Source organism: Gossypium raimondii, chromosome 2 (assembly GCF_025698545.1).
Source record: "Gossypium raimondii isolate GPD5lz chromosome 2, ASM2569854v1, whole genome shotgun sequence".
Classification (NCBI taxonomy): domain Eukaryota; kingdom Viridiplantae; phylum Streptophyta; class Magnoliopsida; order Malvales; family Malvaceae; genus Gossypium; species Gossypium raimondii.
This window is the reverse complement of record NC_068566.1, coordinates 34,406,576-34,466,383: the sequence shown is the minus strand read 5'-3', so window position 1 is coordinate 34,466,383 and position 59,808 is coordinate 34,406,576. Positions and strand designations below refer to the sequence as shown.

The 59,808-nt window shown below is 32.1% G+C and overlaps 1 protein-coding gene across 1 annotated transcript; it reads right to left on the bottom strand.

The window, feature by feature from the left end:
- Positions 1–25,095: 25,095 nt before the first annotated feature.
- On the bottom strand, positions 25,096–30,651 carry LOC105788490 (protein ENHANCER OF LHP1 1). The gene is made up of 12 exons (XM_012615408.2): positions 30,259–30,651; positions 28,892–29,997; positions 28,457–28,633; positions 28,180–28,293; positions 27,532–27,636; positions 27,072–27,206; positions 26,930–26,985; positions 26,724–26,826; positions 26,534–26,650; positions 26,224–26,350; positions 26,000–26,130; positions 25,096–25,908 (listed from the first exon to the last, which is right to left on the bottom strand). The coding sequence occupies exons 1-12, from the start codon at positions 30,530–30,532 to the stop codon at positions 25,417–25,419; spliced, it is 2,937 nt and encodes a 978-aa protein (XP_012470862.1). The 5' UTR covers positions 30,533–30,651; the 3' UTR covers positions 25,096–25,416.
- Positions 30,652–59,808: the final 29,157 nt, after the last annotated feature.

Sequence of the window (59,808 nt, the reverse complement as noted above, 5' to 3'; positions counted from 1 at the left end):
TCGACCACCGCCACGTGCGCCACAATCACTCACCATTTGCCCCTTGCCCTATTTTTTATTTTATTTTATTTTATTTTATTATTTTAATTTTATTTATTTATTTTATTCCTATGCTTAATTTTTATTTTATTCTTTTTAATAATTTTATTATTAATTTGCCTGTTTAGTTTTTTTTTTGGCTTAGTTTTATTGTTTCTATTGTTATTATTAATTTTCGTATTCCTTTTATTATTATTTTAGTTGTGTCTTTTTATCATTTATTATTCTTATTATTATTATTCTTGGTTGTTTTATTTTTCTTAGCTTTATTATTATTATCTTATTATTATTTTTACTATTATTTTTATGATTATTTCATTATTTGTCTTTTAGTTTCTCATTTAGTTTATTTTATTTATTATTCTTTCATTATTGTTTTATTATTTCTAGTTGGAATCATTGTAGCTTAAGTTCATAGTTTTTGCATGATGAGGTATTAGTACTTATTGTTTTAGGAGTAAATTTTCTATTTAGGAAGATTGAATTTTGATAAGAGGATTGCTAGTCTCGTATTTTAATTGCACATTGATTTGTCGGCGCATCTGTTTGTTTAATGGTGCTATTTATGTTTTTTTTTCTCATATTGGATTATTCTATATTTCAGGTGCACCGTGAAGAACACACACAGCAAATCTAAGGTCACTGTCCCCACTTTGTGAAAGCGGAAGACTCCTGGCACAACCTCTTCATCGGGCGCTTCCGCCGAGGCACGACATCCATGCCTCTGGTTCTCACAAGGTCCTCAAGAGGACCTATATCAGCATCTTTGACAGAGACTAGTCAGATTAGGCCATTGCATTGATTGGGCCGCATTAGAGCAGGTCCAATTAGCTGATATAGTTTCTGCCCTCATTGCTATAGCCCCTTGGGACCGGTTTTTCTTTATCATTGAGCCCACATACTTGGAGCTTACTCTGGAGTTCTGTTCGACATTCCTATTACAACAAATGATGTTGACATAAGTTGAGTCGACACTATTACCTTTAGACTCGGTGGCACGACGCGTTATATGAGCATCCTAGAGTTCGGAGCTGCATTGGGACTATACATTGAGGAGTTCATGGGTGCCGAGCGGTTTCTCTGATTATACTGGCACATCCACTACTCGTCATCTCTTTGCTGGGTAGACCTCATGGTGAGTACGATGCCTTATGACCTGATTCGTTCGAAGACGACTTCTCTTCCTCCAGCCTTACGCCACATTCATGCTATCTTGGCTCGCACATTTACTAGTAGGAGAGAGAGCATCGGGTTCGTCGATACAACCGACACATATTATTTGTGGAGCATGGCCATGGGGCGTACCTTTGATCTTGCTTATTTCATCGCCCTAGTTGTCCGCCATCAGACAGAGTGCAGTAGGAAGGGTCCTATCTGCTTAGGCCCTTATGTGACTCGACTCGCACGTCACTACGGTCTCCTCGACACCCTGAAGCAGTCCTCCTCCCTTACACTAGTTGGGCAGATGTCCTTGCAGGGATTATCCAATATGAGCCACATGAGGATGTTCGAGCGACTTCGTGGAGTGGATCATCCTCAATACCGATTATCTCATTCTAACCCTCATGATGAGCATATAGACTTCACTGATGATAACCCTTCCACCACGAGGATCCACCTCATTCTCCATCTCAGCGTCACCGTCCTACTACATCTGCTACCACATTAGCGGACATCTCTGAGTAGTTCACTTGCTTCGAGCAGCACTGCTTTTAGCGGTTCAACAATATTGATGCGACCTTGTAGCAGATCTATCAACACCTCCACATTTCCTCTTTAGCGCCGACGACTCACGATACGGATGCCTCTAACGATGAGGATCATTGATTTTATTTGTTTTCTTTTTAGTTTTAGTTTTAGCTTTAGTTTTATGTTTATGTTTATGTTTATGTTTATGTTTAGTTGTTTAGTTTTTATTTTCTTAGGCTTATTTCATTTATTATCTTTTAAACTATATTTTTGTTTTGATGGTTGTTTCTAATTAAGTTGTAACCTTTTAATCTTATTCACTATTTGTGTTTATTATCTTATTAGTTTGCTCGGAATCATGCACTACATTTATATTTGCCTACAATTCCATCTTTCAACGTTCTGGCAATTTCATCCAATATTCAGGGCAGTTTCAGTTTTCTCCCTCTCTTATGATATTCTGCTTTTATTGTGCTTATATCTATTTGTACATTGAGGAAAATGAACATCTTAAATGTGGGGAGATTATTCATGTAATTATTAGAAAATCCCTGAATTATGTCTTGTATTTAAGTAATTTTCTCATACTTCCATTAGAATGAATTTTTTTTTCGATTTGGGATTTTTGTTGATGTGTTTAGATTAATTTGTAGAAATTTTTGCATTGGTTGATTTAAACTTTAATACATGAGAGAATCAATCATGATAAGTTATTTTTAGAATTAAAAATTTTAGGTTGTTTCCTTGAATTGATGTATTATCTTCAAGTTTGAAATTTGCAAAGTTTGACATCAAAACCATAATTTTTTGTGAGATTTTGAGCCTTTAGAGCATACATTTTTCATGCTCATTCTCTTATTGGTTATGAGTGTGTCGACTTGATTTGTTATTCTAGAACTTGCTTCGATTATGCATATCGAGACCACACATTTGATTTGATAAACTGAGATGATAAAAGCACTTAGGTTTTAACCCACTTATCCCATAAAAAGCCTACCCTTTGTAAATAACCCTTATTGAACCCCGTTGAGCCTAACATACCGTTTCTTGATTAAACCATTAATTTTAACCCATGACTCAGTTTTTTTTGTTGTGTTTTTTTCCTTTTTTTAAGTCCCTTTTTGTCGATATTTGATTTGGTTAGTTACCTAGCTATGTGTTTCTGTTTGATTTGCTGAATTATTTCTTATTGTTCTTGAAAAAAATAAAAAATAATATATTGATTATTAATTAGTTATTTGTTGATTGAGATTGAACAATTAAATTCATATTTTGAGAAGAAGCTCATTTTTGTTCTTGAATAGTTCTTGATTGATGCGCTTGTTTTTAATTCATCAATTTTTTTATTTTTTCTAGTTTGGTAATTTATCAACTTGATCTCGATTATAAACAACTTTTTTAGCCTTTTTCTCCACACCCTTAACCTAAGCCCTATTACAACCTCTAAAAAAACATTTTGATTGGTGTGTCATATCATTTTATAGTGGTGGAGATTTGATTTTCAAGCAAGCTTATGGTAATGATATTTCTTGTCTGACTGTTGAGTGCTTATTCTTGAACCTTAAACACTTTAAGTGATTTGAGTGAATCTTTAGTGAGGATGTCAATTCTTGTCAATTTTGAATTAAAGGTAACTACTTAGATAATGGGAGATACTTATGTTTTCGTGCTTTAAAAATTTTCAACTTGGATTGTTTGAATATTTAGTGCTCTTTTAGTTGACTTGCCAATGCATGATTATTTGCAAATTATTTCAAAACATTATAGATGAGAATTACAAGTTGAGAAAGATTAATTTTAATGTGAGTTGAGAATTTTGCTTGAGGATAAGAAAACGCTTAAGTGTGGGAGTATTTGATAAATGATAAAACTAACATATTTTAATCCCATTCTTAATGCTTTTTTATTATTATTTATGCAAATTGGTGAATTTGATGCTCCTAATCCTTTGAATCAAATTAGTGAATTTAGGAGCAGAAAGAGCAAAAAACGAGTGACAATCAAAGGAAAAGAGCAAATTTCAAGAGCCACACGGGCTAGGCACACACCTCTGTGAGCCACACAGGCTGGGCACACGCCCATGTGCCAGCCCTTATTGATTTCGCACCTTGCTTCCCAAACACGAGGAAAAACACAATTTTTAGGCTTTCGAAGCATTCTAAAGTCTATAAATACAAAATAGAAGAAGAGATATAAGAGCCATCAAAGAAGATCGAAGAAAACACTCAAGGAACACCATTAGAGCCACTTCCGAAGCAGATTTCCATCAAGATCGAAGACCTCCTTTTAATTTCTTCTGAAGTTTTTATGAGTTTCTTTGTTTCTTGTGGTTTTTCTGACTTTGAGATGTTTTTATTCATAATTATGAACTAATTCCCTAGATACCTAGGAATGATGAAACCCATGACGAATTCTATTATTTAATTTATGTTTTACATGATAAATACTTGATTCTTGTTCTCAATTATGTGTTTTTATTTCTTGTTTTAATATTTCTAGGATATTAATTCATGTTTAATGTACTTAATTTAGTGGAGCAAAAATCCCTGTTTAAGAGTAGATCTAGCATAATTGAGTGGAGTTGCATGCAATCTTAGAAATAAGATGACATATATCTATTGGATTAGAGTCAAAATCTAATAGGAGAACCCATAGATCGAGTTAATGTGACAATAGGGGTTTTAATGAGGAAGAGATTTCAATTAATCAACCTTGAGTCAGTTGCTTCTACTCTCGAAAGAGATTTTAACATAATTTAGGGATTTCTACGGATCAGGACATCAAGTGAATAAATCGTTTAAATCAGATTATTAATAATAGGAGTCTATGTGGATTCTTTCCTGATTCGTTATTTGTTGCGTTCTTAGTTAAATTAGTTTAGTAATTTTAGATTAAAACTCATCACTCCAAATTGTCGGCTAAATAAAAAATGGTAATTACTAATAATTTTAGTTCTCGTGGATACGATATCTCTACTCATCGAACATACTATTGTTCGATAGGTGCCCTTGCCTTTGTCGTAAATTTTAGTTAGTACGAAAAACACACGTCAGTTACTAGTCTTGTACTTTTCCAACATTCTCCAATTGGAACATTCTAAGTCTATCCTTTTTGAATTTTGAAATTTTAGTCTTAACACAAATGACAGTTTAATTTATTAACTAGATTTTTAGTGAGTAATATGTAGAAATAGCAAGCTGATTACAAATATAATAATATGTTCGGCGCATCAAATTTTAGAAGTAACAAAAATTTATTGAATTTAACAGCTATCATTTGGTAAGGATTGAAATTTTTAAATTTTTAGAGACTAAAAATTACCAAATTAAAATACATGGACTAAATCAATAACTTTCATAAAGTACAAGGACTAATAGCATAATTTAACCTTTCATTTTGTCACATTTTGATCCCTAGACTACAACTTCGTTAAAAACATGTGTCATCTTGGATGAATCAAATTGTGACACGTGGTAAAATTTTTCATTGATTTTTTCTTCATTAATATGTGAAAAGTGGTGATGAAATTAGTAACAAAATAAGTAATTTTAAAATTCAAAATCGTTACCACTTTCCTTAACTACTTGCAAGTATATGAGATCACTGGAAAATAAAAATTACAATGAAATAATTACGTTGAAGGAAGTATTTCAAGAAATGAACCCATAGAGAGATTAGAAATCTAATCGAATAAATAACTATCACAACTTAAGAATTAAATAAACTAAGATTAACCAAATTAAAGAAAAAGAATTTTCACCAAATTAATCTAATTTAAATTAGTAATTTAACTAAAACAATCAAAGCAAAGCAAAGGTAACTGTTAAAGAAACTTCATAGAGATGTAGTAGTGAAGAAATCTTCAGTTAATGCAACTTAATAATCTATTTCAGTTATCAATGGATCTAGGGTTCATAACTAAGATGGTCATCATTGTGCAAGTATTTTGAGTTGGTGTATAGCTTACAAACATCTAGAGAATTCCTAAGTTGGTGTATAGCTTAAAGGGACTAACTAATTTGTTTGACGTCACTATCATCGATCCCCCACTACATAAGTTATTGTATTTCTTATTAAGTAGCCTCACAGATAATAGTGAGTTGGGCAACTATTCAATTAGATTGTTAAGGTTAAGCCAATATCTCCTTACACTCTCCCCCTGTTTATTTTTTTAACCTATCTGTCACATAGGTTAATTATGAAAAATGAATTGAATAATTAATCTAGTCACAATATAAAACCTTATTTAACCTATTTCAAATATTAATCTAATAACTTACAATTTCTTCACCTCTTAGAGCAATTAGTTGATAGTGAAATTCAAATTAACGCCAAACAGAACATAATCAACACAAAAGGAAAAAATAAAGGAAAAAATTAAATTTATTTGATTGAAGCGAGAGTCTCTTCAATAATCTGATCCAAGAGTTAATTGAATTCACAAGCAAATCTTCAACACAATCACTCTAAAAAACAAAAGAACTAAAAGGCTAAATAGCCAAAAAAACTATAAAATAAAGTAAAACTAGAAAAACCTAAAAACCCTTAAATTTCACCTATTTATGTTTTTACATGAATTTTCCACGATTACAACTCGTACTTGGTCACGAAGATAAAAAAATTTGAAAAGGGGAAAAGTCTGCCTCCACACCGATAGTGACAACAACTATGTTTAATAAGTATGAAAGAGGACCCATTGAAGATATCATAGGCTATAAAAAGTAGTATAAGAGCTTTACAATACATATGCCATAAAAGACATGATATCTCATTTAGTGTTAATAAGGTTGCTAATGCAAGCACCTTTGAACACACATTAGAAAGCAATCAAAAGGATTCTAAAGAATTTAAAGGGAACTGTTGATGATTGACTTGTGTTCATGCCAACACAATCATTAACTTTGATGGCTTTCTTTAATGTTGACTAGGGGATTAATCTAGACAACCATAGGTCGATGTCAAACTAATATGTTTATTTTGGTAGCAAACTTGTGTAATGGAGTTCTAAGAAGAAAAAAAAAAGATAGCTAGGTCTATTGCAAAGGCTAAGTATATGAGCGTAACGAACACTACATTTGAAGTAATATGATTGGTTGTCATGCTTAAGGAAATTGGCATTTAGTTAAGAGAAATTCTTAAAGTCTGGTGTGGCTCTAGTATCCTATTGTAGTCCCAAGTTATGGATCTAGTCAGTGGACGATTTGTAAGAAAAACATTTGACTCAATATGGCTTTTCCTTTAACACCCCAAAAATTTTGATAAGACACATGACACTATTCCTAAATTGGATATAGTGAAACTGCGAGGAAATTTGAAAAATAAGTCATATAAATAATTCTTATCAAAGCAAAGTTGATGTTGGAAATGAGAATCAATGAAAAGAATTTTAGAAGCAAAAATGTGGCAAAACGGACTCAATTAAAAATTTCAAAAAGCTTGAGGACTAAATTGAAATTTTGACCAAAATGAGAAAAAGTGAGTTAGTATTGATTAATTGGCTTAATAAAAAGTTGGAAACTGTAATGGTGTGATGAAAATCACTTTTGAGACCAAATTGGGAAGATTGAAAATACAGACTCTAAATAATAAATATTTCATTTAGTTGAGAAGAGAATAAAAGTTTAATTTCCACCATACAAGATGTATTATTAAGCATTAAATGTGAATTATGATAATTGGTATATGACTATCCGTTATGAAGATTTGAGCAAAAAGGGTAAAATAGGATACAATGATAATTTTGTCAATTAAGAGGACATTTTGGTCAATCCTCAAGAAGTAGATATTATAAATATTATTTTGATAAGATATTTGGAATTTGGAATTAATTGGACAATTTATTGAGAATTATGTACTGAGATGAGTTGTGGACCACACATTTAAAACAAAGTGTTACTTTGACTTAGCATAGTATTTTTTTAATCGGTTAAAAGGGAAAAGGATGAGAAAACCCATCCGACTAGCTTGTTACAATTGGCAACTCTCTCTCCATGGAAGCTTTCTTCCATTCTCCATTTTCTTACTATTTTCTCTAAATATCTTCAAAAGTCTCAACACCCATTTTGAGTTTTTGCTAAAACCTACAAGAAAACTCCTTAATAAGCTTGAATCCACCATCAAATGCATCATCTTTAGCAAGGGTTTTGATGGTTCTTGAGAAAGAAAAATTGAAGGTAGAGAGAAAGTTTCATAAAGGTTAATAATGGTGTTCTCCACCTTTCTTAACTTTATATTTGTCATGAATTGTTATGAGAAGGCATCGAGAGCTTAGATACTAATTTTTAATTACGTCTTTGTGTGTGGAAAATGAGAAAATGATGGATATTGATATTTCAAGCTAGGATAAAGATGGAATCATGTCTTTGGAAGCTTAGTTTTGAGTAAATTTTCATCCAAAAGGTAATTACCCTTGGATATTCTTACTTTCCTATACTAACCAATTTAGGAAAAGGATAAGATTGTGCAATGAATATGAAATTGATTTAGTAATGAATGTGTGTAAATTTCATGGCTTGAAAGACTGAAAATGAGTGATTTGTGTTATTATTGTTTAGTGAAATTTAGCTACATGTGTCGTACTAATGAATAATGTGCTATGAACTTTGGTTGCCATGAATTGAATGATAAATATGACTTGGTAATTGTGAATTATTTGAAAATTGTTGACAATAAGGAAAAACATGTACAATTTCACCTAAACCAATTAAATGTTTAATAAGTTGTCATAACTAATTTTTTTTCATTAAATAGCTTTGGTATGTGACAATGTTTGTATTGCTTATAAATGGAAATTTGGTTTCATGTGAGGCCATAAAGATTAATCTCAGAATTTGCCATGAAAATGTTGGTAAAATAAAGAAATGTTTATGAATTATTCTTTTGAAACATAATGAGAACCATGAATGTGCATTTAAGACCTAAGATGATATTCATGGAATATGTATATGTGCAAGGCACTTAGTGTTCCATTATATGGGTTTAGCTTGTCTAAACAATCTTTGAAAATCTTATAATATTTCTACCTACTTGATAAAAAATGTTAATGGTCTTAACTGTAATTGTAACGACCTAATTTTCATCGATGTAAAACAAGTCAATTTCTAGATTGAATTTGTTAAGCTGATTCATCCGAAAAGTTAAACCGAGAAAATTAATAAGTCGAATAGGACAATTAGAAATGGAATTAATTAGTAATTATATCGAATAAGTTGATAAGTATATAGTACATGAACCAAATTGCAGGGGAGTAAAATGAAAGAAAGTGATTAAAGATTCAAGAAGCCCTTAATGTGTGAATTTACTAGGAACCTAAGTGTTAATAAACCATAGTAAGTTAATGGATAGTGGATTAATGTGATCATATCCATCAATTTTCGTTAATAACATCAAGCGTAAATAATAGCCATTAGATTAGTGTAATTATTATTTATATACTTGAGTTAATATCCATTACATGTTATAGTGAGAGAGTGAAGAATTAAAAAAAGAATCCATTCTTGTTTTCTTCTCTAATTGAAACCAAGAAGAGAGCAATGTTTGTTTGTGTTCTTCATAATCAGCCACAGATTAGGAGGTAACAAAACTTATTGTTGAATGATGTTTATAGAGTTCCAATGTATTAAGCTTGGTCCAACCAAACCATTAGTTGAATTTTTAGATTATTGGAGTTTGATGAAGTTACCATTAATGAAAACTTAGGTAAATTGAGTTGGAAATCATGAAGATTGTTTATTAAAGTTGGATTATATGTCTTACATGTTGGAATTAAAGCGGGTAAAGTTGTGATTAAGTTAAAATTTAGTGATTGTAAAGGAAGCCATGATTATGTTATTAGGGACCAAATTGCAAATAATAAAATTTGTTATATATTGATAGTTTGAGGTCCCTAGAGAATAAATACGAAGTCGAATTTTGATTCAATTGAGTAAATAACGAGATGCAAGCATTTTAGATATAAAGGTTAAAGATGGACTTATTTGTAAAGCATACAATTATTTTTGGTTTTGGTTATGTTTTAATTAGTTGTGAAATTAACACTTTTTCGTAAATGAATATTGAATGTAGCTGAGATGAGGTCAGAACGTTGAGGGGAAAAGAGAAATCCGGGTGTTAGATAGTTAATTTGGTTTGTGCTAACTTAATGTATATATATTTACATATGTATATTCAATTCATGTTTTTAATTAATATTAAGTTCTTGGGTTTAATATAAAATATAAATATCAAGTGTGTTTCTACTCATATTGTGATTTTATGTCAATTGTTAGTATAAATGCTAAGAGATAATCTCAAGCACAGTTTATGACAAGGTAAGTAATTATGCCCGATACCTTGTTGGAATCAAAATTGATTGTTAAGTTGTTTCGCTTGACTATAAAGAATGATACATGTTAATATGTTAATATAGCAAATAATGAAAAGAAATATACATATTATACATAAATAGTACATGTACATGTGAATGGAATTAATATGAAGTTTGATCTGAATTATAGAATAATAGTGATAGTTTTGAAATCGATATAAGTTGTAATGTTATCATCACGGTATTGAGATGAATGGATTCTATGCCATGAAATAGTTATGATGTTATATCGGTAGAAGTTGAGATGATGCGATGTATAAAATTAGCATATTCCATGATAAAATTATAATAATTTTATGATAAGCTTAATGATTTTGATAGTAAATTCATGGAATGATACATATATTGGTGAATGCACTTATGACATATAGTAAGAATGAAACTATAATTATGTTTTGGAATTAGATTTTATATGGATGATAAACAATAATGAGGATCACCCTATTAAACGATGCTAGACATAGTCAGGGTATACTTGACATGCCATAGGATTTGTATATGTTGTCGGTGGGAGCATTTTGGCACCATAATGTAATTCATTCTAGCACTTTGGTACGAATTCATTCTGGCACTATGGTGTGATTCATTCTGTGGAGTGTTTGGAGGAACAGTGCGTTTATGCCTGATCAACACTTCAGTGCTTATTGAGGAGTGTTAGGGGATTAATCCGCATACTTGTACTTATACCTGCATCTAGTTAATAGAAGATAAAAATAATAGACATAGTCCTCTCTGTCAAATAGAGATCTTTTGCAGATAATCACGTGGAATCATAAGAAAACTGGAATAGCGAAATTTCAGCATATGGAGTCACACAGGATATCTAAAAAAATTACAACCCATATAGAATGATATAAGATTCCAATGATATCCCAGAAAATGTCCAGAAAAAACGATGTTATTCTTAAATACTGAAATAAACAGTAACAAAAGCAATATAATCTTCCATATATTCAATAGAACGATAACCAATAGAAACAGAATATTGATCTCATACAGATTTTACCGCCGACTTTCGTATCCATACAATGAAACAAATTACCAGTGAAAGAGATAACAATGTCGAACATAACCCAAACAGATGAACCATGCTTTCATCTATTAGTACATTTAGTTAGCGTTCTCACACGATAAGAATTTTGTTTCTGAATTTAAACAGTCACATATACTTATGAAGATAAATGTACACATAGAATACCCAGAAAGAATCATAGTAACTGCCCAACTATCAACATTATCCTATCACTAACAATTCAATCATTAATCCACTGTCTAATTCTGTCATCAGAAATTTTTCACATTATCCTATCACTAACAGAAATCGATTAGGAAAACTTCCAATTAATACTTTCTTTAGATAACATACCTGAATACGTCATTTAGTCAGAATTAACTTCTTATTTACCAATGAATCTGCATAATCTGAATAGTCTTTAGAACTATCCAATATCTCTTTTAGTATTGTCTTTATTTGTTGATTCATTCTCTTTTCTGACCATATTACTAATCTTTCAAACACGAACTTCTATAACTCCACACTTGTGAGCTTATTCAATCCAAATATTACAGATTTCATTATAAGCTTTCACTGATAAGGGGGTGAGGATAGTAAAGCCTCAAATTTAATTTACGCATACATGCACATAACATATATTATCACAAATAGCCAATTCATTTTTAAAATTCACATTCTCAAAACATTTAATACACTTTTGCTTTTAATCACTTTTATTCTTAACACATTGTTCGTATGTCAACTCAAATCACTAATTCACAACCAGAGCATTTCAGATAACAATCATAACTCAAATACCATATCTCATATGCTCATATAATTACAACATTTATCAATAACAATTTTTCATACAATTTGATCCTTACCTTTATGAGTCTCAACTCATCACCAACACATTTCCACTCAAATATTTGAGTATTTACTTCTGTACTATCAGAGTTAGCTCAGTTGGAAAACTTATCTATCTCATCAAAACAAATTTTCATCAGAGTTGGAAGATATCACACTATCACATATTAAATATGGCATGTATAGCTAGACTCACATACGCTATGGTAGTCCTAGAACCGACTAAACCATAGCTCTGATACCAAATAAAATGTAACACCCCTAACCCGTATACGTCACCGAATTAGGGTTACGAGGCATTACCGAACAAGACACAATTTAGCACAGTCATTTATCACCTTTCATACACCAAAGAATAACGATACATTTACAACATTATCAAACTTGAATATCCTCAATTCACTTATTTTAAATTCAAATATATAAATGATAATTACAATTCAAATTAATCATACCTTACTAAGCATGTATCACAAATAAACACATTTCAAAGTTCAAACTAATTCAATTTAAACATACATCAAAGCTCAATCGAACATATTTTATAATTAACAAATTCGAACCGGACTTGTATACATCGAGTCATATTAAATTATCTAATACTTTCAATATTCAATTTCCCTAAATCCATCATATTAATGACATTTTCATAATTAAATCATATTCAAGCATATATCTTTACTTTTCATATACGAAAAATATGTCCGTACATAATTTCACTATCTAAATATCAAACATTGCATTTCATAACTTCGTGTATGTACATAATGAAATCAATATGTATACAACTTAATGTCCACATATACAACATTAGTAACATTATATTATGGACGTACATACCTTTAATGTCATTATATTATACACATATGACCATTTCAATGAAATCGTTCAATCATAAACTATACAGGCTCAATACAAATCAACTTATCCTTTAATCGACTAATCCAATAAATTTATAAAAGCTAAATTCAAACTTGTATTACTCACTTAACTATCATTACCCAAATTTGTATGTATCTTATTCATAAATTTTAAGTCTACTTTAAAATCATTTATATATATATCATTTAAAATACCAAAACATGCATATTTATCTATTACAAGTTTAGCATATGAATACACCATTTTAGCCATATCCAAAAATCCATACAATTCATATAATTTTACAAATATAAAATCGAATATTAAGTCCACTTGCATAAGCAAATCGTACCTTTATTAAATACTCCACATTCCTAATTTATTTCATAACAAATTGGCATCCATAAATAACCTCATAAATTGTACAAGATTTAGCCATTAAATCATAAGTCAAAATATGCCATTTCCTAATCAAACCATATCGATTCAAATAATAAAACCATACATATCAATTCACATTTTCCAAATCTATATCCATACACCAATTTATAGCATAAAACACACTTCCAAAACAGGTCTAGATCAAGACCAAATATACACATATTCTTCCATACCTTATAACCGTACATACATATGCACATTACTAGTTTCTTTTAAATCAATTTATTAATGCAAATATACTCTTACAAACCAAATTTAACTGTCATTTCATCTATGATTTACTTAGCATTTCACCTATATGCCATAACCGAGTTCACTTAATTACTAAATTGCGTAACGATACCTTAACAAAGCATATCAAACTAGATTCACATATATTTACTTATAAATAAACCATAGCCAAAACACCAAGACCAAAACCAAACATATCACACATATCATATATATATATATATATATATATAACACATAACCAAGATTAATTAAGCTTGAATATCATTTACCTCATTACCGAAGCACATGACTAAAACACCATAACATATATATACCAAACTCACTTCACTTATATGCTTTAACTAAGCTCACCTATGCTGAATTTTTTACCACCTTCTTAACAAAACATATCAAACATTATTCACATAATAAATATGCCATAGCCGAAATACCAAAATCAACATATCTATCACTTGATCAAAAGCATAAAAACCATGCTTAACAAAATAAATAAGCCATTTTCGCATGGCTCATATTTACAACCCAAAAATCAAACATATTAACTAGACTATACATGCCATAAGTTTAAATTCAAACTTAGTAAAATACCGAAAATAGTCGATAGTGTGATAGACTTCTCTGACGATCCCCGTGCTCTTAACCAACTTCAAAATCTATAAAATTGAAAGCAATTACACACAGTAAGCTATTGAAGCTTAGTAAGTCATAAGCAAATAAACATTTAATCATTTACGTAAATTAAGCTAGAAAATTAGTAATAAACCATTATAATTTCACATATAATTCAATTTATCAACTTATATATCAAAACTTATATAATCTGTAATAACTTCCTTTTTTACCGAATAATCAATTGAACATTAATATAACCAATCATCATTTTCCTCAATGCACATATGCATCAAAGGTCGAATACATATATATTCAAATATACAATCACATAATTCATATTTCACATAACTTCATATCATCAATTCAAGTATACAACTTACCTTATTTTCAAATAGGTAATCAACTATCACATACCTGGTCACTTAGCCTGATTTATACATTCGTACACAACTTATCTTTGTCTGTTGAACCATTCGGAATTAAAAAGGATACTCAGATAGTCGGAAGAGTCGTACAATGCCAACGTCCCAGACGTGGTCTTACATGTAATCACATATCGATGCCACTGTCCCAGACATGGTCTTACACAAATCAAATACGATGCCAATGTCCCAGACATGGTCTTACACGTAAACACAAGTCGATGCCAACGTCCCAGACGTGGTCTTACACGAAAACACATATCGAAATCCTATGTCATGACATATGTATCCTAACTATTCCTAAGGCTCATACGGGGTTTTCAGACGTCGTAACTCAGTCGAAACGAATTCATAAACATAGCTGCCAAGCTTGTACACATTCGACTAATACATATATTTATTCACATATTCACTTCAGCACATATAATTCACATTTCATTAAAATTAACAACGTTTATTTGCTTATAAACTTACCTCGGATATCGACGGACGAAATAGACGATTATTCGATTATTTTTGTTTTTCCCCGATCCAAATCCATTTTCTTTCGTTCATGATCTAAACATACTCAAACTAAACTTATTTAAACATAATTCAATTCAATTTAATCCAAAAACACATAAATGAGAAATTTATAATTTTTCCCTGACACTTTACACTTTTTACAATTTAGTCCCTATTGCATAAAACACAAAATACACAAAATTTCATAATATCCATGCTTTGCCGAATACCAATCTAGCTCATCTAATTCCATACATTTCATTTATTTCACATTTTAGTCCTTCAAAAATTTATTTTCACAATTTAGTCCAATTTACTCAAATTCATCAAAAATCCAAAGACAAAACATGATAATTTAACACATATATTTAATATTTCATCATCAAACAACAAAAATCTCAAACATTCATCAATGGAACATTTCAAAATCACCATCAGTTCACAAAATTAAGGCATGGGTTTTGAAGAACACGAAGCAACGATCTCAAAAACATAAAAATTATCAAAAACTAAAGTAAAACATACCTTGAATCAAGCTAGATAATGCCGAAACCTAAAGAAAACATGGATGGCTTCTTTCTTTTCTCCATTCGACCAACAAAGATGAAAATAGCCATCTTTTATGTTTTATTTTATTATAACTTAATTTATTAACTAAGTTACAAAATTAACTTTTAGTAATAAATATTTATAACATATAATATAAGGCTAATTTTGACCATTGCCACCCACTAACATTAAAATGGCCTAATTTCCACATAAAACCTCCATTTTATAAAGACAACAACAATTAAGCACTTTCATATTTAACCCTCAAATTTTTACTTTACGCGATTAAGCCATTTTCTCAAATTAAGCACACAAACAATAAAATTATTTCACGAAACTTTCACACATATAATTTCACACATATTTAACACAGAAAATAATATTGAAATATTTTTCAGATTCATATTTTTGGTCCTGAAACTACTGTTTCGATTAGGGTCAAAATCAGGCTGTTACATGTACCCTTTTGTATGTATGCATTTAGTTAATGACATGCATCTAGGTTGAGTATTGTGACTGGATGTGAATTTGGTATGTTTTGGCTAGTAAGTGCCTAAAATATTTCAAGAGTTGAATTTTAATGCTTGAGTAGTGAATGATTTTGCATGATTTTAATGGTTAAATCTTGTATTTAGTTATGTGTGGTTGAGGTTTATTGGTTGATAGGTTCTTAGAATGTTTTCTAAAGTTTTTTTATGATGTGGTTGATGTTAGATTGCATTAAAATTCTCATTTTAGGCATTTCTACATTAGTGTCTCGAGACATTAAGAACATGTCTCGGGACCTCAATATCAAAATGGCCCATCTAGTACATTTCATTGGTTTAGGTCTCAAGACTTATCAAGCAAGTCTCGAGACATCCAAACATCGAAGCTAGTGACCTAAAATAAGGGAGCCGTGTCTTGAGACTTGTCTCTAAACACTAGAGCCTAAGTCTCGAGACACTTCAACATTGAATAAAAAATTAAAATTTCCATGTCTTGAGACATGACCCTCATGTTTCAAGACATAGATGAGTTTGGATTCGCGTCCTAACTCTAAATTTGACCCCTTATACCTTTGTAATCATTTAAATAAGAATGAAATCCATCTACTGCGTATGTTTGAAATGTATAATTCAAATAAGAATGCATTATGTTATGTTATTAGTTAATTGTTCCGATCAATGAGTTGTGATTGTCTAAGTTGCTTCGGCAATGTAATGTGACGTCTCGCATTCAAACTTGATGACCGGCTCAGGTGTGGGATGTCTTAGTAATAAGTTACTTCTAAACTTAATATTCCCTAGTAAACTTATTGTAATATTTGAGATACGATTGACAAGCTTGATACGCCGTAAACTAACTAAAAATTTAACTAATGCAAGTGCACCTATCAATTAATAGTATAACTACGATGAGCACAGATATTATTCCTACGAAGACTAAAAGTACTAGTAATTATCATCTTTCTATTATTTAACTAATAAATTCAAGTACTTGATTAAAAACTAAAATTAACTAATTTAATTAACTAATAAACACGGCAAAGAATAAATCAAGAAATAAATGATTAACAACCAAGAAGCAAAACAATACCCAGGAAAGAATTCACCTGGATTTCATCTGTCATTATCAATCTAAATCACGTAATTTCTTTACTTAGTATCTTGATCTATAGAAATCCCTAAATTATGCTAATATCGCTTTCGAGAGTAAGACCAACTGAATCTTGGTTAATTAATTGAAATTTATTTCTAATTAAAATCCTTATTATCGCATTAAATCGATCTATGGATTCCCCTATTAGATTTGGCTTTAATTTGGTAGATTCATGTCGCCCTATGTCCAGGATTGCATGCAACTCCACTCAATTACATAAGATCTACTCTTAAACAGGGTCTATTCCTCATTTATTTAAGCACATTAAACATGGATCAATAATCTAGAAATATTAAACCAAGAATTAAGCACACATAATTGAGAACAACATCTGAGAATTTATTGCATAAAGTAAAAATCAAATGGTAGAATCCATCATAGGGTTCATTTCCCCTAAGTACTTAGAAAATTAGTTCATGCTTGTAAATAAAAACATCCAAGACACAATATAACAGAAAAAATAAAGAAACTCACAATAATCTCTTTAAGAATCAAATAGGAATCTTTAATCTTGATGAGAATCTATTTCAGAATCAGTTTCAATGGTGTTTTACGAGTTGTTTTCTTAAATACTCTATGACGACTCTCTCCTATCTTCTTATTTTTATCATATATGCGTCTTAAAATGCCCGAAAAACCTAAAAAACGTATTTTTTCGATGTTCAGAGTGTAAATTCCCGCAACCAACATGGCCTACCACATGGCCGTGTGGTAGTCTGTGTGGGTCACGCAATCGTGTGGAATGGGTCAGCTTGTGTAGCTCTTGTAACATGCTCTAATTTTTTTTTTATTTTTGCTCGTTTTTCGCTCTTTTTGCCCCCAAGTGCTCTATTAAGCATAAAAATATGAATTTAAAAGAGTTGGAGCATAAAGTTCACCATTAACGTTGAATAATCACCCAAAATTGCATTAAGAATGAGATTAAAACATGTTACTTTTGGCATTTATCAATGCCAATAGGGATTAGATATGGAGTTCTGTTATGGCAGGATTTTAGTTCCATCTGGAGTTTTATTGCCTTTGGACTTTGCACCTTTTATGTGCACTCTCTGTTGCCTTCGAGCTTAGCACTTTGGTGATCTTTGGTGTGTTTTGGAGGCTTAGCACTTTGGTGCTCTCTAGTGTGTTTAGGGGGATGTGTTATGGAGGAGCCCCATGTATTAAAAGTCTCTTTTCTAGAGTTTACTAAAAGCAAAAAAAAAATTTAAAATCTTAATGATAAGATTCTAATACATGCACGAATGGCATAAAATTTCTTAAATTCCATTCACCAAAGCTATCAACTTTCAAGTTTGGAAAATCAGTTGACTTGCGATGACTTTTTGGATGACATCTAGGAATTTTTGGGTTGAGATGTCTTCATAGCGTTCGAAGATCTATCTTTTATCTTCAAACACACTTTGAATCACTCGATTTTGATTTCGGGTGTAACACCCCGAATTTTGGGCCTAGAATAAATAGGTTTTGAACAAAGGAACAGTTAGGAGACTACACATAAATATTTAGTTGTGCAAGGAAGTGACACAAATACTTTTCTGCTTCAGTGGTTAATTGATTTGGGTGTGTTTGGGAGTGTTTGAGAAGCCTGGGTTCAAGTCTTGGCTTTTGCAGAATTTTTAGTTTTGCTTTTAAATTAATCTGGACACTAGCATATAGGCCTTATAAATAATAGTGCTTGTTTTATGACACAAAAAGAGCTTGTGGTCTAGTGGCAAGGTAGTGTGTTGTGTAACTATGAGATCTGAGGTTCAAGTCTTGGGTTGTGCAATGGAGTATTTATTTTGTTGCTTGAGTTGTATAGGTAGTGGAGTTAGACTGAAACACAGCTAAGGGGAGTTTGAATGGGGTTGTTGGGGGAGTTGAGGAGAAATCGGTGGAGTAATTCAATGAGGGATAAGGGGAAGAGATATTAGGAGAAAATCAAGGGAAGTGAGGGTTGAGGAGATGTGTGTCGAAAGTGGACTTTGATACTCAGGAAATTCGACCAGAGGGGTATACTGCTCATTTTGGTATACTTTTCATTTCGATTTGTGTAAATATTTTCCCCCTTTTTGCTTTTGGTGCCGAATTTTTGCTAAGATTTCGTGTACCTCTTGGGTTTTCTTTTGTTGCTCTTTCCTTTTATTTTTTTTTTGTTTTGGCCGAATAGCTTTTTGGTTCCCTCCTCTACCGAATTCTCTTCTCTCTTCGCTCTTCTCTTTGTTGCTTCTTTTCTCTCCTCTACTTTTCCAAACCTAGACTGAATAGTGTTGAAGTAGTTTCGTGTGCATCTTTCGTCTGAATTGCTCTTCTTCCTTTACCCCTTTTGATCGACTGTTTGTCGAATATTGCCCTTCTCTCCCTTTTCATCTCTTCAATTTTATTTTGTACTTGAAAACTATTCTCTGACGATTTGAATTCCTCGAGGAGCGAAGGAGTATCAAGTAATATTAAAGTTGTCAAAACCTTTCTCCCATAACTCGATCAAAGGTAAATATGTGGTCTAGCATTCTAAAGTGTAGGCTGAGTTTTTTCTGTGGATTCGTAAGATATCATGTGTGGTTTTAAACCACATGAGTATACAATCCTGTTTAATGAATCCGTTGTAATGCAAATATCCGTCAAAGAAATTGTAGTTAACCTTCGTCAGTGGTATAAGTGGGCTAAGCCACATTTGACAATCGAGGCAAGTGTTAATTTTTGTTTTGGTTAAAGGTGTAAAAAGGGGAAGATTAACCCTATTGTTCAGCGACTAATGGGAACCTTTGTATGAATGTAGGTTTTGGTGCTTATGGATCTTGGTGCATTTTCACAATCAAGTGTGTAAACACCCTACTGTAACTGTAGAACGGCAAAAGCCAAAAATACGGCGTTTGAGACCATCGCTCATGTGATAAGCCAAACCCACGAACCATGGGCGATAGACTGTAGAGGCTTCCATGAGCATTTTCATGGGCTTAGGCCGTAATGGGCTACTTTGGGCCGAAATAGGCCATGTGGGCTCAATGGGCTCATGGGCCCCACACGGTTGAAATCTGTGATTTTTGGAAAATACTGGATTGGGCTATGTAGATCTCATAGCCGTGGCGAAATTTGGGTTGAACAGGCCGCACGAGCATGTGGGCCCACTTGGGCCGAGTAATGGGCCTTGGTCTCATTTACACTATTATGACCATTTAGGTTATCTGAGTTGCTCGAGGCAACTGCAGACCTTTCGAGAGGTTGATATCTACATTGAGACCCTAAAATAGGTAAAATAACCAAAATACCCCTATAGGGTAAAATAACTGAAACACCCCCATAGGGTAAAATGATCGAATAACTGAAATATCCCTATAGGGTAAAATGACCTAAATACCCCCATAGGGTAAAATGATCGAAATACCCCCTTAGGGTAAAATGACCTAAATACCCTCAGGATAAAATGACTGTTATACCCCTAGGAGATGAAATGACGGTTATGGCCTTATGTTATGTATGACTGATTTGCTCTATGATATGTATGACTATGATTGAGCATGACATTTTGCATACACGTATGATATTATGTCACAATATATCGCATGGGGATGGGTTGTTATATTTAGAGGAAGTGTATCGTACTAATAAGGTTGCACGGGTCGCCCAAGACTGATGGTTATATGCCATTTATTTTTACTGGCAGCTTTACTGCAATACTGTTTAGTGTCGCAACCGGTGCTAATCTTGGTGTGTCTGGCTAGGTGGGTCGATTTTATCCCCACATGGTGTGTTTGGCGAGACGGAGTGGTGTGTAGAGGCTGGATTGGGTAGGATTTCTAACTGCATATCTGCACTGATTAATGATATTACATACTATTCACTGCATGACTGATATTTGTTACTGTTATGGGCCAAAGCCCTACTGATACTATTACTGAAATTCAGTAAAGTCCCTACTGATTACTGGCATTGTGATGGGCTCAAGCCCAATCGTTTATTATTACGGGAAAGGGCTTAGGCCCACACTGAATTGGACTATTACTGTAACAGGCTCAGGCCCAAACTGCATTTATCTACTGTTTAATTGATTGTTTGCTTGTTAAGGGATTACACACTGAGTTTTCGTAAACTCACCCCTCTGTTTAACTGTACAAGTAATCCTCAGCCATAGGTAATTTGGTGCTGCGAGGGACTCGGAGGTGGCCACTCAACTGCAGCTGTTTTACACTTGCTTTTATTTTAAGTTTAAAGTTTGTGTTGGGTTTTGTTTATGTAATAAGGCTATTTATGTTTGTTTAAATTTTTAACTGGGCTTTTGTTTACTTATTTTAAACTGCTAGTTTAGGAGAAGACGAATTCTCAAAATAATTACTACTTTCAAAAACATGAAATCTAAACATTAGAGTTTTCAAAAACTTCCACGATTTTAGATCAACCTTTTATAACAATAGCAGATAACAAGGAAAACTTTTTGACTAAATGATTTGTTAAACACTAACAAAGAGGTTTTTTTTATTTGGAAACGAATTTTTACCAACAAATCCTATTTTCGAAAGACACTGTGATGTGGCACGCCAGATTCGACCATAACGTCTAGGCTGGGTTTGAGGTGTTACATCGGGAGCTCAAGTTATGATTGTTTTAGTGAAGACTACATAAGTAGAATTTCTGAACGGGATTATTACGACAATTACGAGTTTCGAGCTTTTAAATCAAGTTTAAATCATATTGGGTTCAATTTTTAGACTTATTTTTTATTATATATGATCCCAATATTGTATTTATTAGGTTCTATTATTTTATTATTTATTTATTCTGAATTTTAGATATATTTGAAGTATTTTAAGTTGTTTAGGAGTTTTATGTTTTTAGTAAATAAGAAAGTTTAGTTTAAAACTATTTTTTGTTTAAATTAATTAGGGTTTCAGTATAGTTGGGTGTTTTATTTGGATGTACTTAATTAGCCTATATAAAGGTCTCTTCATTATTCATTAGAGACACAATTGTTTACATTAATAAAGTTTTCAACTCTGGAAGTTAGTTGCTTTGTACAAGATCTCTTTCTTGTGATTTTTAGAAGTAGTTTTCTTCTCGATTTTCTTCAAAGAGTCATGGGAATTCATTCTTCATCCTTCAATTTGCCAAGGCATTATTTCTTAGATGGTTGATAAGAGTCATTAATTGAGTTTGTTAGGGTTTATACCTCAAAGGGTTCAATTGAACACTTATCCATATATCCATCATATCCATCGGTTCATTCAGTCCATCTTCCACTTTTTTTATTCTATCTTTTCTTCTTTTCAAATCAGATCCAAACCTTTCTTTCTCGACTCGAACAACTTGAACATGATTTTGAACATGGTTTTTTTTAGAGGTTGTTTAAGTAAAATAGATAAAAAAACACTTAATAGAGCACAAGGAAACAACGCAAAAATGCCCAAATCTGATACCAAATGATAAAAACAATAGACAAAGATCGTGTTCAAGTTGCTCGACTCAAGAAAGAAATGATTTGACTTGAAAAGAAGAAACCAAACAGATTTAGGAAAACAAGAAAAACAAAGAAATTAAAAAAAAATAAGAAATTTAAGAATAGAGAATAAATATTCAAAATAATAACTAAATAAAAAAAGATAGAATGAAAAAAATTTGGAAGATGGATCGAATAAACCGATGGATATGATGGATAAGTGTCCAATTGAACCCTTTAAGGCATAAACCTCAACAAACCCAAGTAATAGCTTTAATCAACCCTCTAAGAAATAATTCATTAGCAGTTTGAAAGATGAAGAATCAATTCTCATGACTCCTTCAAGAAATTTGAGAAGAAAATTAATTCTAAAAATAAAATAAAAAAATCTTGAACAAAACAACTAACTTCTAGAGTTGAAAACGTTATTAATAAAAACAATTGTCTCTAATGAATAATGAATAGACATTTATATAGGCTAACTAAGTACATCCAAATAAAACTCTCAACTATACTAAAACTCTAATTAATCTAAACAAGAAATAGTTTTAAATTAAATTATGTTGTTGACTAAGAAACATACAGACTCCTAAACAATTTAAAATACTTAAAAATATCCAAAATTTGGAATAAATAAATAATAAAATAATAAAACCTAGTAAATAAAATATTGGGCTCCTATATAATAAATATTAAGCAACAAAATCTAACTCAATATGATTTAAACTCGAATTAAAATCCCAAAAATAATCCCGTCTAGAAAATCTGCTCGCGCGGTCTTCACTAAAATAGTTATAACTTGAGCTCCCGAACTCAAAATCAAGTGATTCAAAGTGGATTTTTAAGATAAGAGATAGATCTTCAAACTCTACGAAGACAAATCAACCCAAAAATTCTTAGATCCCATTCAAAAAGTCATCGCAAATCGACTAATTTTTTAAACTTGAAAAGTGACAGTTTCGATGAATAGAATTTAATAAATTTCACCTCCGTGTATGTATCAGAATGTGATGGTTAAGATTAGATATAATTTGAAATAAAATTGAATATATGCTTGAGCTAAATATTAAATATGTCGTGATACTAAGTTCTGACAATTTGTGGCACCAATGAAATTTGGGATAAGCCAATAAATGATTATGTGTTTAACAAGATTAAATTATGAGTCATAAAACATAATATTGAGATTAAAACTTATGATTTTGTATGCCCGAGCAAAGAAATATATGACTTGCATAATGAACTAAGGACCATAAGTGGAACTCACGCGCAAATATTTTAGGAGGCGAAGGCTATAAAGGCAATAAAATTTGGATTAAATAATATTGGTACCCTCAATGAGAATCATGAATATGAATTCGCTTACAACCTTAAAATGTGATATGAGTAAATTTTGTTATAGATATGACTAAGGGGCTCAAAAGCGATATATGATAAGTTAGATTATCCTTGTATATTTATTAAGTTCATATTTAAAGCGTGTAGGTTAAAGATCTTGCCGGGTCGGCTTGGATGCATCCCATCGTGGTTTAAGGTTTTAGGGTGGATTGTATCTATACTTGTTGTAGATTGTCCATGAATTATGACATGTATCCAAGGACTTAAATTGAATATGAGATATGTAAATTTGATTTGTAAATAGAACCTCTTTTGAGTTACCATAAGTGCTTGATTTGCCATTTAGTTTAAATATGATGTGATGTGTGTTTTAAGCTAAAAGAGGGTCTTAAAATTCATGATTAAATGAACAAGTGAATCTTATTGAAAAAAATTTCAAACCATAGGCTTGTCAAGAGAGAATCTTAAGCATTTGAATGTTAGAATAAATTCTGAAATAATTTTATTATTAGCGATTAACCTCTTGACCTAACATATGTTTAACTATTTGAATAAAAAACATATAAACTAAGTAAATTAAAACAAGCACTCTAAATAAAGAAAGATTCTTAATCTCTCTCTAAATACTTTTAATTTAAGAAAAAACTCTTAAAGCTTATCTTTCTAAAAGTAATAATTAAATAATTAACCAATAATATTGGACGTCATAGCCAATCCTAGTCTACATGCTAAAACCAAACATGTAGAGATGGAAGCTTCGCATTTTGTATGTGAGAGGGTGATGCCTACTAATGCTCACTAAGCCTCTTACCTCTGCATTCTTGACTGTTCTACGACAGCGTTGTGTACGAAGGACGAAGTTCAACAAGAGTAAAAGAATAAGAAATGCAAGGTGAATGTTAGGAGTTAGCCCAACCTTAACTTTATGTCAGCATTGTAAAACCATTAGGTTGAAGCTTATGGCATAGCGATTGTTGCACATAAAAACTTGTTCTCTTCACTGACTCCTTGTCTTCTTTCTCAAGTTGTGAGATATTCTATTTTGTCTTTCATGTCTGGATATTTAGCAGTGACAAGGTTTTACATCTTTTCAGGTTGTGCAACTAACAAACTATGGTCCTCGATATCACATCACTAATACCCAAAACCAACTTTAATATTTAAAATATCACTATCCACATCAACTTATGAGACATTATTCCTTTAACCATTAAACCTCATACACCTTACATGGTATCAATAAGCATATCTGAACACAACATAATCACATTTATGAGATGCTAGTTAGCCAAGGAAACAATGTCTGCTTTAATTTAACGGACAATATGTCACTTGCTGTTATACCATTAATCAAAACAACTCCTAGGATGGGAATTCATAGGATATGCCCGTTTCACCTTTCTTGCCTGAACCAGACCTTGCTTCCAGTAAAACTAACAAATAACTTTTACTTCACTTTAGACTTCAAAAATGGATTACTAGGTCGCTGACATTGTTTCCCTGTTACTTCTCCTACAACCTTCTTTGCTTCCTCATTTGAGGACTTATTTGATGGACCTTCGGACTGAGATCGCGTCGCTTCTTCAACCTTCTTTCCTTCCTGAATATTAGGTAACTTTGAAAACAGATTCGAAGGGCATAGAGTTTCTAAGTTCTTCACCTCTTTCACACTACACACATGGCTAGATCCACCATTCTTCTCCGCGTCCTTAACCTCCTTGCTGTCCTCTAGATTTGTAGTTTGATCACTGTCTGTTTTTTTCTTTCCAAATTTAACTCTATCCAAAGATTTTACTTTCTTTGTAAACAGAGGAGCTGATAGTTTAGCTGAAGATAATGAAACAATTGGTTCCGAAATTTCACTTCTTTTGGTTGCAGGATCATGTTTTGAACTGAGAGCAGTGGTGTTTGAAACCTCAGCTTTATTTCTCAATCTTTCCTGTTCATAGAGAGGGCAAAAACAAAATTATTAGAATCCAAAGCTAGCACTTTAGAAGTAGGACCTGTTTAGATGTCAAGGGCTGGCTAACCTCCAGTATATCATTGAATCGTTCGGCCAAAATAGGAAGCTTCAAAGCAGTGGCAAGTTGTATTGCACCTCTAACCGATTTCTCAATAGATAAAAGCTTCACGAGTTCAATGGCTCTCACAAGTTTGTCACCTGCAAGAATAGCCAGAAACAAGCTTAACGGGATAGGATAAGTCAGAGATAATGCACAGCCATGAAAGGTCTAAACGAGTTACAAAGACTCACTGTTGCAGCAGGATGCGATGAGCCGGAAGATGCATCGATCTTGTGCTGCCTCTATGTCAAAAGCCTCGTCATCAAGACTACTAGTGTCCAAGCCCTCAACAGCTGTAACTTCTATTCTGTTTTGAATCTGCAGGTTTATGGATAAAATATATTAGATACCGAACAGCACCCTAATCGAATGTTGGGAATGTTCCATATAAGTAAACACAGGAAAAATCTTAAGCAACTCAAGCACTGTACTGAAAGGACTGACTTTCTGAATGCGATAAACCTTGAAGCATAAATGCAGAAATCAAAAAAGGGATGGTACCTGTGAGAGATTCAGGTTGTTCAGCATAAACTCGTTTTCAAGGGCTTCTTCCCCAAGATCAGAGGATGCAAGAGGAAATGACAGGTTTAACAGGGTAAGAACCGGTTTAGGGAGCACCTGAAAAAGGAGAGAATGGCCATAAACCACTGGCTTAAAGTTTAAACATAGAGTGGAGATAAGAATTATGTACCTGTGGGAATGTATCTGGATTCTTACAAACGACGCAAAACAACTTGCTTGCGTTCAACCCGACCACCCAATAATTCTCACCAGATTTCCTCTCTTTGCTGGCACTGCAAAGAACAATGCATATTGCATAAATACTGCAAATTTTAAAATGATATGCAATATTAATCAAAAGAATTATTCTGTATCTTTGAAAGAAGAATATAAAACCTGAAAAGAGGAAGCCAAGTGCCACCATATTGGCTTGTGAAAACCCTTAGGATACCCTGCAATTTTTTTCTTTTTCATAAGATTCAATATCCAAAAGAAATATAGTTAATTATGGTAACTTGAAAACAGAATTCAGAAATACCTTAGAATCATAAGAGGTTATCTGGCCTTCTTCACTAAACCCAAACCATGTTAAATATGAACCAGGAGTTAACGGAAGACGACCTTTGAAGACTTGGGTTCCTTTAGAAATGTTGAATAATGTAAACTCTAGCATCTGCACGTTTAGATAGAGTCTTATAATATGAAGTCACAAGCTGAAAGGATTCACATGTATGGTCATCAAGGTTCCCATATCAACTTGGATATTACCTATGTTCCTCCACTTAGTTTTTCTTTAAGTACCTATGTCCAACACTGAAATCCAACATGTAAACAAGGATATGGCCCTCCAAAGATCCTCCAAATACATTGAACATACATGTGTTGAGACATACCGATACTCAAATCCTAGTCCGAGTAACATAGGATATTAATATGTTGAAGCTAGGTGAACCATTGAGTCATGCATTAAGTCAAAAGTCATAGTAATATTAACATACCTGCTCATTAGAAGGAAGACAATCAGAAACATGGGTGACGATGGCTAACTCATTACTGAAACCTGCTGCAGTCACCACAGGCCCATTAAGTGAAAGAATATGTTTCTGCAATAAAAGATCAGTAAAGAAAAACAAATGAGCATAGGCATAAATCCAAAAACCTTGGTTATTAAGATGAGTTACAAGCATAAGCATTGAAGCATATATAGGTTGCCTCCAATCTGCTGTCATTTAACCTATATTCATCTCTTAGCAGGTTTCTGGCAATTGCAAACCAACACAAATTTTGCCACAAGGAATTGGCATCCATTATTATGGTTGGATTTTAACGTGAAATGGTAAAAAACTGTATTCTTCTTACTAAGCATGAGCATCAAACACAGATATCTGTCTAACACGTTCGAGTTTTACCAAAATTTTCGTGTATTTGGTGAGTCATTTGAGGATCATATCAAACAGACCCTTTATTTTTGTTAAATCTAGATGACATTACTTGATTTTGGCCATCTTTGACATGCAAATAAAAAACTAATTATGCAATGATGATTCCCAAGAAATGACCATTCACAAGAACTATAACAAAGTGAAACATCTTGAACACTGCAATTGTATCATGAACAATAAAGTAAACAGTATTAAGTAATAAACCTGCAAACCACCATTGGTGAAGATTCGAAGAAAATTAAGACTTGTAACTGCAGCTACCCAAGTGGAACCAAGTGCGACTGCTTTTACTTCTTCACCTTCAAACCGCATGTACCACTGAGTTCACAATAACATGTACCCAAAAAAAAAAAAACCATCACTTTGTGAAACTTCACATCAAATGCACCAAGGTTAACATTTACAAGACCAGCATGTGTATGTCCAGAACAATGCATAGACGTAAGGAATGAGTTTTTCTTTTTAAGGCAACTGCTCTAACCTCACTGTTATTTGCCCAACTGCGAAATGGTCGATACATAAGAGTACTCATGTTCTTCTCACCCTTGCATGGATTTGCAAAAACACTACCATTTTCATTTAGTGACGCCATTGTGAAACCATAATGATCAGTCATTGGTGGAACTCGTGGACCTGTGCTAGTATCATGAAAATCTATCTGTGCATCAGACAAGCCCTTGATATCAGCCCATAACGATGAAAAAACATGCTTTTATTTTTATGCTTGTAAACCTGATTTTTAGTAAAATCACAAAATTTATGAAAACATGCTTTTATTTTTATGCTTGTAAACCTGATTTTTAGTAAAATCACAAAATTTATGCCTAATCACCTATCCTCAAACCACTTATTGCACAAAAGAAAAAAAAAAGTCATTAGGAAGTAAAGGATTGAACGAAACATATAACATTAGTACCTCTATATGGGAATATTCATCATGTTTGATTGTAGTTATACTTCCAAGCATATTGTAGCACAAGAAATGCCTTTTTCCAGGTTGCGGTGGTGTTGAACCTGGCTGAAAAGCCTCCTGCATTTTTGGTCTAAATGCCGTCATGGCTTTTAATGCATCTTTTTCTTTTTCTGAATTTTCCTTGTTAACACGAGGCACTTTTCTCTGAGGTTCAGTTTTCCGAACCAAGTTTAACTCATCATAAACATATTCGTGCTGATCATCATCGATTACAGACTGCTTCCGCAATCTTTTTCTGCTAGGAGGCTCAGACTCACCATGGCTATCCTCACCAAGATCACTTAAACTACCTGACATGCTGAGGTCCTGATCCTCCTCATCAAAAAACAGGAGGCCATTACTGTTCCGTGTCTGAGAAATCGGAATGTCTTCAGTAGGAGACTTCATTGAGGATGGAACAACTGATTCCCACACTCCATACTTTCCCATGACATCAATGACAGCCAGAGCATTTCCAATTGGCTTCCATGCCATACAACATATTCTCTCATCAAATTTCTGCCTGTCAATATCCTGCTTCCTCTTGACATCCCAGATCAAAACTTGCTTATCCAAGCTAGAAGTGGCCATGTATCTCCCATTAGGTGACCACGACATGAAACATATTGGCTGCGTGTGATCGCCTCTCAAAGTAAACAACTTTTCAGCCGTATCCCTATCATACATCACTATGTCATTTTTCATACCCGGGACTGCTAAAGTCTCCCCATCAGGACTCCAGCTAAGTACATTTAAAACCGAAGTATCCGAACCAGTATCTGGAGCTACACCGTTGAGGGTATATAATGTTCTTCCAGATTGAAGTTCCCAATATATGACAGTCCCAATTGAATCAATTGATGCCAAGTATTCACCATTAGGATCGAAAGCTAAGCCTGTGACAGGCCCTCTATGCCCTTTAAGAACCCTAGCAATTGAGCCATCAATTGTATTAATAAGTTTAATGCCCTCATCATCACCAGCTGCTGCCAGCATACTCCCTGATTTATTAAAAGAAAGTGCACGAATAGGCAGCGTGAACCTGGTAATATTAGTCTCAAACTCCCCACCTAAAAAAAAGAACCATTAGACCTTGTTCTTCATGTTTTCATTAAATTGCAGCAAGAAAATGAAGTAGAAATGGGAAAGAATAAAGAGCGTTATATTAAATTGCAGTATTTCAAGTTTCTCACATGTTATCAACGAAAATTTACAGATTAAATCGAATATTTCGTAATTCTAACAAATACCCAGATAAGAGAGAGAGAGAGAGAGAGAGAGAGAGAGAGAACCAAAAAAAATGCTGAACATCACAAAAAAAAAAAGACTACCTGGGAATTTATAGAGCTTAACAGAATGATCAATAGATCCGGAAGCAAGACAGGTAGAATTGGGACTGATTGCCAAGGCAGTGACCCCATCTCGGTGGTGGCGAAGAACCCGAGGCGGACTCGAATGAAGAAGAGGATCGTGAATAGAGATAGAGGGTTGAGATGATGACGCAGTGACCAAGTGGTGGGCTTGGAGATCCCACAAGATGGAGCAGAAAGAAGCATTGGAACTTACCTCGTGGGCTTCCCTTAGCTTCACTGATTTGATTTTCATCGCGTAGGCTTTAGGGCGGTGCTGGAAATGGAGAGATATTTGGTGTGTGTTTTAAGTCTTTTACCTAGCTTTAGGTGGGTGCTTTAGTTTACAGTGAACTCATGTGGGTATGGTTTTTGGCGGGAAATGAAGCCATGAATTTTGGGTTTCGCGGGTAGGAAAGGAAACTTGGAGGGAAATAATTCAGTTAAAAGGAAACGATTTGCTTTCAGTTCAGGCATCGGCCTGCCAGGCTGTCGTATGGTTCCATGGCCCATGGACCTTACTTTGCATTGGATTCTAGCAAATATGACACCCTTAACCCAACATGGAATATTTCATCTTGTTTGACAATTAATTGATTGTTGATCATAGTGGCTAATTTGATTATTTGATTCTATTAACGGTTTATTTAAAAATATTTGATAAAATTTAACTGAAAGTTTATATATGTACAATTACAAATAAGAGCATGTCACATTTTATTGTTAAATATTTATTTATTTATAATACTTTAGTTTTTATTAGGTAAAATTATTGAAATAAAACACTATTACTAAGGAATTAAAACATCTATTCTGGAAATTAATTTGTGAATATTTTTTAGTTTTACTTTGGACTTTGGAGGTGAAAGTGAAAATGAGAGAATGGAGGTTACTGATAGAGGTGATCATGGGTTGGGCTACCCGGCCTGGCCCGACGGCCTGCCTGAAAAATGGGAGGGTTTGGGTAAAAATATAGGCTCGAAATATGGGTTTGGGCAATAAAACGAGGCTCGTTTAGAAAACAGGCCTGGCCTCGAGTAAAACTTTTTTGGCCTGGGCCCGGCCTGGTCCGGCCCGAATTATATATTAAATATATATATTTTTTATTTTTAATCAAATATATATTAAATATATACTTTTTGGTGTTGTAAAATTTAATATGGGCCGAGCTGGGCTCGGGCTTAGCAATTTTCTTTCACGCCGAGCTTGGAAAAATTTTTAGGCCCATATTTCGGATCGAGTCGGGCCTGGGCCTAGAAAACAGGCCTAAAATTTTGTTTGGGCCTAGCCCAGCCCGACCCATGATCACCTCTAGTTACTGATATCTTGGCACCCCTATTAGATTTAAGAGCATGTGGCAAATAGAGTAATTTTTTAGCAAGCACGATTAGATATGTCAAGTTATCCATTCCAGCGTTTTTTATTTTGGAGGCTTTAGCTCAACAAGTTCTTGCAATTCTCCATTCACCAAACACTACAATTAAAGGGTTTGACTACTCAATTATCCATTTGTGCCCAAATCAACTAAAAAATGTGAAAAACTCTACTTACCAAATTCAAAAGTATTTGTTAACGAGTAACTCAAACTCGCTTAGAATAATTCATATTATCGTTTTCTCTAAAACATTAAGAATTATGCTTTTTTTATTATTTTAACCTTTCATGATTTTACATATTTTCCATTTTATTAAAATTTTAAAATAAATAATTTAACATACTTTTAATATTTACATTAATATAATAAATTTAATCTTTATATAATATATAAAATACAAATAAAAGTGATGTAATATCACATTAGAGAATAGATTAGGTTGGGGCATTAAACGATGCTACCAAAGTATAGACTAATTTTAGAGGATAATGATAAATCTAATTCTTGAATTTTACATTTTTGTCAAGTTATCTTTTTTTTAAGTTAAATTTAGCACTCAACTTTTTACAAAGAGTTTAATTTGACCATCAACTTTTTAAAAAGAGTCAAATTGTTGTTGTTTAATGACAATAGTGACTAAACTGTTAAAATTCTAAACCTAACAGCCTACATATCAACCCATGTGCGTACTTCATGCTTTTTTATATTTTTTAATTCTAAATTTATTTTTATTTTGAATCTATTTTATTTTTATTTATTTTATAATTTTTAAGTTATTTGTTGACATGACATATAATATGTAGCACCCCTAACCTAGTTTAGTCGCCAAACCCGAGCTACAGTTGCTAGAGCTTGGAATTGTCAGGCATCAACTCGTAACCTCATATGCGAGACTTTTCCTAAGTTCATTGGGATTTAGCCTCAACATTTCCATTATGTAACAATTCATTTCAATTAGATTCAATTCTTAATTTGTGTATTAGTTCATAACCAATTCAAACTTTCAATAAAACACGTTACACATTTAAACATAATACAACAAAATTTTAAACTTGATTATATTACAACAAAATTTTAAACTTGATTATATTGTATGAACTTACTTGACAAGGCAATAATGATTTAGATATCGGGGACTAGTCAATAGTTTTCTCTTTTCACGTAAAGCCTTGGTTGTAATAATTCTTAATCTCAATCATAATTTAATTCAATTATCTATTCCAAATATCAACTAAAAGCATATTGAAGTTATAAATAGTTCAATTTCATCCATGCAATAATTCTTCAAGTTTTTCTTTTATTTCAATTTAGTTCCTAAAATCGAAAATATGATAACTTTCAAATTTGGTCTTTGATTTCGAAACTGATCTCAAATTCATCATTAGTTAACTTACTAGCAGCACATAACATATAATTTTCACCCCACTGTTAACAAAATTTACTTTTTAGTATTAAATGAAAAAACTATCAAAATCTCACTTTACAAATTAGTCCAACTAACATTTAAGCTTACATGCAACTATTTAACAACAAAAGCTTCAAGAATACATCAATGGTAACTTTAGTAAACTTTAATGGTTTCACGAATGGTCCCCAAGTTAGCTAAATCAAGCTCACGAGATCTCAAAAACATAAAAATTACAAGAAACGGACAAGAATTTACTCATCAAGCAACAACCAAAAGCTTTGAGCCCTAAGAGCTTCCAACAATGGTGAATTCAATGGAAGGTTGAAGATGAAAATATGATTTCTCTCTCCTTCCACCTTAAGTTATATGTTTTTTTTAACTTATAAAATTACATTTTATTTTTTATTTTTGTAATACTTGATTTCCAATAAAACCAAAATTTAGAATAATTAAGAGATTAAATTGAAAGAAACCGCAAGCTAGCAAACTATATCGGAAGAAAAGAGATAGTTAAACACTGAATTGGACATGGTTAAGATCCAATTATGGTTTGATTGAGATGGGACCCACCAGTTCCATAGTGGGAGACATTATTAGCGATGCATGATTCTCATGAGGTTGGTAATAGTGTAGAAAGGTCTATAAAAAGTAAGGAAACGACTTTCCAGGGATGATTTTTCTTCTTAACTTTATTCCAACTTCTCCCATTCTTCATCTTCTTTAATAGCACAAAGAATGAGTAGCCATAGAAAGTTCTGCATGGAGCAGACTTCATGAGGATGAACTTGGAAAAGTAGAGAAACCAGCAAGTGGGTAAGGTTCTTAACCTTTCTATATACGTAGGGAAAATTTCATGAACATTAGAACTATTTTGAAGGTTCTGCATGTCTTTGGAAAAATGGGTTTAAGTTAAGAATGTCGATTATAACCTATGATTAATTTTTTGTAAGCCACTGCCTAGAGGATGAAAGCTTTGGTGTTAGAAAAAAAGCGGTAAGTCATGGAAATTATAAGGATTCAGGTAAGTTCCAAACTCCAAACCTGTTGTTATGTTCTATATTGTCTATGTATGTCATGGTTACATAAACATAAAGCATGATGATATGAACATACATTACATGACTATGGGAAAACCTCAAGGGGATATATAAAGTTTAAGAAAGGAAATAGGGATAAAACATTTGGTTACCGCCTTGGGCGAAGCTCCAGACCTTGCGGAAGGAAAACTATAGTGTTTGAGCATTGAAGTTAGGTAGTGTTAAGAAGGTAATGGGAGAAGGGTTCAGGAAAACAAATTATGGAATGGTATTTACCACGACAACGGTATCGATTGGTTCTTTGTGGCAACATCGTGACGATGAAATATGGCGTAAGACCAAAGATGAAAGAGACTATGGTAGTCTGGTATATGGTATGTAGAGTAAGATAATAGATGAAAGATTTAGTCCTTTGTTCAAAGATTTTAGTTTATCCACATCTCCATCAGTCAATCTTCTTAAAGGTTTAGCTATACATGCTCACCGTAAAGAAAATTAACATAGCAATGGAAAACACTATACATGCTCACCGTAAAGAAAATTAACATAGCAATAGAAAACAATATGAAAGTAAAGCTTGAGAAAAATATAAAAGTATAGATGTTTATACAAGAAAACTTAAATAGCATGAAACTAAAAGCATTTAATAGAGAAATCTAAAGCAAGAAACATAAAAGGAACAAGCTTTGAAAGATTTAAAGTAAAATAAACTGAAATACATTAAACTAAAGCTTAAAGAGTCTTAAAAGCAAAGTACATGGGCTAGAAAAGTAAATAAAACTTAGCTACAGTTTAACTAACTTAACTAACATAAAGAACAACAAGAACAAGAAGTAAATGCAGAAAAATGAACTTTAATCAAGGTAGAATAAGGGAAAAGTAAAAACCTTAAAAAAAGTAGAGAGAAAACTAAACCTAAAACTAAGGTAATGTGTGTCTCCCTGCACCTTAGCAATTTTTGTTTGTTTTGAAGTGTATTCTGATGAATTTTCGATGCAAAAGATACCCCTACATGGGCCTTGTGTGATTGGTGGGTCGAGTAGGCAAAGGTTGCCTTTTTTGCCCAAGTTTGTCCCTTGACGAAGGTGATATCGTGATACCCACAAGAGGATATCGAGATATCTTGGGCAGTGTTAAAATTTAGGGTCTTCCTTAGGAGATGGATATTGCGATACCCAAGGGATATCGCAATACCACTAAAAGAGATCCTTGGTCTTCTACATTGTCAAAGGTGTCATGATTCTAAGGGTTGGATATCGCAATACTACTGCCTTTAATGCCATTCTTGCTCATTTTTATCTCTGGCATGTCCCTACATCATTTAAACACATGTTAGGCCTTCCAATAGAATTATCGACCAATTTGGGTAAAAAAATAGACAAAAATGAGACATTTTCACTTATTACCTGAAAATATGAAAATAACGAAAAACTATGCTAAAAACTCTATTTTCCTCGAGAAAAAGCTCTTTAAGTGCGTTGAAGAAGCCTAATTTTCCACGTCGGTTTATGGTAGATCACATCCCATAGAGCCCATCAAGGAATAAATACGGAAAGTATGCCAAGATGTCAAGTGAGAAGTATAAGCATGTGCGCCAAGTTTGAAAACCCATACAGGTGGAAGAAGAGGCAAAGCAAAGTGTGAGAAGTGGTAAGCGAACCTTGAGGAATTTGCCAAAAGTAATCAAAGTTAATAAGGTAAGGGAAAAGACCCAACAAGATTTAGAGTAAGTTAGGACAGGCGAGAGCTGACCTACTCATATAGGTTAGAGACTAATGAACACCCCGTATGTGGATGAATGAAATGAAGAAAGGAAATATCTGAGGATCACAAGTAAGGATCCGAAATGTAAAGCCTCTAAAGGGGAGTTAAATAAAGTTGTACGGGAGGAACAAATCTCGTGAGAGGATGGAGAAGTGCCCTCCCAGGATAAGGATTTTGTCCAGGGGACAGAATGTTTGTCAAAATCATTCCTCTTAGAGGGAAGTCTATTGTGGGTGTACTGCCAGAAGGATAACTTTGTAGGAAGGAATGAGTAAGCAATAGGGCAGACTTGTATAGTCACTGAAACAATAATCTATAGGATTCGGCAGAGGGGCCAGGCCTACTAAAGGTTAGCACGATACGGAATTGTCAACAAGTCCTCCAAGGCTATGGTATGGAAAGAAGGAGTCTGCCAAGGATTGGTCCGACCATGGAAGTTTTCCAAGAAGGGTATGACTTGAGGACTCTTGGGTGAGGAGATGATAGTACTAGAAAGAACATATGTTTTCTCCCTACTTATTCGTTAAATTTGTAATACCCTACCCGTATTCGTCGCCGGAATAGGGTATGAGGCATTACCAGATTTTACCGAATTAATTTTCCATTATTACGAGTTAAATACTATTCATTTATCGAAATATGTCATGACGTCCCTTGGTTAGGCCTTCGAAGCCCAAAACATACAACGGGACCAAATCGGGATTAAATCGAAACCATAAGAATTTTTTTGTGAAATTCCAAAGGTTTTTTTTTTGAACTCAATATAACCCCTTTATAAATTTCTAACCTTCCCAGCAATTTTAAACCGAGACTAATCCAACACAACCAATCCATTTCAACATATTCTCAAGATAGATTTAACATATTCACAAGATAACCTCATCACATACCAAAACCAAAATTTGTTAGCCATACCAATGGCTAACCATACATTCATTTCACATTAACATTTACTTTACTAGCTTATACATGCCATTGATTTCCAAAATAAAGTTTCTTTATATACCGAGATCTTGAGGTTGATAGTGTGATACGTCTCTGACCGAATTCGACCTCCGAGCTCTTAACACTACAAAATAGGGGAAAAAGAAACAGGGTAAGCACTTTGTGCTTAGTAAGCTCATGTAACAAGAATTATACTTACCTAACATTTTCAATACAATGCAATAAACATTCATACATCCATTCAATGCATTATTCCCTTAACATGCACAAACTCAACATTCAAGTTAGTTCAATAATTTCTATGTATCAATAATATATATATGCCATGATTGATGAGCTCATCAATTCTATGATTTCCATTCCCTTGTTATTTTTCCATATTTATCCCGTTGAATTTCTCAGAATTTCGATGGATTTTTCAGGGGTACACTTTAGTGTACAAATCCGGGTCCATCAATTCATATTCATGTGCACACATTTCCATTTCAGAGAGCAAACTCCCACGAACCTCATCCTTACAGCGGGATTACCAGTCCAGGCTAAATTCCCTGTAATATAAACTCATAGAGTATTGTCGGGATTACCAATCCAGGCTAAATCCCCTGCAATGACAATTACTCTAATGAGCTTGGATCTGAATTACCAGTCCAGGCTAAATTCAGACCATAATTCAGATTACCCGTCCAGGCTAAATCCATTTTCCACATATTCTTCGGGAGGGCTATATCAGGATAAGATCACCCGTCCGAGCTAGATCCTTTTTACTGTTAATTCCTTTTCAGAGATCCATCGAATTTTCCTTCCATTCAACCGGGATTTCTTTCCCTTTTTATCAAATATATCAATGTTTCATCAATTTTCATACAATGAACATTCAAATCATATTCACATCAATAACAAACATTTCAGGCATTTAAGAATATAATTCAAGTTACACGAACTTACCTCGATACTTGTTCTTAAACAAAAAAATCTACTAATCCCGAACTTTTTCTTTTCCTCGATCTAGCTTCATATTTAAATTTTCTGGATCTAAATAAATAAATTTAATCATTAATCTAATACATTTCATGTTCATATGTAACATTCTCTATAATTTCATTATTATTTATAGTGCATTCAAAGTCGTCTCACTAAGTCATAGTCACTAAATTATTTATATCTTGAGCTACAGAACCCCAAATTAAGATATGCTAATTTTCCCTGAAACTAGACTCATATATCTTCTAACTATAAAATTTTCAGAATTTTTGGTTTAGCCAATAAGTATAGTTTATTCTTTAAATTTTCCCCTATTTCACTGTTCAATAGTTCCGACCCCTCTTCACTAAAAATTAAGCATCTTATTGTAAAAAATTCAGATGATGTTCTCGGTTGTTTATTTTGAAAATATACTCATTAAGGATTTTAAACATATAAATTTAAGCCCCTAATTATTTTTCTCCAATTTTTGATGATTTTCTAAAGTCAGAACAGGGGAACCCGAATTCATTCTGACTTTGTCTCACAAAATCTATTATATATCATGATTTACAATTCCATTGCTTACATCGTTTCTTTTATAATAAACTAGACTCAATAAGATTTAATTTAATATTTTATTCATTCTCTAATTCGATCTCTACAATTTTTGGTGATTTTTCAAAGTTAGACTACTGTTGCTGTCCAAAACTGTTTTAGTGCATGATGTTAATTACCATTTTTCCCCTAAGCTTTCAATAAATGATAATTTCATCCCTGCTCAATTAACCTCTCAATTGAGCTTATTTTTCTCAATTAACACTTTATTCTATTACTTTAAACTACTTTATAACCTTTGGAATTCAGAATTTTAGCACTAGACTTTAATTCCAAACCTTTTCACAATTAGGTCCTACAAATCAATTTCTTTTGAAATTACCTAATAAAATCATCTCATAAACAAATTAAAGCTTCAATTTCATGCTATTTTATCATAAAATTACAGCAATAAACCATGGTGACTTTCAATTTTATTTATAAAATAAAAACTAATGAATTTAGTGATATGACCTAGTTATAAAAGTCTTAGAAACATAAAAATTACAAGAAAAAGGTAAGGATAAACTCACTTGGTGCAAAATTTATGAAAAACCAGCTTGAATAAACCCTTAGGACATTTTTGGCTGACGAGAATGCAGAAAAATAAAGAGAATTCTAGATATTCCAATTTGATCCCATTTTTATGTTAGTAAAATTAGTTATTTTTCCATTTTACCCTTATTTCACCAATTCTCCTGATTTTTATCAGCTTATGCCGCCCAAAATATCTCCTTTCGGGCTTATTTTCAATTTGTGTCTCTCCTCATTTAACAATTGAGCTATTTAATCCTTCTAGTAACTTTTACACCTTTTTCAATTTAGTCCTTTTCAGTTAATTGATTACCCAAACATTAAAATTTTCTAACGAAATTTTAATACCATATTACTAACATTTCATAAATATTTATAAAAATATTTTTGACTCGGTGTTACGAGATCGAGGTCTCAATACCTTGTTTTTACCCAATTTCTTCAATAATTTCTTTTTCTAACTAACCACTAAATCAGTAAATTTTTTCTATCGATATTTTCATACGATTTTCCTATCATATCAATATTCATGCAAAAATATTAAAATAAATTTCTCTTTAAATCGGATTTGTGGCTACGAAACCACTGTTTCGATAACCTTGAATTTAGGCCATTACAAAATTGTTCCCATTTAGTTATCTTTGGCACATATTTTAGCATTTTCAGTTCAAAAAATTGCATTTTATAACTCAGTGGATCTTAACCTATTTATCCTTAATTTCTTCATGTTTTGGTACTAATGTCGCTGAATGAGTATTTCCAGATTGCGCCCAGAATTGTCGCCACACCTGACAGTTGTCCGGATAAGAACACAAATGTCTGAGCTATCTAGTCTGGTATAACCAACTTGTACATACAGAGGCAGCATGATTCTGATGAAAGGACACCTATGCTATTTGGAAGAATATAAATATTCACATGAAAAGGAAAAAAAGAAGGCTTTTGGGGGTATTATCTTCTTCAATCTATCTTTTGAAGCTTTTTGGCTATGGCGGCTTGAGCCTCCATCGGGTGAACCGACGTGAAAGGGATGCAAATTAGCTCTTGATGAGAAGCCCTGAGTGTGACATAAGAGGGAGTTGAGAGATTAAGTCGAGATTTTCTAGGAATAGTACTCTCCACTTGTTTCTTTTATATTTCTTTTTTAAACTCTGGTGATTACTTTCTATTTCATATTTGTATGGAAGTACACATGATTTCTGGGTTAAATGCTATTTTATTCAATCTTTTTTTTACTATTTAATCTTTGGGTTTGAATATTTTTGGCATGAAAGTATTATTGTAGTCACTGACACTGGAAAATGCAGCGACAGTTCAAGCTTACAAGCATGACAATGGAAGTTGCTTGAGGATTAGAGGAATTTAATCCACTTATTCTTAATAATGTTCCATTGTCATCATCAGAAGGTGTGGTTAATGTGCATGTTTAAGTCTTAGATTAATTATAGACGTTAATCTTGGTAAGATATTCATTGCAATTTAATGCATCGACAATCACCTATCCTTTTATACCTTGTGAGCAATTAGTATTCTGTTGAATATTCATGTTGGGGATCCCAGTTTATCAGTATCATATTTTATCTTATTGTTTTCAAGTTATTACTTCGACAACTACTCTCAGAAAAGACAACCATCCTCGTGAGATCGATATCCGACAGACTTATATTTGTCTACTATACTTGCATCGATAGTGCACGCTTGTACATTATTGCTGTGACGTTAAACAGATGATTAGGAGACTAGAGAGACTACCACCGAGGTATAAAATGGTAGACAGACGTACAACCAAGTAAGGTAAAGAATAAATATACCTTGTATGCAGTGTGTATGAAAGGGAGGCAAGACAAGAAGTATAGATAGGATTTGTGGATATAGAGGGGTGTCTGGATTGCAGACTAGAGAAGAGTCCGACCAGAATATGTCTCATGACGAGCCGGGTAACTCGAAGGTTAGGATGGAGTCCGCCACCCGAATGCGGAATGCTCACCTCGATTGAGCAAGGAGTAAACATAAGTTTATTTTATTTTACATTTGTTACCCTCGTATAATAGGTTTAAATTATGGCATAGTAAAAGAACTCACTAAGTTCAATTGAACTTACAAAGGTTTGTCATATGTTTGCAGGACTTGCAGGGATAATTGAGGACTTCAAGGAGGGACAAGCCAGATAAAGTAGAGATCGAATATCACTGTTGGACCAAGTCATGCATATAGGAAGGGGGTACCATTGGAGACTTTGCCTCAATATCAAAACCACAAAGCCAGATAGCCTCCCTATAATATGTATTTTTTTGTAGATAGATAGTCCTTAGTTAGATTTTAATAGTTGAATTGTAAATAAATAGTCTGATTAGAGATAATAATGAATTGAATGATTGAACATTCAGTGGCTTACGATCTTAGATGTAAGAATTATTATTCTAAAAATTTCATTATTAAATAGTTTTATTTTTAGACTGTTTTATAGAAGTCCAATTAGAAATTATTAAGTATAGGTTCGTTTGTGACGTCCATACCTGGATCCGGCGGACGAGTCAAGTGTGGGGTGTTACAATTTTAATATTTCTAAGCTTACCAAATTGTCCACCATATCGAAAGTTAGCTTAATTTCCATATTAATCCCTATAGATTCAGTATTTAAGCTATTTATCAACTAAAATTCAATAGCGATTAAGTTTTATGATTTTTATGATTTCGTCCTTCCATCTTAATTACTAACCGTTAACTAAAATTACTTGACCAACACACAGTATAATACTATAATAACCTCTTAAATATTAATAAATAATATTTATTGACTCAATCATCGAAATACGGGGTTCTGAAATCACCTTTTTTGGTACCACTAAAACGGGCTGTCACATAAAATAAACAGTATCGTGTCAACATGAAGTACACATGGACTGCCATGCGGGTTGCGACACTAACATCATTAGGAAAATTAATGTATTAGTTAGCATTTTTTTACAAAAAAAAAGTAAATTGACTTTTTTTAAAAGGTTAATGACCAATTTTAGCTAAAAAAAAATGGTCAATTTGACAAAAGATGTAAACATTAAGGGGTAAGCTTATCATAATTTACTTTTTTAAGTGAATCTATTTTTTATTTATCTAAACTCATTTTCAAGCCTAACACTTTCATCCAAATTTTTTTGTTAGAGCTAATAATCCAACTTTTAAACATGTATACTTGTTGACAGCAGAAAAATGGAGGAGGTTGGAAAGGAGTTTCACCTAGTAGGCTGAGAGTTGCAAGAGATGGTCTGTGGGAAAAAAGGAGCTTAGTGTTACTGGGAGAGTAAGAGGGATTGGTAGGTGAAGCTATTGACCTTCTAAGAGGTATTTATGGAAGATGTCCATAGGGTATGTATCCTCTTGTGGTTGGAAAGTTGTCACTCAAGTCGCAAACACAGGTCTCCTTGTTAGGTTAGTGATGCAACTTGATGTAACATAATTACAAGGTGTATCAATAACGAGGGACACTGGTTTTGTCAGGTGAATCCTACGTATTAGTAAAGTAGTTGATTTTGGTGTAGCCTTATTTCTTGGCAAAGTGTAGTAACTAACGGAGTGTGTTAAACAATTCTCATTCGAATTGAAGGGGAGGTTATAAAGTGACCTTCCTTGAGACCAAATGGCTCTAGCAAGGTACTATCATTATGTGTTGCAGGGTACGATGGCGTGATTTTGAATTTTTTTTTAATTTTAAATTTGCAACTATTAATTTAATGAGGGCATAACTTAAGAAAACATGTGCTAGTTGCTCATTAGGTTGTGCATTATAGGCGTTATGATGAGTTATAGGCCATGTGGAACATTGTGGTTGGTTGGAATCATCACCACTGGGGAAACTTGTGCAGGTTGCATGATAACACGCGTTCATGGTGCTATTAAGGGTATTTGGAACAACTCTATAAATAGGGAATCTTCTTCTGTTTTGCGTCAACTTTAGAATTTTCTTTTGTAGATAAATTTTTCACAATAAGCTTCCTTTTTATGCGTTATTTGCTCATTATCAAAAGTTCTTGGCTTACTAGGAGTGTTCCCTTAGGTGAGTTTCTTTGTTTTATGTTGTTTGTTTTCTTCATTTTTCTTATTTTTTGCTTAAATTGGCTCAATGGTTGGCCAAAAAAAAGGTATAATGGTGACTAAGAGGTTTTTTAGACTTATAATGGAAGAACAAACTTGTTAATGATATAATTACCAGTGATTCTTTTGAGTGCACCATCACAGAGAAAGAGCTGAAAATTCTACTAAAGTATAGGGACCTTTAGTTGAATAATTATGAGTTTGATGTTTTTATTCCAACTAGGGACAACCTATTGAGCATGGTGGAAAGTCTTACCTTTAATAAAGATTTGGGCTTCTATAAGCCCTTATATAATTTTGAAGTTAGTTTACATCTCTCTTTACACCCCTTATTTGTCAATGCATTAAACTAGTATGGTATTAAGCCTAGGCAATTGCAAGGTTGTCCTAATGGACTTTAGTGGTGTACTTTATTGACTGTAGGAAACGTGTAGAAGAGTCTTTGTTGAGTGCCTTCCAGAATATTTACTTTCTCCTTACTAATAAGAAGTACTGGAGGTGTAACGCCCTGATTTATTTAACCTGGTTTTTATGAATTCTGTCGTAATTTAGTATCTGCTTCAGTGGTTAAGTGATCTGGGTGTGTGTTTGAAGTTTTGGGTTCAAGCCCTACTTTTGGAAATTTTGTTATTTTTGTTCCCAGCCTTATCTCTAGTGATTGGGCTTATGTTATATTTTCGGTCAACTCATATCAGAATGAGCTTGCTGGTTTAAGTGGTAAGGTGTTACCTTACCTTAGGGTATTGTGTTCGAACCCCCTTATGAGCGAAGAATGATAATTTTTGCTTCTAAGGGTGTGTATCAGTGGGGTAGTAGAGGTTTGGTGGAACTGAAAGTCTGTGGCAGTGGATGAGAGTTAATGGGTCGATTTTGGTGGGATTTGGTAGTTAGTGGGGTGGCAGGAGTTGGGATATTATATTGAACTAATTTTTATTTTATTTTATTTCCTCAAAATCCCTTTTCTTTATGATGTTTCTTCCTTTTCTTTCCTCTGTAACTTTCTTTTTGTTCTTCCTTCAACTATGTTCATCAATCGTTCGTCTAATCATTGTGTATTCGGGTTCTTCAATTTGTTTTGAATAGGTAAGCTACTAAGTCATTTCTTAACGGTTTACGTTGGGGGTTTTAATTATGTTTTAATAGAATTCATTGATGGGGTTCGTTTATTTCTCGTTTAAGGGAAAGACAAGAAGCGACTGGTGCTTCTCTAGTGAATTGAGTGTTAGGGGGTTCTCTATTCGTTGACGGTAAGTGTGCAAATGCGTTGAATATTGTTGCGAGGTTTTGTTTTGGATAATCTTCGTTTGAGTTTCGTAATATTTTTACTGAAATTGGGTGTTGGAATGCTGTCTTTTAGGATTTGATAGTCTTAGGGTTGCTTTTGCATTAGAACTAAACCAGGTGTGTAACGAAAACGCGAGAAAACATTGATCGACGAAAGCTGAAAATTTGGCCTATCGATGCTACATGGGCCGTGAGTCAAGCCGTGTAGGGCACACGGGCATGTGGGCCCAAATTTCAAAATTTTCTCCTAGGGTTTTACACGTCGTTCCGATCAACTGTGGGCCTTTCATAGGGTCGGTAGGTGATAATATAAGGCATAAAGTATGGAAATAGCTAATCTGTAATATGATTTTGACGTAAACGATATTTAAATGCATGCTACGATATGCAATATGATTGATTTGTGTGTAAGAGCATGTTTAGTACTTGTTATACGAGCATGCATATGATATCTGTTGTTTTGTTTTATATGGTATTCTGTCTATATCTGGTTATGGGGCGGGTTATGCATTATGAGGAGGAAGTATTCTATGCGAGGCGATTTCTCGCCAATATACTGGCAGCAACGCTGTAATTAAATCTGAAAAGTGTCTTATAGACACTATGCGGTGTGTAGGGCTGGGTGGGTGTTTTATACCCTACGTAGTGTGTTGGGATGGACGGAGTTGGTGTGTAGAGGATGGGGGTAAGATTATGCATATCCGTATCTATATGTTCTGATAATTTTGGTTTTGTGAAAGGTTTACATATGTGTCTATTCTGCATGAGATTGAATCTGAAATTCTGTTTATATACGCATTACACACTAAGCTTCAAAACTCACTCTCTATTCGTTTGTTCTATTTAGGTAACCCTCAAACTTAAGCAGGTCAGTGCGACGGAGGCTCAATTGTGACCACATGTCCGTAAACTTCATTTACTTAAAAAGTTTACTTAAATTTCTGGTTTTGAGAGTTTTGTAAATTTGGGACTCTCTGGATTGTTGGGATTTATTTTTGGATTTGGATTTGGTTTGACGTTTCTTGTGAAGTTCAACAAAATAATTTACGAAAATAATTACTTTTTTAATCAATCATTTTCGAGAAAACATAAGTGGTTTTCAAAATATAATGGCTTTACAACTTTTGCTGCAAATTATGGTTTTATTTGAAAGAGTAAACAATTGATGGATTTCACTAATGAGTATAACGACATATTGTTAAAATAAAAAGGTACAATGTTTTTAAAGAAAAAGACGAATTTCTAACTTTTCTTTGTAACATTTCAAGATTCGACCATAACGTTTAGGACGGGTTTAGGGTGTTATAGGAGGGGTTTTTTTGTTTATGGTATGGTGAGCCAAAAACCAATTTTAGTTAATGCAAAGAGCAACATGCACTTGAGTAATGAAAAGTACATTTTGGTATGCCCTAAATTTTTGGAGGAATTTCCATTTTCAGTGAGGTGGGTGTTTCCTTTTAGTGCACAAAGCTAATTATATTCACCATTGAATGTTGAAGTGGATCAACAACAATTCGAGCATTTGCACTAGGTCTTTCCTTTAAAGGTAAAAGGTACCATCACAATGCGGAACATCTGGAAATACTATTTAGAGGGGAGGAGCCTTAGTGGGTTCAAAGTTAATAATCCAGAGAGGGCGCTCAGTAATATAAAATGGTTGAAGTTTTGTGTGGAGGCATGGCCATATGGGATGAAGTATAAAATTAGGAAGATTATTTCAAGGGCTAAGGTTGAGCCCAAAGATATTTTGGATACTCATGGTCATTGCCCTTTTCGCAATTGGGAGTATATGGATTAAAAAAAAGGAAAAGGAGAAGAGTAAAGACCTTTTGGCGAATGATCTGGTGGTGAGATAATGGGCCATAGAGGTTTGCGAGCTGCAGCCGAAGGATTGCCTATCAGTGAAGTTGGAACTAGTGGCAAAGTTGTGTCTTTAGAGGGAAACATTTCCACAGGCGTGGGATCTTGTGTTAGTTTTATTTCTAAAAGTAACATTAAACATTTCTTCTAATATATTATTTGTATGTGTAGGCTTTGCTAGAGTTGTTGGGATCATTATTTACAAAGGTGAGACTATATGGAGAAAATTAGTTTAATGAAGAAATTAGTTTAAACATTTTCACTAAATCACCGTTATAAGATGAGCCTAGTAACATTCCATGCTTTAACATGATATATGACAAGGATGTGGTTATTGATGGTTGGGATAACAAACCCCTAGGAGCTGATATGTGTAGCATATCTAGTGTATAGAGGTCTAGTTTAATAATATTGTGCATAAATAAAACTGCCATGTTGAGCTTAAATTGGTAGATTTTAACTTTGCTCTAGGTAGTTTGAGCCATATAGGAGATCATGTCTACTAAAAGTTTTACAAAAAAAACAAAAAATTTTAGCTCTTGATTTATCTATAGCCATTTTGCACAGTTGAATGGATACTTCAAAGGAAGTTCGCTTCTATAAAAAATAAAACTTCACTTATTTCGAGAATTCACCTGGGTGAGGGGATGGTTTGTCAATGATTTGAAGTGGCCTCTAAAATATATAAAACAATTGAAAGATAAATATTTTTGGAGTATTGATTTTAAACTTCCAATGTGTTTCTCCTCTATGAAGAGAGTGAAATAACCTTTAAGAAAGCCGAGTTTTAAAATAAGTGTTGTCAGATAGGCAACTCTGAAAGAAAATATTTTTTTTTTGTATTTGTGTATTTCTTTGCATTCGCTTGGGTGTTTTTTTCTTTAGTGACATTTTTTTGTTTTGTGTTTTAGGAATAAATAGAATTGAAAGAGTTAAAAGATGGAACATTTTAAAGGAGTGCAAGGGTTAAGCTAGTGTTGAAAGTCGCGACCTTGTAATGGTTGTATTGAGGCTTCTCAACTCAGTGAAGGAAGTCTCGAACTTAGGCATAGATGTCTCGCAACTTTCATTTGCCATTGGAAATTAGGGCACTAACTTAATAGAAAAGGACGAAACCCAAGCTAGTATGAAGTGGCGACTCCAAACTCGAGAGACTTGTTCACTCAACTATTTTACATTTTGGCCTTTACTTTCTATTTTCATTTAGCTAGTTTCGGTAGTTTTTCTTTATATTGTTTTAATACTTGTTTGTTTTGTTTTCTTGTGTGTACGACTTTGCCACACTTGTTCAAGCATTGCCATTTTAGAGTATAATTATGCAAGGAATGAGATTAGTTCAATTTCATCATTTTAGCGTTAAATGGAGGAGTACCTCTATTCCTTTTCTTTTATTATGAGCAAGCATTGAGGACAATGTTCAAACCAAGTGTGGGGAGGGTCTATATACAATTTAGTTGTATGTTTGTGAGTAGCTTTGTTTGTGTTGTATGATAGATATTAGGTAAAAAATTTCAATTTTTTCTAGAAATTGTTTGTTTGTTCCATGGTGCTTGTTAATCATTCTTGAATTTTAAAATTGTACAAGTTGTTGTCTAGTAATATTAGAATGAATGATATTTTGCATGTCATTTGATTGGTACAATGTTGATCTTCTATGAATTATAGAATTCTTCAAGTCTCCTTAGTAGGTAATAGTTGAAATTGGATGCAATTTGCATTCTAATGAAATTGTATTGATACTAATTTTAACATGTGATAAATGATGCAAGTGAATATAACAATTAGTGAATCTTAAACAATGGAATTTGTTGTTTTAGAATTTGGTAGCCAATTACTAATTGAGACACGTAGGAAGTTTGTATAGTGACAGGGAAAAAGTAGTATTAGTTGTAATACCCAATTTGCCCGGCCCAATAAAAAATAAAAAAATATTAAAAATCCATAAGTCCATTTACACTGCCCAATTACAACAAAAACTAAACCCAATTACAATGGCCCAAATACCCCAGCTCAATTACATTGAAACCCAAAACGAAAAACAATTTTCAGAAACCCCTAGGGTTTCCAGAATATCTCAGCTGCCGCTCCAGCGCCTCTTTGGCTCTCCTCACCCACGTAGCGCCACCACGAGCCTCCAGCTGGCCTCCGTACGGCCGTATTTGCAGTAGACACAAACAAACAAGCACCAGAGACAACCAAAAAAAGAGAGGAGATTTGTATTTTTTGGGGGGTTTTGCATTTTTCGGCCTATAAAACAAAAAGGCAAAACTTTTGTAAAAGGGGGGTTACGGATAGAATCAATAAAAAAATCAAAATTGAAAGGAGGTGATTCGTTTTCTTTCTTTTCTTTTTTTTTTGAAGATTTTCATTTTTCTGTTTTTGGCTTATTGGCTTCTAGTTATTTTTTTCGAATTTCGTGCAAAAAAAAAAAGAAACAGGGAGTAGTCTTACCTTCATAAGCCGTGTATCGGACCCCTGTTCGCTTCGTAACGATTGGAGTTCAGATTGGGGGAGCCGGGAGTAGCGAAATAGTGCGAACGGCGTTTTGGAGAGGAAGATGTTAGGTTTTTTTTAAGTTTGTTTAAAACTATAGTTGCTGCTGATTTTAGGGTTCTAAAGTTGATATTTATTGTGTAAAAAACGACGCCGTTTAAGGCCTGCTTCAGTGGCCTTAAAACGGCACCGTATTGGCCATTGTCCAGCAGCCCGCGCGTTACCCAACCCGGTCCATGGGGGATCCGCGCTTTTTTTTTGTTAGTTGGGTTATTTGCAACCCTGGTCCCTCCACCTTGCAATAGTATTTCAATTTGACTTTTTTTTATATATTTTGTTTCCTCTTAAATTTAACTTTTCATTTTATTGTTGTCTCATTTTAGTCCGCTTCACTGTGCTGCGTTTTGGGGGATGGAATAATTTCTGATCTGGCCCCCTCGTAATTCGCAAATTGCAGTTTGACCCTCCGTTTTTTAAACTACATTTATGGCCTATTAATTCTGTTTTGACTGCAATTCAGTCCCTTTTGCAATTTCTAATTACTCAATTGTTTTCATTATTATTGTTAGTATTATTAATGTTATTATAACTATTAGTATTATTATTTATATTAGTTTATATGTTTATTTACCTATGTACATATGTTATTATTTATATTATTACTTTAAGTTTTGGATTATCATCTTATATTAATAATTAGTTTCATTACGTATTTTTGTAGTATTATTTTATATTATAAATAAAATTGTATTACCACTTTAGATTTATTATATATTTGCTTCAAAATTTATTGCGTATTATTATTTAATCTTCGTTATGTATTGTTATTATAAATATATGTACATATATATTATTTAAGGTACTTTGATTTATTTTTACATAATACTTACTTTAAAATTTATTTGGACACTATTATTTTATGTAGTATTTATCTTTAACCGTATTTTTAATTTATTTCAAATTTTCATTTATATATTATTTATTTTAAATTTATTTTAATATATAATTTCCTTTCTTTCGTATTTTTTAGTTATTTCAAACTTGTATATTGGGTTGGTGTTTGTATTAATTCGCTTGTTTCTTAGTATTATTATTATTATTATTAGCTTTTAAATGTTAATGTTGATTTACATGTGATGTGAAGTTATTTTCTTTATGCGTATGGTATTTGTTTATTGGTATTCATTTATTATTACTGTTTATTAACATATATTGTGGTTCATGAATTATCGCCTCGCGTCGTGCATTGTTATTCCATTGTGCTTTATTCGTTCAAAAAGTCGTGTTTAATATGGTTTAAGTATCAAAACCAATTTATTCAAAAACTTTCAAGATAACGCAAAGTTCGGGATTTGGAATCTTCGAAAGAATTGGCCCTAACGTATTGGGTTCCAATTTTCCTCGTTGAATCTAAATAATCGAAGATTTTCTTTAATCAAAACACATAAATAAAAACTCATTCTCGGGAACTCGATAGGTTGTGTCCTAATGTATTGGACGTGACATGTCGTTTTCTCGAAATGAAGATTTTAAAAAAATGATAAGGGCTATATTCAATGCTAGGAATTTTGAGAAATTGTGCCCTAACGTATTGGGTTTCAATTTTTCATCTGACTTAAAGCAATTGAATATTCCTTTTTAACTTCACCGCAAGAGTTTTGAAAATCGAAAGACAAGCTTATTCTCGAGGACTAAAAACGTCGTGTCCTAATGTATTGGGCATGACATTTTATTACTCTGAGACGAGAAGGTCTTTGGCATTCGCCTCGATTTATCCAAGCATCTTTTATAAAATTAACATTAATAAAAAAGGAAGGATCGTATTCAAATTCTAGACACTAAGACATTAAACAATCAATTCGGTACCAATTTTGGGCGTTACAAGGGTGCTAACCCTTCTTCGTGCGTAACAGACTCCCGAACCTTTTTTCTTAAAATTCGTAGACGAAAAATCGTTTTCAAGGTGATCCAATCACACCTCTTTAAGAGATCAGTGGCGACTCCCATTTTTGTTTTTAAGTCGACGACTAAATTTTTTGCTTTTGTGGTTTTGACATTAGTTATTGCATGCGTGACTTTATGTCTCAATCCATTTTTAGAGAAGAAAATTTTGACTCGATCAACAACCACTAGTATTTTTCTATGAAAAAATAGCACTTAAAAAGAAAAATAATAATTTGTAAAACTAAATTTAAAAATGAGTTAGTATTTTATACCCTTGCGTATATTATTTTATTTCACAAGTAATCTTAAAAATTTTACACGTGTTCCTTTTTCTTAAATATTTTTAAATATTTTACTATACCAATATTGGGCATTTGTCAAATCATTGACTCTACTTGTACCAAATATTATTTCTTAATATATTTTTAAGAAATAATATTTGGTACATTACTAATAAAATTTTGACTCCATAAATAGGGGTTGACAAATGTTCTATAATGGTATGCTAAAATATTAAAAACCAATAATAATATTTTAAATCTATTTTGAAATAAAAAATATACCATCAATATACAAAATACTAACACATATATTAATATAGCAAATATGAATTTCGTAAAACAATGAAATCACTAAATGCAACAAATCTTAAATACGACTATAAATGCAAAGAAATCAAATTTTGTAATTTATGGAATCAAAAGAAATGTAGTCAACAACGACAGACGCTTAAACTTTGAACCATTTCCTTCTATTGAGAAACATAATACTTTCATTTCACCTTTGAGAGAATTCGCTAATAGCAAAACACAAACTAAGGTTACTTTATTTATGCTATATTATCTATACCCCATAATATTTAATAATCATGCATTATTAATTAATATTAAGATGATATATTATCAATGTAAAAAAAATTAAAATATTTTAAAATAAATATAAATAATTTAAAAATATTAATTATAACTATTAAAATAAATACAAAAATATGAAATTCAAACTCAAAATCAAGAACCCTCAAAAACAAAACAGTTATAATTAATATTTAATTATGTCCAAATAAAGTTAATAGTATTTATTTTACAGTTCTCCTATATATATATATATATATATATATATATTTTAAACCAACAATGATATATCATCTTATTATTATTTGATGATACATAAGACTTATGCACCAGTGGTGCATAAAATATTAATTCTATTTATATTGTTATTTAAGTGTCAACTTAGTACCAACTCAAATTCCTTTTAACTCATATTACTAAAAATTTAAATTTTAGATCGAAAATAAAATTAGACAAAAAATTTAATAAAAAGTGAGATGGTGTATTTTAATAAAGTAAATAAGAATGGAGAAAAACATTTTTACTTTTCAACCGAAAAAATATTTATCTAATTTCACTAATATATTATGTAATTCTACAGCTTTGCCCCATACTATTTTCTAGATTTGAGGAAGAGAAAGAAAGGTTGTTTGTGCAATATGAACAATTTGTAGAATTCTTAATCCAAATAAAAAGAGAAGTAAATTCCATTCCATGTGACCATGTTGTTTAAAGGCAAACCAATTTCCTTGCCTTTCCAAAGTCTTTGAAATTCCCAACTCCAAAAACTAAACCCATTCTAATACCTAACTTTAAAGTGCACAATTTTCACATCCATATGAATGTTGAATCTCTAGACCCCAAACCCTCCTTTCACACCCAAAAGTTGCTACAACATAGGTTCAACTTACTCATGCCATTATTCTTAAAATATGTTGTTTAATATGCTCTAATTTCAATTTTAGATATCAATAATTTCATCTCACATTTGCATCAATTAACCCATATTCATCAGTTTACTAATATTCATTACAGGTTCAAATGACATATACTCGGTAAAAACATTATTAAGCAGCGAATCACATGACATGAGTAACTAGTCTGAGTTTTAATTTTTTTACGTGTTATCGAGATTCCACTAATATTAATTCTCTCTATTTTAATTATAGATTGTGACATGGGACATGTGTAGTCCCATATTTATTTTGTTTTTACCCATTTTATTATCATATCCATGATAATAAAGCTAACGAAATTAGAAAGCAATTAAAATATAAAACTAACAAAAAACTATATAACAACATTTTTTTAGTTTTACTAGTATAAAGATAATACAATTACAAGAATAAGACATATATATATATATATATACGATCATCAATTATAGTGTAGATTCTATCTAATACAATTAAAGTTTTTAAAATCGGACTAGTAATCGATTCAATTGATCCGATCGGTTTATCTCGAGTCAATTAAATAAATTATTATAAAATCACATATGTTAAAAGAAAATCAACACAATTATCGATTTAACCCCTTTTTCTGAATTGATATCTCAATGGATTAGGATTTGATTCTAAAAACAGTCAAAACAATAAGCATTACACATTACACGAAGACGAAGAATTAGACAAAAGTTGGATTAAACATAAACCCAAACTTTCAACATTCTAAACCTTAACCTGTAATCTTTATTTTAAATAATAAACCGAAAACACAGGCTAACCTAAAAGAAAAGAGAGGTTTAAAGTGGTCCATTGGGTGGTGGAAAGCTCTACTTTAAGCACATGGCATAGCCGACTATCTCGCGCCTTAAGATTCAATTTCCGATGGAAAATGTGGAACTTAACACATTTTTATTCACGTTTTGGGTCAAACAAAACCGTTCCCTTTATGTTGACCCTATTACCTCTACTCTTTTGGTCTAGGAACATACTAGATGAAGGAACTGTTTTGGTTAGATTTTATATAAAAATATTTTTATTTTAAATTTTTAATCTAATTATTTCCCAAAAATCATTTTAAAAGGCGAAATTTAAATTATCAAAATCCAATTCTATTATTCTATTAAAATTATAATTTTATAAATTTTAAAAAATTTAGATCTAACTCCTATGCATACCCACATCAAGTCAATGAGGAAAATATATAAATTAATTATTATTTAATATAATATTATTCCTATAAATAGTAAGTAATATTATTTAATCTTAAAGAGGGCCCTAATGACACTCATTAGCAAAACCAATAAATAAAATAATATTTTTATTAATGAGTGCCTTCAGAACACCTTTTATAGTTGGTTAATCTCTTATTATTCTTAAAACATTAAATCTCATATTTATAATGATTTAATAATTGATAATACCATTCAAATTTGACATTAGTCATGCCAATATGACAATTATAAAAAGAAAAAGAAAAATAACTTTTACTTCTCAATATTTACAATTTTACTAGCCATTACTATTTAAAATTATAATTTTTATATATTCAATAGAAAAACTTAAAATACATTATTTTAAAAATCATTTTTTATTTTTGAATATTTGGAACTTTGTATTTTTAATATATTTGAATTTTGATTTTTATAAAAATTATATACTTTTGGATATTTTTATAATTTATAATTTTTTTATTTTTGAATTTCTGAAAAACAAATAAAAGTTTTCATAATATTCGGAAACTTTTATAAGTTTTAAATTTTAAAATTCTTTTTACAAGTTTTAAATTATTTATTGATGCAACATATATGAAAAATAAACAATTCAACAATGAAGTACACTTGAACTTCCACCCAACATGCCACATCAATATCTAACATCCTGCATTAGAAATTTACAGCTTTGTTACAACTTTTATTACAATGTGTCCAAATTGACAAGAAATTTTTGTCACAATGTGTCCGATTTAATATGGACCAAATGAATAACTCAAACTTAAGAGATACTTTATTCCCATTTGAGGATTAAATAACTCATTTCTTTCAAATTTTGAAACTTACTATATTTTTTATAATTTTTAATAAAAATTTTAAAGTTTCTTTTAATTTTAAAGATTTTTATTTCCATATTTTGGAAAAATCTAATATATATATATATATATAATTTTTAAATTTTTAAAGACTTTTATTTACTTTTAAAGGGTAAAGATCAAATTGATAAAATTGTAAACTTTGATAGTTAAAAAGTTATCATGCCTTCTTTATAATTGCTACGACAACTTAGCTAACAACATATTTGGATGATGTTTATGGTTCAACCAATATTACTAAATCATTACAAGTACATGACTCAATGTTTTAAAATTAAAGTACAAACACTAAATTTTAAATTTCATAAGAGTTCAATGACCTTTATCACATATAAACCAATATGTTTTAAGGTTTAATTATGCCCTAGTCCCTATACTTTTTAGACTTTTGAAATTTAATCCTTCGCATTTAATTTCAAGAACTTAGTACCTTTATTTGTGTGATTTAAAATTAAAGTTTGATTGATAATATCATTAATGGACTTCTATTAAATTTGATTATGTAGCATTTTAATATTCAATGTTCTAACGTCCAATTGATAACACATAATCAAATTTAGCGAATAATTTTATCAATTGAACTTTAATTTTGAATCAAACAAGTTGAGGACTAAACTCTTGGAATTAAAAGTAGAATTTAACTTTAAAAGCACAAAGTACATAGACTAATGGGAAATTAGACATATTTTAATAAATTAACTAATCTTAAAAGTTATTTTAGAAATGCTCCCACGCAAAACTGTAAATTAATAATAAATTTTATTATGTTATTTAATTATGTTATAAATATATTTTATTAAGTGGATGTCCATCAATATCAAGATAAGTTTGATGTGCATTAAGACTTTAATGTTCATTGAAAGTAGAGTTTTATTTCATTTATATTGGAGAACCATCGTAAACATTCTCATTCATCAATAAAATACATTCTTTTTACTCTCATATTTTTTGTTCTTTTACTTTTATTTATTTATTTCATAACAGGCTATCACCATGACGATTCTTGATTTTTTTTCTCTTCAAAATCTTTGATAGTCAATTTTTTTCACAATTCTAGATTTTTCTTAATGATACCCTTCTAAGTCCTCTTTTAAATTTTGTGATTCTGAAAAAAGAATTTCTATTACTTCGCTGGGATTGAACCAATGCCCCAACTATCAAAATTTAACCCAAAGCCAATCACCTTATCCAAAACTTTGAACAAAATATGTTGGGGATAAACCCTGTTAAGCAACAGACAAGTAAAATAATGAAGAAATTGAAATGATTTAACACAAATATTTTAAGTGGAAAAACTCCTCCGAAGAGGATAAAAAATCACGGGCAAAGATAATTTCACTAAAACAAAAAAAAACGAAGAGTACAAAAGATGGAGATAAAACTAAACCCGAAACTTGAAATAAGAACTCTCAAAATGTAAACACAAAATTCTCTAAAAGCTTGTGAAAGCTAATACTCATATGTGTTATAGGTTATTTTTCTAGGGAGGAAAAATGACCTATTTATAGGCTAAATTCGCAGGTCAAATAATATTAAATTAACTTACACTAATCAGAGTTTAAGTGAGAAACTAAAAACAGAGTTTAACTGGAAGAAGAAAAGCTGAAAAATGTGAGGCATAACTCTACAAATCTCTACCTTAACTCGTATTTCCACAATGCCTTTTTTTCCAAAGCCCACCATGGGCTTATCTCGAACTGTGCAAGATATTAACTAAGCCGAAGTTGTGCTTAGAAGTTGGAAGACTTCTAGTCTTCAACTTGTGCATTGCTAAATCAAAACTGACTCGAGTCTGATTTCCACGAGCGCAACGCCCTATCTTTTCAAAACATGTATTCAAAAGAGAACCTCTATTGTACGAAACAGTCATACCTTTTTCCCTCCTATGACCAAGTTGTCTTCGCTTCAAACAAGTCGACTTCGACTTCTTAACAAATGAGGGACATCTTGTTTCATCGGTCATCGTTGATCTTTCCAAAATATAAAGACTGTCAATATTTTTACCTTTCATCAAAATGAGAGCTCCATGAGACACCTTAATGTCGCATAACTCAATGCTCATTCTACAACCCTTCGAGTCCAAAATTCTCAAGGAGATGAGATTTTTCTTTAAGTCAGACACATGCTTGACATCTGACAATGTCCTATTTGTTCTATCGTGTATCATAATCTGAACAGTACCAATACTGGTTAGCTTATTGGGTGAACCATTCCGTATGCACACAACTCCAACTTCAACTGAACTGTATGTGGAGAACCAGTCCCTATTGGGGCACATGTTAAAAGAACACCTTGAATCTAGGATCCACTCGGACGTAAGCTATGAGCTTTCACTTGTTGGTGTCAACAAGAAATCATCACCCTTGTCATTGGCCAAATTAGCACCAACTAAATCTTCCTCATCACTCTCAACAGCCTTTTTATTTTGTAATTTGTAACAATCTGCCTTGACGTGACCTAACTTCTTACAATAGCGACATCTTTTGTCTCGCTTCCTTGATGCTACCAAAATTAAGGTTTGCCTATCTAACTTGCTATCCGAACCAAACTCATTTTTGAGCTTGTCTTTACTTAACAGGAAATCCTTCACATCCTCGATTGAGAGGTTATCTTTGTCAGAAATCACGATTTCCTTAAAAGACTTGTATGAAGGAGGTAAATAGCACAATAACAGCATAGCTTGATCTTCATTATCAATCTGAACCTAAACACTTTTTAAATTATTCAAAAGAGTAATAAATTGACTAATGTGACCTCTAAGGTACTCACTTTTGTCCATGCGGTACGTACATAGATGCTATTTCAACACCAATAGGTTAGCCAAAGACTTTGTTGCGTAGGGGGTTTCTAACATTTTCCATAAGATGAGTGTCCTTTTCTCCATCAAAACCTCTGCAACACATTATTTGTTAGACATAATTGAATCATAGATCGAGCTTTTTTATCTAACCTATCCATTCTGATTTATCCATGTCTGCAGGCTTCTTCTCTTTATGGACCTTCTCAAGATCGCTCTGAATCAGAATTGTCATCATTCGAACTTGCCATAGATTGAAATTTGTGATGCCATTGAACTTATCGATATCAAACCTTGTTGCTTCCATCTTTAAACGAGTTGAATGCGGAAATCGAACTAGCTTTGATACTAATTTTTTGGTGATAAACCTAGTTAAGTAACGAACAAGAAAATTAACAAAGAAATTGAAAAGATTGAACATAAATATTTTACGTGGAAAAACCCATCCGAAGAGGATAAAAAATCACGGGCAAAGATAATTTTACTAAAACGACAAAAATGAAGAGTACAAAAGATGGAGAAAAAACTAAACCCAAAATAAGAACCCTCAAAATGTAAACACAAAATTCTCTAAAAGCTTATAAAAGCTAATACCTAAATGCGTTATTTTTCTAGGATGGAAAAAGGGGCCTATTTATAGGCTAAATTTGTAGGTCAAATAATATTAAAATAACCTACACTAAATAGAGTTTAAGTGGGAAACTAAAAACAACGTTTAGCTTGAAAAAGAAAAGTGAAAAAAATGCGAGGCATAATTCCACACAATATATACGTGAAGAAACTGAAAAACCAAATGCATCTAAATCAAGAAGAAACAAAATCAAACCCAATGCTAGTTGGATTTGATCTCGTCACAACATTAATATGTTAGTCAACTTTAGTTGCTTGGATACTCTAGGATTTTTAACATCACATGCCAATATATTTATAAATCCCAAATTTTCTACTGCATAGAAGAAATGAATGCCAAAAAATGTCAAAAAAAGATTCAAAGTTGTGCTAAGCACATACTTTACAAGCCCTTATCATTTTTATACAATAAGATTCTTTATCTCAAGATTTAGATGACAAGATGCAAAGATTTGCAGGAAGTTTTTATTTAATGTTTTATATTGAGATTATTATTATTTATCTATGATTAATTATGACTGATTTGTTTAACTTATTTATTTCTATATTTTTAAGGATGTTGAAAGATTCGATCTCATTATGGATCTTGGTTCTTATTTTTATCTTTGATTTATCATTGACAAGCACAAGTAAAGTTCGATTTGGTAAGAAGCTTTTACATTTCGACCATTATTTTCAATTGTGGTATATATTAATTTTGATAACTTATTTTTGTAGGATGAACTCTTTTTTCTTAGACTCAATGTTTTTCATGAGCTATTTAATTTTTTGATAGTTGAATAATGATTTGCTTGGTATATATTGAATTTATTAAGTGATTTTCCTCATGCTCTATCAATGAATAAAACAATTGTGATTCTCTTTGGCTAATCTTATTGGTTTAGTTTTCGATGTTAAAGAATTTATGTTATCTGAATGATATTTATATGCATGTATTGTGATGCGGTATTTTGTATTTAAATTGCTTTCTACTTTTAGCCAAATTTGTGAAGTTGTCAAATTATATAGATTTTAATCAATTGAAATAATTTGAAGTAGGGTTTGTCAATGAAGCATTAGGAAATTATATATAGTTTAAATAAAGAAACTATGGGGACATTTAGAAATATGTCCTATTAGATCTGTTGCATTCCCAAGCAAATGCAAGCATAATAAAAATTAAAGGATATAATCATCGACATGATAAGTGGCATAATAATAACCACTAGAAGTGGAAATATAGTAATAAATAAGAGAACAATGAAAGTTCCTAAGATAACTCTTCAAAGGGAAAAGATAACTTATGTTATCAATATGATATGAAAGATCATTGGTCACGCATTTGTCGTACATCCAAATATTTTGTTCAACTATATTAATAATCTTTAAATAAAATATATGTCTTGTTGACAATGTAACAATGAATACCATCCTTACATATAGAAAGTATTATCTTATTTGGCATTGAAACAAACCAATATTATTACAACATTTGGTTTGTTGTACAAAAATTAGTTGATGACTCCAAAAATGCTAATATATCAATATTTGAAGAAACTAAATTTGTGATGGTTAATGCATTGGTTTTAAAAGATATTCACTGTAATGGATCTCATATTGAGATTGTGAATGAGAAAATATCAAATTATGAATCACTCTTGTTATGAACGTCTACATGTTTTGATAGAGAAAGATTCAATTTTGAATTATATTATGCATGATACTTGGATACCTATCTTTATTTTGAAAGGATAGAGAAAATTGTGTTTTGATTGTGAAAGATCCACTTAAATTGTTGATTAATTGAAGAGAAATATATGACCATCGAAATATGATAAATTTATCTAAAACTCGTTATGATTAGGTTTAAATCTATAAGTGAGTATAACTCTACAGATTTGAGTATAACTTTATTGTGTTTAATATGAGTTTTCAATTATGTAGGAATAATATTACTAAGAGAACTTTTAGAA

Bases quoted from the DNA above. Each gene is read 5' to 3' on its own strand.
- LOC105788490 (XM_012615408.2), bottom strand. From the start codon at position 30,532: ATGAAAATCAAATCAGTGAAGCTAAGGGAAGCCCACGAGGTAAGTTCC. The intron at 28,294-28,456 runs GTTAGAGCAGTT...TTGTGAACTCAG, and splicing joins GTTGGGCAAATAACAGTGAG to TGGTACATGCGGTTTGAAGG. The intron at 27,637-28,179 runs GTTTATTACTTA...CTTTTATTGCAG, and splicing joins TCACCAATGGTGGTTTGCAG to AAACATATTCTTTCACTTAA.